Source organism: Schistocerca nitens, chromosome 9 (assembly GCF_023898315.1).
Source record: "Schistocerca nitens isolate TAMUIC-IGC-003100 chromosome 9, iqSchNite1.1, whole genome shotgun sequence".
In the NCBI taxonomy this organism is placed as follows: domain Eukaryota; kingdom Metazoa; phylum Arthropoda; class Insecta; order Orthoptera; family Acrididae; genus Schistocerca; species Schistocerca nitens.
In genome coordinates this window covers 398,661,965-398,734,053 of record NC_064622.1, presented here as the reverse complement: position 1 = coordinate 398,734,053, position 72,089 = coordinate 398,661,965, and positions in this window count along the sequence as shown.

Here is a 72,089-nt window from a genome sequence, read left to right as displayed (position 1 = left end):
AGCGATTGACAAGAACAGAGGAAAGGAATACAATGGAGGAAGGACGGGTAGCTCTAAGGATGAAGCAGTGAAGGCAACAGAGGATGAAGTAGGTAAAAAGACGAGGGCTAGTAGAAATTCTTGGGTAACACAAGAGATATTGAATTTAATCGACGAGAGGAGAAAATATAATTATGCAGTAAATGAAGCAGGCTAAAGGGAATACAAACGTCTAAAACTTGAGATTGACAGGAATTGCAAAATTGCTAAGCAGGAATAGTGCAGAGCCGGGTGGAGGGTCTGAATCAGTGGCTCAGACGGTTTTGCGACCGTGTTGGCTGCAGATTCCTTGACTTGCGCCATAGGGTGGTGGGGTTTCGGGTTCCACTGAATAGGTCAGGAGTTCACTACACTCAGCTGGCGGCTACACGGGTATCAGAGGCTGTGTGGCGTGGACTAGGCGGTTTTTTAGGTTAGAAGGCCTCGGGAAAGTACGGGGTGGGCTGCAATCTCAAAGGGTGCATGGCAAATACAGGACGTGCTTGGATCAAGGAACAGTCGGAATTGTGGTTGTAAATTGTTGTAGTTGTGCTGGGAAAGTCCCTGAGCTTCAAGCGCTAATAGAAAGCATAGAATCTGAAATCGTTATAGGTACAGAAAGCTGGCTAAAGCCTGAAATAAGTTCTTCAGAAATTTTTACGAAGTCTCAGACGGTGCTCAGGAAAGATAGATTAGGCAGAATTGGTGGCGGAGTGTTTGTGTCTGTCTGTAGTGGTTTATCTTGTAGTGAAGTCGAAGTAGATACTCCGTGCGAATTGCTATGGGTGGAGGTTATACTTAACAGCCGAACTAAGTTAATAATTGGCTCCTTCTACTGACACCCAGACTCCGATGATATAGTTGCTGAACAGTTCAGAGAAAATTTGAGTCTCGTAACAAATAAATACCCCACTCATACGGTTATAGTTGGTGGGGACTTCTACCTTCCCTCGATATGTTGGCAAAAATACTTGTTCAAAACCGGTGGTAGGCAGAAAACATCTTCCGAGATTGTCCTAAATGCTTTCTCCGAAAATTATATCGAGCAGTTAGTCAATGGACCCACGCAAATTGTAAACGTTTGCGAAAACACACTTGACCTCTTAGCCACAAACAATCCAGAGCTGATAGAGAGCATCATGACTGATACAGGGATTAGTGATCACAAGGTCGTTGTAGGCTCAATACCGTTTCTTCCAAATCCACCAGAAACAAACCCAAAATAATTTTATTTAAAAAAGCGGATAAAGTGTCACTAGAAGCCTTCCTAAGAGACAATCTCCATTCCTTCCGAACAGACTATGCAAATGTAGACGACATGTGGCTCAAATTCTAAGATATAGTAGCAACAGTAATTGAGAGATTCATACCCCATAAATTCGTAAGAGATGGAACTGATCCACCATGGTACACAAAACAGGTCCGAACGCTGTTGCAGAGGCAACGGAAAAAGCATGCGAAGTTCAGAAGAACGCGAAATACCGAAGACTGGCTAAAATTTACAGACGCGCGTAATTTGGCACGGACTTCAATGCGAGATGCCTTTAATAGGTTCCACAACGAAACATTGTCCCGAAATTTGGTAGAAAATCCGAAGAAATTCTGGTCGTATGTAAAGTACACATGCGGCAAGACGCAGTCAATACCTTCGCTGCGCAGTGCCGATGGTACTGTTACCGACGACTGTGCCGCTGAAGCGGAGTTATTGAACGCAGTTTTCCGAAATTCCTTTACCAGGGAAGACGAATGGAATATTCCAGAATTTGAAACACGAACAGCTGCTAGCATGAGTTTTTTAGAAGTAGATACCTAAGGGGCTGCGTAGCAACTCAAATCGCTTGATACGGGCAAGTCTTCAGGTCCAGATTGTATACCGATTAGGATTCTTTCAGATTACGCTGATACAATAGCTCCGTACTTAGCAATCATATACAACCGCTCGCTCACCGATAGATCTGTACCTACAGATTGGAAAATTGCGCAGGTCGCACCAGTGTTTAAGAAGGGTTGTAGGAGTAATCCATCGAACTATCATTGACGTCGGTTTGCAGTAGGATTTTGGAGCACATACTGTATTCAAACATTATGAATCACCTCGAAGGGAACGATCTATTGACACGTAATCAGCATGGTTTCAGAAAACATCGTTCTTTTGCAACGCAGCTAGTTCTTTATTCGCACGAAGTAATGGCCGCTATCGACAGGGGATCTCAAGTTGATTCCGTATTTCTAGATTTACGGAAAGCTTTTGACACTGTTCCTCACAAGCGACTTCTAATCAAGCTGCGGGCCTATGGGGTATCGTCTCAGTTGTGCGACTGGATTCGTGATTTCCTGTCAGGAAGGTCGCAGTTCGTAGTAATAGATGGTAAATCATCGAGTAAAACTGAAGTGATATCAGGTGTTCCCCAGGGAAGCGTCCTGGGACCTCTGCTGCTCCTGATCTATATAAATGACCTGGGTGACAATCTGAGCAGTTCTCTTAGGTTGTTCACAGATGATGCTGTAATTTACCATCTAGTAAGGTCATCCGAAGACCAGTATCAGTTGCAAAGCAATTTAGAAAAGATTGCTGTATGGTGTGGCAGGTGGCAGTTGACGCTAAATAACGAAAAGTGTGAGGTGATCCACATGAGTTCCAAAAGAAATCCGTTGGAATTCGATTACTCGATAAATAGTACAGTTCTCAAGGCTGTCAATTCAACTAAGTACCTGGGTGTTAAAATGACGAACAACTTGAGTTGGAAAGACGACATTGTGGGGAAGGCGAGCCAAAGGTTGCGTTTCATTGGTAGGACACTTAAAAGATGCAACAAGTCCACTAAAGAGACAGCTTACATTACACTCGTTTGTCCTCTGTTACAATATTGCTGCGCGGTGTGGGATCCTTACCAGGTGGGATTGACGGAGGACATCGAAAGGGTGCAAAAAAGGGCAGCTCGTTTTGTATTATTAGGTAATAGGGGAGAGAGTGTGGCAGATATGATACGCGAGTTGGGATGGAAGTCATTAAAGCAAAGACGTTTTTCGTCGCGGCGAGATCTATTTACGAAATTTCAGTCACCAACTTTCTCTTCCGAATGCGAAAATATTTTTTCGAGCCCAACCTACATAGGTAGGAATGATCATCAAAATAAAATAAGAGAAATCAGAGCTCGAACAGAAAGATTTAGGTGCTCGTTTTTCCCGCTCGCTGTTCGGGAGTGGAATGGTAGAGAGATAGCATGATTGTGGTTCGATGAACCCTCTGCCAAGCACTTAAATGTGAATTGCAGAGTAGTCATGTAGATGTAGATGTAGGATGGCTAGAGGAAAAACGTAACGATGTAGAAGCAAATATCACCATGGGTATTGTATATACTGGCGAGAGGAAAATTAAAGAGCCCTTTGGTGGAAAGAGAACCACTTGTATGGTTATTAAGAGCTCAAATGGGAAACCAGTCCTAAAAAAAGAAGGGAAAGCTGATAGGTGGAAGGAGTATAGAGAGACTCTATACAAGGAAGATGCGCTTGAGAGCAATATTACGGAAATGGAAGAGGACATAGAGGAAGAAGAGAAGGGAGATATGATACTGCGTGAAGAATTAGTGAAGTACTGAAAACTTAAGTCGAAACAAGACCCCAGGAATAGATAATATTACTTTAGAGCTAGAGATAGCCTTTGGAGAGCCAGCAGCCAGCCATGACAAAACTCTTCAATCTGGTGAGAAAATGTACGAGACACGAGACAGGCGAAATACCCTCAAACTTCAAGAAAAATATAATAATTCCAAGAAAAAAAAGTGCTACTGAGAGGTGTGAAAATTACCGATCTATCAGATTAGTAAGTCATGGCTGCAAAATATTAACACGAAAACTGTAACAGCCGACCTCAGGGAAGATTGGTTTGGCTTCCGGAGAAATATAGGAACATGCGAGACAATACCGACCCAACGACTTTTCATAGAAGATAGGTTTAAGGAAAGGAACACCTACGTTTATAAGATTTGTAGACTTAGAGAAAACTTTTACTAATGTTGACTGGAATACTCTCCTTCAAATTCAAAAGGTGGTAGGGGTAAAATATAGGGGGGGGGGGGGAAGGCTATTTACAATTTCTGCTGAAACCAGATGGCAGCAATAAAAGTCGAGGGGCACGAAAGGGAAGTAATCGTTGAGAAAGGAGTGAGACAGGGTAGTAGCCTATCCCCGATGTTATTTAATCAGTGGATTGAGCAAGCAGTAAATGAAGCAAAAGAAATTTTGGAGTGGGAATTAAATTCCAGGGGGAAGAAATAAAATCTTTGAGGTTTGCATATGATATTGCAATTCCCCCAGACAGCAAAGGACCTGGAAGAGTAGTTGAACGGAATGGACAATATGTTGAAAGAAGGATATAAGATGCACATAAACAACAGCAAAACGAAGATAATGGACTGTAGTCGAATTAAATCAGGTGATATGAGGGAATTGGATTAAGTAATGAGGCATTTAAAGTAGTAATTGAGTTTCGTTATGGGAAGCAAAATAACAGATAATGGTCAAAGCAGGGAGGATATAAAATGTAGATTGGCAACAGCAAGGAAAGCGTTTCTGAAGAAGAGACATTTGTTAACGTCGAGTGTAGATTTATGTGTCAGAAAGTCCGTTCTGAAAGTATTTGAATTGATTATAGCCATGTATGGAAGTGAAACATGAACCATAAACATTTTAGACAAGAAGAGAATAGAAGTTTTAGAAGTGTGGCGCTATAGAGGAATGCTGAAGATTAGATGGTTAGATCACATAACTAATGAGGAAGTACTGAACAGAGTAGGGAGAAGAGAAATTTGAAATTCGTGGTACAACCTGACCAAAAGAAGGGATCGTTTGGCAGGACACATTCCAAGGTATCAGAGGATCACCACTTTAGTACTGGAGGGAAAAATCGTAGAGGGAGACCAAGAGATGAATACAGTAAGTAGATTCAGGGGGATGTAGGTTTAAGTAGTAACTCGGAGATAAGAGACTTGCACAGGGTAGAGTAGTATGGAAGGAGCTGCATCAAACCAGTCTTTCGACTAAAGACCACAGCAACAACATTTATTCGTAATATCTCGATCCCAAACAACCTTGAAAATTTTCTTGATATTGTTAGCTCTTTTCCAGATAAAGAGGCTCCAAGTTACGCTACTTGTAGACGAAAAATACGCACATTGAATTAAATTGATTGATTTTGGATATACTCGTGATAAACCAACTGTTTAATTAAACTGAAGGGCATTCCCGTGTATGAATGAATGAATTTCTGATGCATCTGCGAGAATTCATGGGCGGTACCTGATAAAATCCGAGAAAGCAGTTTTCACCATCTTTTCCCCGTCAGCAGCGGACCAAACCCCAGTCGCGGATTTCAGGACTTCCAAGCGCAGCAAGCATCCGTAATTTTTACAAGTCTTCCTAAGATTTGGGTCTCGGACAGGCTTGAAAATTTCTTAGATATTTTAATCGATTTACGAGACACATAGGTTCAAATCTAGTCTACTTGTGTACGTGAAATACGCAAGTAAAATGAGGTGTGAGTCGGATTAGTAGTTTATGAAGTGATGTAGCATGGAGTAGTTAGACGTGATGCATCTCCGTTATCATCAGAATGGTTCTGAGAACTTCACATAGTAGTACTTAACCGTATGCAAAATTGTTTTGCACGTAGAATCCGGTCTGAGATGTATAATTAGGTTTGCTTGTGTTCAATTTTACATGAGTAAACGATCTAAACTTTACTGGCCAATATACTTCTTTTCATATGAGTTACAGCACGGAAAAGAAGGAAACCAGCCGAAAAATGCGAATACGTTCCTGTTTATTTAAAAGACTGCCTGAAAAGCAGGGTGCCAGGTGCATCATTCTACCTCCCTCAGCACATTTAAAAATGTTCCCATTACTTTTAGTATGTAAATATATTCGCAGATTTTTATGCTGAGAGAGAAAAAGACAGTAGCAGTGGCTAAGAGGTGGAAAAGTAATAAATACTGGAAGATAGTAGACAGTTGCGGTGTTATGGAAAGAGTGAAGGAGACAATGACAGTGAAAGAGAAAGAGAGGGACACAGTGGAAGTGGAACGTAGTTGACAATGACAGAACAGCGATAGGAAAAGAGTGAAGTAAACTGTGCCGAGGGGAGGATAAAAAGCAAAAGGAAATGCAAGAAGGTGAGAACCAGTGATAATGAAATATACCTCGAGACATAACCGTATCAGAAATTCTCTTCGACTGTTATAGCCCGTTTATGATTCATCTGGAAACAAAACACGAGATCTGGCACTACAGTCAACAAAATAAGAGACAGTACATGTCAGATAATGGTTTCTTCTTACGCTGCATATCTAGTTGTCTGTAGCTGCTGCGCATTCACCTTTTCTTGTATCGGAAATTACCTCAGCCATTGCTGGAAATGAAGAGTACAATTCGTACGCCATGATCGCAGTGTAGACTCTTTTATTTTGGTTTCGATACTCTAAGTGGAAAACATCAAGATAATAGGGTGGTGGGGGTGTAGGGAGACCACAATTAATTTCACCGATTAAACAAAATACAAAATTCCACGTCCTTGATGGAACTTGTCAAACTGCTAGGTTACATTACACGAAGTCAAAGTAAACAAGGCACTCCACACGTGTATATATCACAAAAATCCAGTTGATGAAACTCACACAGTAGATGAAATGCACACAACTGACAAGCTCCTAGAACCACCCACTCGTGCTAGTGGCGAACATTCACTCTCCCACGCTTGCCACACAGCACTACATTGCCGGTGGAGTGTTCACATAGAGGCGTCAGAACCGTTACAAAGTTACCTACCTCGCTGCTGGATCGTGAGTGTAGTACGATTTAAGTAATTACATGCTGTGGTTACAAGCAATAAATAGTGGTGCACCAGAAATAAAGGAGGACTTCTCACATTGGAATGCCACCTGACCATACATATAAAATTACCATGGGCTTATGGTCCATATAAAACCTGAGTAATTACATACTGTATGCTAACTGACAGTGAAATACAACATTAATATAAAAAATTATTTAAAAAATATGTTTTTAATTAACAGAGCAGTGTGACTTAAAGAGAGAGCTGCACTGGTGCGAGCAAAAGTGCTAACCGGCCAGATCCTGTGACGTATCACCCATGAAAGAGGGGAGGAGGGGTTGTGGGGTGCGGGAGGTGCTCGTATATAGAAGCCACATAGATCTGAACTTACTTCAAAAGTCATCTGATCTAGCCTTAAGCCCGTAAGCCACACTGGGTGCGCGATGTCTATTAAAGAGTCAATCGAAATGACGTATACTATAAAAGTATTGCATATGTTTACAATAAAATTAAAAGCATGTAAGGGTCTTACTAATGTGTACATGAATAGGACATATAGCGCATAGAAAAAGGATGTAATCCATGCTGTGCATCAGTAACTACTATAAGTGGGGGCATTAAAACAAATTCCTGTGACTAAAATAAAGTAGTTGGGCTGAGTCAGTGATCCATATTTAGTATTATGGCTAAGGGATGAAGTTGAATGTTATATCTGCAACCCCTGAGACTATATGACTTCCAGGCTTCAAGTTAATGCATAGGATGATGAAATACTAAATGACTGCCAAATGTGATACCCAATAAAGTGCTGGATTCTGCATACAATGTGACGATTATAAGTGGGATAGTTCACCATTAAGCTTTAGGGGTAATGGTGTGGTGACTACCGGCTGTTCTACTGTAAGAATCTACTGCTTATACACATAAACTTTATTTACGAACCAATGAACTTAGCAAGCTGCAACCACATTGTTTGTCTTACCTAAACTCTCAATACGCCATCAGGAATGGTAAATAGATTACCTAGCTGACCATATGTGCTGTGTTACCTATTCACATGTATACCATTAAGACCCATCCACACCTTTCCTTTTATTGTAGCTATCCCCCCCCCCCCCCCACCCACCAGCCCCCTCGTTTCATGGGTGACACTTCAGAGGATCCCTCCAGGCCTCCCAGTTTAGCATTTGCGCCAGCTCCAGTGCTTTCTTCATACATCAAACTGCTCTATCTATTAAAAATATAGGTCTCTTTTAATTTTTCTCATATATTACTTTTGTTTTCACATTGCCAATTAACAAATACTATGTAATTACTACGGATTTTACATGGAGCATAAGCCCTTGGTAATTTTACATGATGGTCAAGACATTCTCAGTCTGAAAAATCCACCTTTGTTTCTTGTGCACCAGTATTCATTGCTTCTGAACGCAGCATGTGATCGTTTACCATGTAATACACACACAATCCAGCAGCGAAATAGGTAACTTTATAATGGTTTAAATGGCTCTGAGCAGTATGGGACTTAACATCTGAGGCCATCAGTCCCATAGAACTTAGAACTACTTAAACCTAACTAACCTAAGGACATCACACCATACCCGACGCAGGATTCGAACCTGCAACGGTAGCGGTCGCGCGGTTCCAGACTGACGCACCTAGAACCGCTCGGCCACTGCAGCCGGGGCTAACTTTATAGCTCTTCTGCCGTCTCTATGCAGACACTGCGCAAACTTGAGAGAGTCGATGTTGGCCACCAGTTAGAATAGGTGGTGCTAGGAGTTTGTCGGTTGTGTGCATTTCGTCAACTGACTTTTTATCAATATATGAATAGGTGTTGAGTGCTTTTTATATTCGACTTCATGCAATGTAACATCAGACTTTCATAACAAATTCCACAAGGTGCATAGAGTTTTGTATTTTATATAATCGGAGGAATTAATTGTAATCTCCCTCCACCACCACCTCCTTATTATCTTCATGTTTTCTCTTAGAGCAGATGATGGCAGCGCAAGACTGTGGAAACGGTCACCTTGGAAGAAGAATAGTGTCTACCGTGTGATTGTAGTATATGATGCGTGTTCTAAATTTCCTAGCATACTGATCACCGCACAGTTTACATTACAATACCAGGCAAGATTATTGTATCTCTTAGGCTTTTGAAGCTTCCTGTATGTGCTGCAACACGATTGTGGGATTAAATAGAGGGTGTACATAAAGTCAGGGAACACTTTCAATTATTTATTGCACAAGAACTAAACATTGTACAGATGTCATACATATTGCATTTTGAAGAGAAACACTGAAATTGTTTTTACAGACATTCGATATGCGAACCATGAGTGACCCGGCAGACGTCACTACGGTAATCGAACTCTTGCCATACACGTCCCAGCATGGCGTCGTCGGCTGTGGCATTCGCTTCCCGCAATCCCTCCTGGCACAAGCAACCCGTCGTTACGAATTTTTTGTGCCACTGCAAAATGGCCTTCCCTGTTGGTGGCTTCTTACTGTTCTTGGTTCTAAACATCCTCTGAACAGCTGTAGCACACTTGTTTTTCTCGAACTCCAACACACAGAAAGCTCCCTTCGAATCTGAACTCACCATGCTTGCGACTAGCGCTAACTATCGGCAAATTACCAAACTAAGCTGTGGTGGTATACATGAAAAAAAACTTTCAGCGTTTCTCTTCAAAATGACATACATATGACAACTGTACAATGTTTGGTTCTTGTGCAATAAATAATTGAAAGTGTTCCCGGACTTTATGTACGCCCTGTATAATAGCCTCTACAGATACTTTTCTGTAAGTCCGAAAAGGATCCAGAAAACCTTCATCTCCTATCCAAAAGACATTCACCTCTTCAGTTCCATATTACCTTATGTCTAGTGCACACATAGCCACACATTTTCCGGCAATTATCTCCTGAGCAGGTCTGAGAAGGTGTTCCTCTTCCACACTAGAACGCATTGATTGCAACAAATATGCGACCTATTCTTGAATACTGTTCGAATATTTGGGATCCATATCAGGCCGGATTGAAGGAAGACATAGAAGCACCTCAGAGGTGGGCTGCTAGACTTGTTGCCATTAGGTTCGAGCAACACGTAAGTGTTACGGGGAAGCTTCGGCAACTCAGTTGGGAATCTCTCTCGACAAACACTGCTGAGAAAATTTAGAGATTCGGAATTTGAAGCTGACTGCCGAACGATTCTACTGCAGCCAATGCACATTGTACATAGGGACCACGAAGACAAGATACCAAAAATTAGGGCTCATAGGGAGGCATATACAGGGTGTTAAAAAAGGTACGGCCAAACTTTCAGGAAACATTCCTCACACACAAAGAAAGAAAATATGTTATGTGGACATGTGTCCGGAAACGCTTACTTTCCATGTTAGGGCTCATTTTATTACTTCTCTTCAAATCACATTAATCATGGAATGGAAACACACAGCAACAGAACGTACCAGCGTGACTTCAAACACTGTTACAGGATATGTTCAAAATGTCCTCCGTTAGCGAGGATACATGCATCCACCCTCCGTCGCATGGAATCCATGATGCGCTGATGCAGCCCTGGAGAATGGCGTATTGTATCACAGCCGTCCACAATACGAGCACGAAGAGTCTCTACATTTGGTAAAGGGGTTGCGTAGACAAGAGTTTTCAAATGCCCCCATAAATGAAAATCAAGAGGGTTGAGGTCAGGAGAGCGTGGTGGCCATGGAATTGGTCCGCCTCTACCAATCCATCGGTCACCGAATCTGTTGTTGAGAAGCGTACGAACACTTCGACTGAAATGTGCAGGAGCTCCATCGTGCATGAACCACATGTTGTGTCGTACTTTTAAAGGCACATGTTCTAGCAGCACAGGTAGAGTATCTCGTGTGATATCATGATAACGTGCTCCATTGAGCGTAGGTGGAAGAACATGGAGCCCAATCAAAGCATCACCAACAATGCCTGCCCAAACGTTCACAGAAAATCTGTGTTGATGACGTGATTGCACAATTTCCTGCGGATTCTCGTCAGCCCACACATGTTGATTGTGAAAATTTACAATTTGATCACGTTGGAATGAAGCCTCATCCGTAAAGACAACATTTGCACTGAAATTAGGATTGACACATTGTTGGATGAACCATTCGCAGATGTATACCCGTGGAGGCCAATCAGCTGCTAATAGTGCCTGCACACGCTGTACATGGTACAGAAACAACCCGTAGCACTCTCCATACAGTGACGTGGTCAGCGATACCTTGTACAGCAGCAACTTCTCTGACGCTGACATTAGGGTTATCGTCAACTGCACGAGGAATTGCCTCGTCCATTGCAGGTGTCCTCGTCGTTCTAGGTCTTCCTCAGTCGCGAGTCAGAGGCTGGAATGTTCCGTGCTTCCTAAGCCGCCGATCAATCGCTTCGAACGTCTTCCTGTCGGGACATCTTCGTTCTGGAAATCTGTCTCTATACAAACGTACCGCGCCACGGCTATTGCCCCGTGCTAATCCATACATCAAATGGGCATCTGCCAACTCCGCATTTGTAAACATTGCACTGACTGCAAAACCACGTTCGTGATGAACACTAACCTGTCACCACGTTCGTGATGAACACTAACAGTTGATGCTACGTACTGATGTGCTTGATGCTAGTACTGTAGAGCAATAAGTCGTATGTCAACACAAGCACCGAAGTCAACATTCAATTGGGCCAACTGGCGGTGAATCGAGGAAGTACAGTACATACTGACGAAACTAAAATGAGCTCTAACATGGAAATTAAGCGTTTCCGGACACATGTCCACATAACATCTTTTCTTTATTTGTGTGTGAGGAATGTTTCCTGAAAGTTTGGGCGTACCTTTTTGTAACACCCTGTATATACTCATTTTCCCTTCGCTCCGTTTGCGTGATGAACAGGAAAGGAAATGTCAAGGAATGGTACGGGGTACCCTGTCACGCACCGTACGGTGGCTTCCGGAGTATCTATGTAGATGTAGATGTAATGCTATTTGACCCTTTAGCAAGAACATAAACTTCACTGCACAGCGAATAACAAACAAAATTAACGTTCTGCCCATCACCATCCATGTAGCCTTAAATACTGTCCAAACTGTACTTTTAAAAAATGGTTCCAATGGCTCTGAGCACTATGGGACTTAAGTTCTGAGGTCATCAATCCCCTAGAACTTAGAACTACTTAAACATAACTAACCTAAGGACATCACACACATCGATGCCCGAGGCAGCATTCGAACCTGCGACCGTAGCGGTCGCGCGGTTCCAATTTGTAGCCACTAGAACCGCTCTGCCACTCCGGCCGGCTGTACTTTAAAGGTTACTTTCGCGCTTTGTAGTTCTACTCTTACCACTGACTCGCTTTCCTTTTACTTGCCTTTTTCCCGTCATGCTCTTCTTCCTCTGCAAACCACGTTTATTTTCTGCGCTCACTTTCTCTGTTCAGGAAAAAATGGAGAAATCGCCCCAGTCCATTAAGCACAGTTCCACTCACCGCTCGTATACCGTAGTTCGTAGACAATATGCCGTAATATTACGTGCAACTGAGGAAGATAGTACTACAAAAGGTGAAGATGTTAATGACAGCGCGCGTTCACTTAACTGCGTCTGACAACACAAATAACAATATATAGAACATACTATCACCTAGCTTACCCGCCTAGATGCATTTCACATATAACAAAGTAAACAGTAAACTGTCACTTGTGTGAACGTAGGCTTTGACCTGAGAACGTAGAACAAATCAGAAGAATATGGTGTTACAGGCTTAGTTTAGCTTTCGCTGTTTGAGCCAAATTAGATAGAAAACTATTTTACTGTATAGGAATTATGTTCAGTCTGTTTGTTTGCAATATTGGCGTTGTTAGCGGTGTTATTGACATTAATTATCGTTAGGCACCCGTAATGATACGGCGACATTGTCTTAAAACACAAGCATCAGTGTGTAGTACAGTTGCCGACAGTCAACATGGATCTGGACAAGGTGAGCAGGACTTTACTTGTAATTCCGTTTTAGCAAAACAACAGCAACAATACTGCTGCTCTTCGCAAGCATCGACGCACCGAAGGAATACGGAGAGATTCTCTCTCCGTACTGAGGCTGAAGAACATGATTGGGAAGTCCGAATTAATAGTGGATTTGGGAATTGCTCCTGGGAGAACCCGACGGTCAATTGAGCCACAAATTGTTCAAGAGATAATTGTTTCCATGACTTGGAATGATAGACGCATTGTGCGATTCTCAAGCAAGGCACGAGCTGTTTCACTGCAGGTGAAGAATCCATGGTCCATCATTTGGAAAGAGCAGCGAAAATTTGTGAAATTGTATGCGTACAAACTGCCAGGCTGTCGTAGATGCAGTGCTCATGTTGAGCAATGTTTGCGACCTGGAACGTGAACACGGTAAGCAGACAACAACTGTTACCCTCTCATGAGGAAATGATTATGTGTTTCTTTCAATGCTTTATTCGTTATTTCTCTTCCGCATGTTCTTACTAATGTCTACACAAAGTTTCAATGTCCTACGATCACTGGCTCGTCGTGGGGGCTTGTCAAGAAGCGAATGTTTACTTATAAGCACTCCACAAATGGATATGAATTCCTGTATCAGTAATTAACTGTATCTCTGCATAAAATTACATCCAATTCTATTACCACATTTCGTGAATGTCTTTACTTTTATTCAGTCGTCAACTTGATATATTTCTTTATTAACCAGAACACTCTTATGCTTCATTCAGTAGTTAATTTAATGTTGGTAAAATTACTTCCAATTCTGTTTTAATAGCTCCTGAAATTAAAGAAGACACAATCATTATTTTATCACATTTACGCTCAGCACTGACGCCGTTACAATACTACGATATCAACAACACCGAAATTTTCTGGGGTACCACATTTTAGAAGCAGTTCAGAAGCTTTTCCTGCTATATAAGACGACGATCTTGTTATGGATTATGGCACACAGCGGTATAAGGGGAAATAAAGAAGTAGTTACTCTCACCTAAGAAGCTCAATACACAGGTCCAGTGACACTGATAAAGTGCCACCTAACGCTCTTCTACATACCACAAGAACTAAGGTCAGAGTCTGATGGAACGAAAATCTTCGTCTTTCCTATGAGATTAAAGGACGACACTGTACCACCGTGGTACCTAATATCTGAATACGTCCTTGGTCCCAAAATTACAGGTAGAGCAGAAAATTTGTAATGACAATGACGTGACTTCGATTCAGTCACGGGAGATTCCCGCATCATCTCTAATACTTTAAAATGATCGCTTCTTCTTCATGTGAATGCTGCAGTGAGGAAGATGTTAACGGCATTTTCTTCGGGGAAGATATCAAGAAACCATTATGCTAATGCAGCGCCTGAGCTTTCTGGCGATGCTGTACCTACGATCATTAAACACTTTTAGCAAGGGAAGAAATGGAAGTATACAAGGTGCTCCAGGAATGTTGTGACAGGTTTCGAGGCGTTGTAGAGGATGGCCTGAGAAACAAATGGAAGATAGTAATCCGTGTCATCCAAGAGCGCTAGAGAGCGTCGAAATTATAGGTGCCATCGCCTAACACTTGGCCACTCTTTCGCCAGCAAATATGTCTTCATACGCTGACAGACCACAAGTGAAATGTGTATCGCAGTGTTTTTTTGTTATTGAGTGATAGGGACTTGTTGCCACGATCACAAGTGGGAAATATGGAGCTAGCTGCTACTAGATAGGCCTAGTCTCCTATGAATGTGTTCCTCGCTTGTCTTCGAGGATGATGGTTTCGGACACAGGTTTCCATCTGCAGTTTGTTTCCTCCTGTTATACACAGCAGTTGATAATGGAAGCAAGACTAAAGAAAAATCAGGACACGTTCATAGGATTAGTTGACCTGCAAAAAGCGTTCGACAATGTCAATTTGTGGAAGACGTTCGAAATATCTATAAGAGCGAAGAAGGAATAATAAGAGCGAGAGACTAAGAACGAAGTGCTCGTATTAAAAAGGGAGTAAGACAGGGATGTAGTCTTTCGTGCCTCCTGTTCAATTTGTACATTGAAGAAGCAATCATGGAAATAAAAGAAAGATTCCGGAGTGGCATTGAAATTCAAGGTGAAAGGATATCAATGATAAGATTCGCTCATGACATTGCTATCCTGAGTGGAAGTGAGGCAGAATTACAGTATCCGCTGAATGGAATGAACAGTCTAATGAGTACAGAATATGGACTGACAGTAAATCGAAGAAATATGAAGGTAATGAGAAGTAGCAGAAATGAGAATAGCGAGAAACGACGTCAGGATTGATGGTCGCAGGCAAGATGAAATTAAGCAATTCTGCTACGTGGGTAGTAAAATAACCAATGATGAACGGAGCAAATAGACATCAAAAACAGAGTAGTATAGGCAAAAAGGACATTGCTAATCAAGAGAAGTCTACTAGTATCAAACACAGGCCTTAATTTAAGGAAGAAATTTCTGAGATGTGTTGGTACAGACGAATGTTGAAAATGAGGTGGAGTGATAAAGTTGGGAATGAGGAGGTTCAGCGCAGAATCGGAGAGGAAAGGGATACGCGGAAAACACTGACAAGAAGAAGGGACAAGATGACAGTATATCTGTTAAGACAAAGGGAAATGACTTCCATGATTCTAAAGGTAGATGTAGCGGGTAAACCTGTAGAGGAATACATCCAGCAAATAATTGAGAGCGTAGGTTGCAAGTGTTACTGTGAGATGTGGAGGTTGACGCAGGAGACGAATTTGTGGCGGGCCGCATCCGACCAGTCAGAAGACACTAAAAAAAAAATAAAAAAAAAGTCATTGGAGGTTTTATTGGGTTGCAGGAGAAAAATGATCTATAGATGGAAACCTGTGTCCAAACATCGCATTCATAGGGACAAGTCCTCTCCACGCAGTAGCTACTCGTAGCTGTATCTTCTCGACAGGCGATCACGGCAGTCGGTCCCTATCAGTGAAAAACACACAACATTACTAGAAATTGAGATGCAATGAAATATTGGAACGAGGCACGTGGGATACGGTTTGAATCCACGACTATAATTTATTTCAGAGAGATGTGTAGGGGGACGGAAGATGGCATAGTGGAATGCCGAAACTGGTAGTCAAAATAAGATAAAATAACATCTGAATTACACGGCTGTTGCTGAATTTCGTCGATAATTAATTAACCAGCTGGTGTCCCCTGTCCATGACGGATCAACAGAGAACAGCACGATACGTTGTCCTATGGTCCATCAGCGTATAATGTCATGTTTACTGCTGAAGGCGTGGCCTGTGGCAGGAATCCCTTGAAGTTCGTTGCAACATTTCTGAGACATCCTGCATAAGCTCCTATACGGTCTTGTAATAATCAAGCAAGCGTATAGGAAGAGCTTCTTTTTAACATTTTTTACTTTGTAGTGTAGTAAATTACTGTTCTTACTTCACTGATTTAATTTCAGTTTAAGTGGATGTAACAGATCGTAATTTTTATGATTCACTACTGGTTGTACGGGTGACACCTCAGATCCACTACTAAGAAAAAATAATCCTTCATACATTACTCTATTAATCAGAGAAACCTTATCCTTAAATTATTAATTAATGTAGCGTAGGATGAAACTGCTCCAAATTCTGTTCTTATATTCCCTGAACGTCTGTTTACGTAATCTGTCGTTGACGTACATTACTTTGTTAATTTATGCGGTGGAGTGTAGCAGAATTTGTGTCCCACTAAATTCTGCTGTGTGATTTTGTATCCGAAGATCTGTTACGAGAGTTATTTATTATTTCGAATCTTCTAATTACTTACGGGAAGATATTTAAGATTGCCGATGTTTCTAGTCTCTGCAGTTTCTCTCTAGCGCAACTTAAAATTAACCGAGGTAATGAAACCACTTCTCCGATAAATATTTGAGTCGGATAGTGCAGCACTTTCGGCAACTTCCGAGACGAACGAAGCTTTCTGCCGGGGTTCGTGGCCGCAGCGCGCGGCGCGGAGCTGTGCTACTTAAAGATTCACGCGCCGGGATTAAGACGGCGCGAGAGTAATCCGCGAGCCCTGTCTGTTGCCAGCTGCCGGCTTCATAGTTAATTTACGCAAGAAAACTGGCGAGAGTGCGACTGTAGAGAGAGAGAGAGAGACAGGGAGTGAGAGAGCGAGCGTGGCTGGCGTGGCTGGGGGGGGGGGGGGGGAGGGGGATGGCGGAAAGAAACGAGGCGAGTAACGCGAGGTGTCGACCGAAATCTGAAGCCGGCGCCAGACTTTCGGGGATCCCAGTGAATATTTCAGGGCTGCGGTCACGACTGCACTGTCCGGCACTCTGCAGCTGTCGTGTGGTGGGTGGCGACGTTTCTGCATCGTGCACTTTGACAGGACTCACTGATATATATTCTGTACGTGGGTATCGGAGCGACAGTGTCATACTCTGTGTGTAGGATGGACGGAGCCTGATCTAGTTTACTCCTGATGTTACGTGCAGCCTGGCATCATCTACTTTTCAACAAGGTGCAGTGTCGACGCAAATTGTGTGGGGGACATGCGTCATTGCGTGCGTTATGTTGCTAGGATGGGTTATGCATCCGAGAATACACGCCAATATCACAGATGTATTTGCTGCCTCTGAGTCAACACTGAGAATGTAGCAACCGTGTAACTACCCACACATCAGGTGTGGGTAGTTCGGGCAGAGTGGCCTCTGATGGTGCAGGATGAATATTAGGTTCCCTTTCCCCTGTAGAATTACTGGGACGTTACTACCAATAGAAAAAACAGGCTACATTTTTCAATATAATTGTGTTCATGTTTTATGTTAAAAGCGACTGCGAAAAAAGTGCTCTGCAGTGAAAATGTGGGGTTTCGTAGTGAACATCTTACTGAGTATCTTTTTTAGCTTTCTCTTACAAGTCGAGGCCGGTCTAAGAACAAGGTTAATTAGAACAGGTTCACAGTGTCAAACTAATGTAGCCTCATTTGTTTACCTATTTATTTATTGAATTCCTTAGTTGATTGGTAACAGTAAAGAGCTTGCCGTGGAATATATGGTCTACACAGTAGCGAAGATGGACGCGTGCTTATAGCTCTTAAATCATGCATTTTGAAGCCCATGTTACTGGAAGTTTAGTCCTCTTTTGGCGCATCTCAAAATGTGGAATACTTTTTTAACACGCTTTGTTATACTGCCACCATAGTACTCCAGGAACAGATTGGATTCAAATCAAACTGAAGTTCTTACCAGTATTTCTTAGCTCTAACTTCATTTGTTGATACGGGCTTCCAAAGAGGCCAAAAATTTTCTGCCGCTTTTGTTGCCACACTGTGTAGCTAGACAGACTACTGATCAAGCTGAAATGAATCATTCGCTGTGCTAAAAAATCACTCGTTCAGAGTCACTTTGGGGAAAATTTATGTACCTCATATCAGACAAAATATGAGAAACCTCAAGGATCAGTATTGTATCCTCTTTCACTTATCTTACACACACGCGAATTGCTGGTACAACATCTGATAGTTTTGCTATTCAGATGATATTGCTGTGGTATTGTAACGTGAATGTCTTGAAGAAGAAGAGGAAGAAGAATCCTTTCAGAAGACACAGTAGGTAGATGTTTAAACAGGGGATACAGTAAGATACAGGTACTGGTATTGCATTTAAATAAGAATTTCGACAACTTGAATTTTGGTTTCAATTATATCATGACATAATACGTTATCACCATCTGACATACTGAAAACAACCTGCAGTCATATATACCTAACGCTCTCCAGAAAATGGCTGAAACAAGCTGGGAAGCCCAAGAAGACATTTTTTATGTCCATTAGCACAGTCAATTGTATCGCTCTGGTTTGGGCTAGAAGCCGTCACGCCAGCTTAATATCACCCTGAGAAATGTCACTGCCACTCTAAAATGGACACCAGTTCCCTAGTTTTAAATCTTGAGAAACTTAGCATCGCAAGATCAGACAATAGGGAGTGAGGTATATACACTCCTGGAAATTGAAATAAGAACACCGTGAATTCATTCTCCCAGGAAGGGGACACTTTATTGACACATTCCTGGGGTCAGATACATCACATGATCACACTGACAGAACCACAGGCACATAGACACAGGCAACAGAGCATGCACAATGTCGGCACTAGTACAGTGTATATCCACCTTTCGCAGCAATGCAGGCTGCTATTCTCCCATGGAGACGATCGTAGAGATGCTGGATGTAGTCCTGTGGAACGGCTTGCCATGCCATTTCCACCTGGCGCCTCAGTTGGACCAGCGTTCGTGCTGGACGTGCAGACCGCGTGAGACGACGCTTCATCCAGTCCCAAACATGCTCAATGGGGGACAGATCCGGAGATCTTGCTGGCCAGGGTAGTTGACTTACACCTTCTAGAGCACGTTGGGTGGCATGGGATACATGCGGACGTGCATTGTCCTGTTGGAACAGCAAATACCCTTGCCGGTCTAGGAATGGTAGAACGATGGGTTCGATGACGGTTTGGGTGTACCGTGCACTATTCAGTGTCCCCTCGACGATCACCAGTGGTGTACGACCAGTGTAGGGGATCGCTCCCCACACCATGATGCCGGGTGTTGGCCCTGTGTGCCTCGGTCGTATGCAGTCCTGATTGTGGCGCTCACCTGCACGGCGCCAAACACGCATACGACCATCATTGGCACCAAGGCAGAAGCGACTCTCATCGCTGAAGACGACACGTCTCCATTCGTCCCTCCATTCACGCCTGTCGCGACACCACTGGAGGCGGGCTGCACGATGTTGGGGCGTGAGCGGAAGACGGCCTAACGGCGTGCGGGACCGTAGCCCAGCTTCATGGAGACGGTTGCGAATGGTCCTCGCCGATACCCCAGGAGCAACAGTGTCCCTAATTTGCTGGGAAGTGGCGGTGCGATCCCCTACGGCACTGCGTAGGATCCTACGGTCTTGGCGTGCATCCGTGCGTCGCTGCGGTCCGGTCCCAGGTCGACGGGCACGTGCACCTACCGCCGACCACTGGCGACAACATCGATGTACTGTGGAGACCTCACGCCCCACGTGTTGAGAAATTCGGCGGTACGTCCACCCGGCCTCCCGCATGCCCACTATACGCCCTCGCTCAAAGTCCGTCAACTGCACATACGGTTCACGTCCACGCTGTCGCGGCATGCTACCAGTGTTAAAGACTGCGATGGAGCTCCGTATGCCACGGCAAACTGGCTGACACTGACGGCGGCGGTGCACAAATGCTGCGCAGCTAGCGCCATTCGACGGCCAACACCGCGGGTCCTGGTGTTTCCGCTGTGCCGTGCGTGTGATCATTGCTTGTACAGCCCTCTCGCAGTGTCCGGAGCAAGTATGGTGGGTCTGACACACCGGTGTCAATGTGTTCTTTTTTCCATTTCCAGGAGTGTAGTTGATCAGTTATTAGAGACTCTCCAGTCACCAAATTTTTTTCTCTTTCCACACACCAAACTACAGGCCTCCCACGGTAGTAACAATGTTTCCCGTCAAATCGCCAAAGATAAGCGCTGTTGATCTTGGTTAGCGCTTGGATGGGTGACCGTCCTGGTATAATAGCAAGCGGGGTGGACTGAGCCATTGTGAGGCCAGTTGAGGAGCTACCTGAATGAGAAGCAGCAGATCCTATCACGAAAACTGAAAACGGCTGGGAGAGCAGTATGCTGACCACATGGCGCTCTGCATCCGCATCCAGTGACGCCTATCGCCAGAGGATGACACGGCGGTCGGCCGGTATCTTTGTGCCTTGTGAGGCCTTTTCGTACTGAAAAATTTCCACACATCAGGCATGGATTTAGAAAACCTGCATGCGATCTCAAAATTCTCCACCAATCTCCTATTCCTTTAGCTTCAGAAGAGGGCTAGAGAGCTAATTGGACACTTCTGGACACGGCCTGAGAAGTAATCCTGTCTCAACTGTGCTACCTAAAGGCATGTAACTGCCATAAAAAAATAAGAACATCTTTAACCGGATGATAGTAAGACATGAAACGCCCAAAGCATGCATTGATAACTACAGTAGCACACAAATCCCTGGGTTTCGTGCAATGGAATAAATATTATATCAATTATCCCTGAATTCTCAATAACAAGATTCAAAAGAGCGTGTAACAACTTCCCGAAGGGCTCAGGAGAGACATGGTTAATCTTCCATAGAGCACTGACGGAAATGCAAAATTAATAACCGTTTCTAAATGTCGACTTGTTACAGTTTTGTACTGTGTAGTTAATATTTTCTTATGTTCGGTATATTCCTTATTTTTATGCTATAAAATGTCACAATTTCTGTAGTTTCGCTATAAGCTGGTTAAATGAAATATAATGAGTTGTATGAAATTCTGCCAGTGATTAAGCTGCGTTAAATTTGAATCTACATTAGAGATCTGCATCATTATCACCATCTTTATCGTCAGGAGCTGAATGATTGTAGGAATCACTGTGACCCTCTTCTTTAGTGCCTTTCTGCCTTACTAGAGGAATAACTTCACCAAAGGAAGCGGGGAGGGATGGGGGAGGAGGTAAGCTCGAATCACGAGCGCAAAGGTGGGAAATCGGTAATGGAGTAACTGTAGACCCCACCCGTATAAAATCAATAAAATATTTACTAAAATTATTACTTTCTTAGCGTAATACAATCAAGTACATGCTAAACTGAAATAAATACAACTGTTTTCAGAAAAAAGCGTTTTGTAGTATATTAATTATTTGTAGTTTCACAGCAAAACCACTGATGCTGCAGGAATTAGGTTTTGGTGATACTCTAAGGAACAGCTATTAGTAATTATACAGAGTCGCCGGCATTGTTAGCTGTCGGTGGTTCTCTGCAAAACAATTATTATTAGTTATGAAGAGTCTGACACCACGTGTCTGACGCATGTAGTTGTTAAGATGCTACTCAATACATACATTCTTCATTTTCCCTTTGTAGATTTATTGCTTCATTCATCTGTCTGGCTTGTGAAACATATTGTCTGTAACAGCTAATCCCATTTTCCATTGGTTTTAAATCTGTGCAGTTTGGTGACCTGGGGAGGACAGTAAACTCATGTAGGTGTCATTCGAACAACGCATGTACACTGCACGCTGTGTGATACATGGCATTGCCCTGCCACTAGACGCGATCGTACTGAGGAAAAACAAACTGCGTGTGCAGATTGATATTGGGGGCTGTTTTGGGGAAGGAGACCAGACAGCGGGGTCATCGGTTTCATCAGATTAGGGAAGGACGGGGAAGGAAGTCGGCCGTGCCCTTTCAAAGGAACCATCCCGGCATTTGCCTAGAGTGATTTAGGGAAATCACGGAAAACCTAAATCAGGATGGCCGGACGCGGGATTGAACCGTCGCCCTCCCGAATGCGAGTCCATTGTGCTAACCACTGCGCCACGTCGTCCGGTCGCAGATGGATATTGTCTCCAAGGATAGATGCATACTTGTGTTAATCTACTGTATCGTCCAGAAGGACGAGATCACTCAGAGACCGCCACGAAATCATTCTCCAGATCGCAACGCTCCCTCCTCCTGCGTTGACCCTTCCGATTGTCGTTGCACGGTGTTTCCTTCAGTACGGTGGAATATGAAACATTACTGACCTGAAAAGGCCACCTTGTCGCCACTCAGTGGACGTTGAGTTGCGGTATTGGCGTACATTCCAGCCTGCAGGTGCATGAACCAGGTGCCTGCTGCTGTGGCCCATACGCAGCAACGTCTGCTGAACGGCCGTTGAACTGACATTGTTACTTGCCCATTGGTTCATCTGAGTGGCCAGCTTCTCAACAGTTGCTCGTCTATTCGTCCGTACACATATTCGTAACTGTCATTCACTCCCGTCGTCTGTACATGGTGCACCACGATTGTCTCGGTTTGGTTTGTGACTCTTTGCCATGTACTGCATACTTTAATCTTGGTGGTATGTGAACAATTTACAAACCTAGCCGTTTCGAAGATGCTTCCACCCTTGGCTCGAAAGACAATGATCATGAACTTTTGGACAGTAGACAAATCGCTCCGTTTTACGAGTTACGACAACGACTGCAATTCATGAAAGTCCTCTCGGGTTTGCTGCGAGATCCTAAAATGGTTTTAGGATCCAGTAGGAAACCGCAGGAGAGTTTCAATACTTGTTACGTCGGGAAAGCCTACGCAGTCACAACGACTGCAATGTTTTCCTCGTCCCCTTGGTTTATTTGCCCCTACACTGGTAGTTCTGCCAGCTGTCTTCTGTGAGCGGTTATAGCACTTTTACGTGGAGCAGACGCGGTAGTCACATTAATATGACTAGAGCTTGTAATTAAGTTACAGAATTAATTTGCTGCTTGTTGCCAGGTAAATGGCTTCATCCCTGGTGGATGGCAACCCTACGGTACAGAAGCGTAGCACGCCGCTAGAGAACCCCCCCCCCCTCCCTCCCCCCCCCCCCCCCCAAAATAAAGAAACGGTTAGGTGAATGATAAAGTATGGAGTATCGTGCGGTGTGGAAAGCAGTGTTAACACTATGATCAGGTGGCGCAGACGCTTCCCCTGAGGTCAGACAAAACTGAATGATGAAGAACGAAGTGGCAGACCATACCTCTGTGCAGAATCGGTGAATCGCAAGAGAAGTATCTGTCATGGCAACAGCATAAATGTTGCCGTAGTGTCAGGCCAATCTAGATGACTCCTTCAGCTACCTAATTACAACGGGCGAGTGCTGGATGTATCACTATGACCTTGAAGCAACGGAAAAAAGCAAGCAGCGGGATCTCGTGGATTAATCATCGCTGAAACCGGCGAAATCCCAATCTTTATGCCAATCTGATGCTGAGTTTAGTTTTAAACAGCTGTCGTGTGGTGCTAACTGATTATGCCCGTAAGATGTAAACCGCTACAGGAGCATACCACTGAAGTCTTCTGACGAGATTACGTCACACTATCAAGAAGAAGTGTTGAGAGAAACAGTTCAGTCTGAAGTTTTTGCTCCACAACGACGCCACAACCTAATCTTCACAGGAGACAATCACTACGCTTTTCCTTTGCACTATGGAAGACTCTTCCCTCCACCTCTCCGTATTTTAATCGTTACCACTCGGGTCTGGAAGTCAGTGAGCCTCAAGGATGGATAGGTGAGGCCGTGACGTTGCAGTGTGTCTGAGCTCCGAGGGTTGGTGAGTGTTACAGTCTTATGTTGAGGCCGTCAGTGATTGCTGCAGTGAATTGTGTCTTTTCCAACGCTCAGGAAACAGGACGAGCTACTCGCTGAGGTGCTGACGAGGAATGCTAGACATAGCGCTCCAGCAACTCACGTAGCTCGTGACAAGTCACAACATTTATTTGCAATTTTTTATTTATATGGAGAAATGTTGGAAAGCCAAAGGTATTTAGAAATATGGGAATGATGATAGGTTCTAACATGGTACGAGCGATGCTTGCTTTAGACAAGGAACGCCTTCGGGCTGCAGACAGGGCTGTAAAGAGTCTAGAAATACAAGCAAGAGTAAACAGGAGGAGGAACAAGAGGAAGCTGGAGGAGGAGTTTGCAGAGGATGAAGATAATCCATCCTATGGACCTGGAATGCACTAAAAAGTTAATCCAATCTTTGTCGCTCGATTCCCAAAACTTTTATTTTCTCATACTAATTACATGTTTTCTAAGGATCTTCCAAACATATTTGTTTCAAACTTTCAGTAAATGTTACACAGTACCTTCTGCATAATTTAACAGAGCCTTTTTCCAAAAAACTGTATATTTTTGAATATATAAATAAAAAATTGCAAAAAAATTTTGTGAATTTTCATTACAATTGAAAAAAAAATCATCTTTAATAACTGAACTAAAATTTTGTAAAATCCCTGTGTTAAGTTGTAGCCCATATTCGAATAAATAATCTGTAAAAAGTTCACCTTCCTACCTCAAATACTTTGTAAGGAAAGATGTAATTTATAAGCGTTATTTTAACATTGCAAGTATAGGGCGTTCCGGAGCCCCTTAAAGATATTGTATCTTCTCCTGGGGCAAGCTACCCCAGAACAGCTATAACCGGCTCGGACGGACTTGACGTCCGATCTGGTCCCACGCATGTTCCATCGCTGGCCACGGGATACTTCAGCATCACGCAAGCACTATATAAAGACACGTGTGAACGAGCAGGCCAGCAAGGTACTATCGCATGGCAGGTAACACATGAGGGTGCAGGAATGTTCGTACCGCCCCGTTATGCCGTCAGACTTTCGTGAATCACTATCAGCTGTGATTTGAAGCCATATCTGCTGGAAGAATGGCACCTCTACGTAGGTTGCCGCCGTATTCGACGATGATTGTCATCTACGGTAGGGCCGAATCGTGACTCAACGCTGAACACAAAGTGACGCACCTACATTCCGTGCCTTCTCAGTCAGTACTCCAAACGCAGCCGTTTCTGTTTTGGTGTCCAGGGCTTCGTACGTGTGGACGGTAATTTTCTACTTCGTCAGCTACGTCTCCGAACAATGATCTGGGAAGACGCAGAGTGTTACAGGAGGTATATTTACTTCTGCTCTGATGAGAAGGCCAGATGTGAAGGGACAACAATGTTCTTGGCGCACAGTACGCCGAGCCTTCCTTGCGATGGGGAAACGGTGACAAGTGATGGGAAGCAAGACCAGGTACACACAGTGTTTATGCCTGGAGGCCTCATTCATCGTGTTCAAGGGGCTACTCCGGTAGCCATAGAGGGAACAGAGTGCAAACAATTACAGATCGTCGTGCACGTTGGAGCAACCGATGAGTGTCGTCTGGGCTCCGAGATCATACTGAGGCTACTGAGAATATCTGTCTTGCTCATGGAGTTTAAACGAAGCTCGCGCTCTTCGGCATAATCCCCAAAACAAATCATGGTCTCCTGATTGTCAGACGAATGGAAGGCTTCAGATAGAAACTCCGTGTTTTTGTTCCATTTTGACTTGACCAGGTGTGGACTCTTCCTACGCCTCGGTCGGGACGCCTGAAGATGACATAATGTATCGCTGAAACTGCTTGCTCAAATAAAACAATTTAGACGGCTGAAAGGTGTCTAGACAGTCTATACTTAACAGCCGAAGTTCCACAACCATCGGCATAAAGATGAGCATACAGAAAAGCAGAAAAAGTTAATTCTTCAAATGATCCTTTAAAAACGGAAACCCGGGAGTGTTAACCGAACATAATTCTCGTGCCACTGAAAATATGAGAGAAACAGAAATTAGTTTGTGTGGTGTTGACAAACAGCTGAAATCGTTAAAATTGGACAGAGCCCCAATGGAATCCCTATCGGATTCTGAAGTGTCGGCAGAAGTGCCAACACCGTGTTGTTTGAGGAAGCCGAAATGCACGCTATAAGCTCACGCAGGATGGCGTGAGGTCTGAAACAGGATACATAATGAATGCTATAAAGAAAAGTACGTAGCTGCTGGAATACTTAACTTTAATCCACAATTGGTGAACATTGGTCTTGTTACTGTACATGCTTCATTAGATACATAGCAAAGAATAAATGGCGCCGCCGGCCGCGGTGGCCGTGCGGTTCTGGCGCTGCAGTCCGGAACCGCGGGACTGCTACGGTCGCAGGTTCGAATCCTGCCTCGGGCATGGGTGTGTGTGCTGTCCTTAGGTTAGTTAGGTTTAAGTAGTTCTAAGTTCTAGGGGACTTATGACCTAAGATGTTGAGTCCCATAGTGCTCAGAGCCATTTGAACCATTTTTTTGAATAAATGGCGCCTTGCTAGGTCGTAGCAATTGACTAAGCTGAAGGCTATGCTAACTATCGTCTCGGCTAATAGCGTAATTCTCAGTGAACCTTTCCTAGCAACGTAGGCTGTACAACTGGGGCGAGTGCTAGTAAGTCTCTCGAGACCTGCCGTGTGGTGGCGCTCGGTCTGCGATCACTGACAGTGGCGACACGCGGGTCCGACATGTACTAATGGACCGCGGCCGATTTAAAGCTACCACCTAGCAAGTGTGGTGTCTGGCGGTGACACCACAGATTCTATACCCAATTTGCAACTGAGTTAGTCCGTCTGTTAACTGTGCCTAGTGGTTGGAAGAAAGCAGGTGTCACACCTGTCTATAAGAAGAATAGCAGAAGTGATTCTCAAAACTAACGTCCAATATCCTTGACATCCATCTCTTGTAGAATCTTAGAACATTTGTTTCCTCAGTCATACTTAATGAGGTATCGGGAACCACCTCCAGCTGAGCCATCGTGATTTCGAAGAAATAGAAATGACGTCCTGAAAACCATGGATCAAGGCAACCAGGCAGTATGTCTCGATTTCCGAAAAGCATTTGACTGAATACCATAACTACGCTTAATGCCATGTGGGGTATCCAGTGTAATTTGTGACTGGATTGAGGAATTTTTGGTAGAAAGGACACAGCATGTTATCTTGAATGGATACCCATTGGCAGATGTAGAAGAATCTGCGCTTCTACCTCAGGGAAGTGTGTTGGATCCCTTGCTGTTAGTGTTGTACAGTAATGATCTTGTGAACATTATTAATAGTAACCTCGGATTTTTATGGAGTTATGTACAACGAAACACAGTCTGAAAAATATACGTTGATAAGATTTCAAAGTGGAGCGATGGTTGATAGCTTTCTTCAAATTTTCGAATATTTAAGACTTTTCACTTCAATAAACAATAAACGTAGTACCCTATGAGTACACTATTAGTGAGTCACATTGGGAATATGTGAACTGATACAAATTTATGAGTGTAAAACGTAAAAGGGACATGTATTGGCTTAATCACAGAGGTTCAGTCTTAGGTACAACAAGTAGCACATTTTTCTTTGTTGGTAGAGTACTAGGGAAATGCAATCTGTCTACAAAGGATTTGCTTGAAAATCACTTGTGTGACCCGTCCTAAAACATTGCTCAGTTGTGTAGGTCTCGTATCAAATAGGACTAGAAGGGATCATGAACGCATACAGAGAAGGACAGCACGAATTGTCACATGTTTGTCTGACCCGTTGGATAATGTCACTAAGATGTTGAAAGAACAGAACTGGCAGGCTCTCTGATGGAACTGTTCCAAGAAAATCTACTAACAGAGTTACAAGATTCGGCTTTAAATGATGACTCTGGGAATATACTGTAACCTCCTACATATCGCTTCCATAGGGATTGTGGGGTGAAGATTATATTAATAACAGCAGGTACAGAGGCATTTAAACAATCAGATATTGCACGATTCACCAGTCGGCTGAGTGAAGGCACATGCTGTCAGGTGCTGTCGTTCACAGCAGTTCCTCGACACTAGACGCTCCTCATACTCCTTACATACCCAAACAGGTCTAGTGAAGACCCTAAACAAGAACAATACTCTAGCACTTTGGTTCTATCTGTCTACATCTACATCTACATCCATACACCGGAAGCCACCTGACGCTGTGTGGTGGAGGGTACCTTGAGTACCTCTATCGATTCTCCCTTCTATTCCAGTCTCGTATTGTTCGTGCAAAGAAGGATTGTCGGTATGCCTCCGTGTGGGCTCTAATCTCTCTGATTTTATCCTCATGGTCTCTTCGCGAGATATACGTAGGATTGAGCAATATACTGCTTAACTCCTCGGTGAAGGTATGTTCTCGAAACTTCAACAAAAGCCCGTACCGAGCTACTGAGCATCTCTCCTGCAGAGTCTTCCACTGGAGTTTATCTATCATCTCCGTAACGCTTTCACGATTACTAAATGATCCTGTAACGAAGCGCGCTGCTCTCCGTTGGATCTTCTCTTCTGTCAACCCTATCTGGTACGGATCCCACACTACTGAGCAGTATTCAAGCAGTGGGCGAAAAAGCGTACTGTAACCTACTACCTTTGTTTTCGGATTGCATTTCCTTGTGATTCTTCCATCTGGCATCTGCGTTACCGACGATCAACTTTATATGATCATTCCGTTTTAAATCACTCCTAATGCGTACTGCCAGATAATTTATGGAATTAACTGCTTCCAGTTGCTGACCTGCTATATTGTAACTAATGATAAAGGATCTTTCTTTCTATGTATTCGCAGCACATTACACTTGTCTACATTGAGATTCAATTGCCATTCCCTGCACCATGCGTCAATTCGCTGCAGATCCTCCTGCATTTCAGTACAATTTTCCATTGTTTGCAAACTCTCGATATACCACAGCATCATCCGCAAAAAGCCTCAGTGAACTTCCCATGTCATCCACAAGGTCATTTATCTATATTGTGAACAGCAACTGTCCTACGACACTTCCCTGCGGTACACCTGAAATCACTCTTATTTCGGAAGACTTCTCTCCATTGAGAATGACATGCTGCGTTCTGTTATCTAGGAACTCTTCAATCCAATCACACAATTGGTTTGATAGTCCATATGCTCTTACTTTGTTCATTAAACGACTGTGGGGAACTGTATCGAACGCCTTGCGGAAGTCAAGAAACACGGCATCTACCTGTGAACCCGTGTCTATGGCCCTGTGAGTCTCGTGGACGAATAGCGCGAGCTCAATCAGTCCTCCAGACACAGAAAATTGCAACCCTAATTGTTTGCATACCCACTGATGCTGTGTGCGTTACCGAAGTTACATTAACATCTGTGTTCTGGATGCTTCAACTTTCTTGTCAGCCGGTGTATGCAACGAACGAACGAAAGTTTTACACGATGTCCATGTTACATGGTTGATTTTTTTCAAGGCGATGCTTAAAAGTTATGTCTTCCCCTCGTATATAATGTGTGAACGCAAGGCCTTACCTTCATACAGTACATATTCGCGTTACGTCTTGTGGTACGTGCACATTGGTTCTCCGAGGCTTGAGGCAGTACCGCCAACAGTACTGTGTGTCGGGGAGAGCGCGCTCGTAGTAAACTCGTCGCAACAGATGCCAGCCTTTCACAGCCGGCGCGAAACAAGGGTTCTCCTTCCGCACCGCTGAGCCAGCCTTTGATACCCTTCCGCTGCGAGGGGTAGCGTACGATGCGAGCTGGCGAAATCAAAGTGCCTCGTTGTCGCCCTTCAATTTTCCATTTCATTTCCTCGGAAATTCGTTCAATCAGTCCTCCAGACATCTTCTCCGCCGTGAAACGAACAATTCGTCCCGGCACCATCGCAGGCGGCGAATCAGGCCGAAGCAATAAATTGGAATCCTTTTGTCCCATTTAGTCACGCATCCGATTCTGAGCTAATTCAAATTCTCAACACAGCAGGCGTAAGCGAGGGATGTAGCTGGATTGGGAGGACTGTGTTTATCGTCGGCGATTATAACGAAATTCACAGTGGGCGTTGTTATCGCGCAAGCTTTTCATTCGGCGCTTTGCAAGTAACGAACTTTGCCGAGAAAGAGTGAAACGAGTGCCCTGCAGCGCATGGAACAATAACGAACATGATGTGCCGAAATCCAGAACAACGGTGATACACACTCCACTTGAAACAAACAGTGACTTTGTTTTTCCAGTTGTCACATTTTCAACTTGTAAAGTCAGCGCCAAGTGGTTGTACGAAATTATGAAATCAGTTTCAGCACCGACGAGAAATTATGAATCAGTTTATTTGTCATGGATTGCGCTTAAATTATAGCAAAGTGTCACAGAGAGTCAGCGTTACTGCTTTAGTCTGCAAATGATATGTCTTTCAATGTTGCATCATTTTTTTGTCAAGCAAACAGAGCCTACTAATTTCCTTCCATTCCAATCGTTCACGGAAAAAAATCCAAAATGAAGTACACAAAAACGAGTGCATGTAACATCGATTTTTGATCTATTTTGTGTCTGTATCGTCATGTCTATGTCAATTTGGCCCCTTCAGGGCCAGTGTAGTTGGATTTGCATTCTGTCTAGTTGCTTCAGACCGAGTTTAAGAAAGAACTGTTTCACGTGCTACCTATTCTAATGCAAGTTGGTTAATGCACAGGAATAGAGATCCTGTATTAGGCAATGAAGTTATAGATTACGAACATTAGTAGACTCCCTGATTTAAATACAGAATCATTTCTAGATTATCTCTGTTCAGTATTGCTACTAATTTCATGTGTGTCGGTATTTGGTTTTATAAACTGTTGCACCTAGTTCATTTAACGTACATGTTGTTGAGAGGTATATGTTAGTGTTTACTATCTCATTGGCCTGTTCTTATCTGACTTACTAGTTAGTATCACATTTGTCTGCAAAGTTAGGTTACTGTGTTGCAGTGTGAACAGATATAAGGAAAGAGTTGAGTGTGTGTGTCAAGGAAGGATAGGTTAGCCTCAGCATTGCCTTCTGCTTTATTATTTTGCTTGACACAAGAATCCTAATTAGGCCTGCGATCTGTTTTAATATGTAATGTTACAACTTGCTTTTGTGCTGGGAGAACGTCTGTTACAGATCCACCGTTTACTATTGTTTATACTTCGCTGGAGTATCTTCGGAAACAAATCCCAATTCGATTGTTCTATATCCATTAGGTTAACTCACTGTAAAATTTCAAAAATTCATCGCAGAGGTATAACGTTAGCATCGATTATCATTTAAGGTGGTCGATAAAATGGAAATGACGTGTGGCTGGGGCCTCTCGTCGGGTATAATGTTCGCATGCTGCAAGTCATTCGAGTTGACGACATTTCTGTGATTTGCGTGTCGATCGGGAAGAAATGATGATGATAAGGACAACAAAACATCCAGTCCCTGAGCGGAGAAGATCTCCGACCCATCCGGGAATGGATCCTTTTGTTTTCTTTGTAACCATATACGAGGCCTGTTCAGAAAGTAAGCTCCGATTGATTGCCAAATTGACACCACAGTGAACATCAGAAATGTTTTACTTGTAACAATTAGCTACACCTTTCAGCTACTTCTCTACGTAGTCGCCGTTCTGACTTAGACTTTTGTCATAGCGTTGTACCAACTTTTCAATAGCCTCATCATAGAAGGCAGCCGCTAGTGCTTTCCGCCAATTCTCCACGCTGGCCTACACCTCGTTGTCTGTGTCAAAATGTTGTCTTCAAAGACCGCGGTTCATGTGACCAGAGATGAAACTCAGGGGGAGACAATTGCGGACTGTATTGTGGGTAATCTCACATTTCCATTTGAAAACGATGCAGGAGCATCTTCATTGCCCCTGCAGAATGCGGCTGAGAATTGTCTTGAAGAAGAAACAGCACAACAGTTATGTAATGTTAGCTGCATAGCTTCAGGCGAAATTTCTCACCAGGCCCTCGTACTTGGCGGCAGACACTATTTTCTAGACATCTTTACGCACTCACTGCGAGCTCAGAAATGAGAAGAGCGACGTGATGCTAACTGCGGTTATACTAGAGACACTACCCAACACATCTGTGCAAAGCTTTATCGGATTTTCATAGTCGTTTCCATTTCGCGACCGATCGGAGCTTACTTTCTGAACGCCCCTCGTATATTTATTTAAATTATTGACAACGACACATTTTTTCAAAACATTCTTTCTACTAACCTAATATATTACTACAGTTGGTTGACATTATTGCCGTTTTATAAGTTTTCGTTTGTATATTCTTTTCGTTTTCGTTTTTCTCTTATTGTTATCCTCGAACGCTTTTCCATGGAGATTTGTCGTCTTTTCCTTCTTTTGGGTAAAAGCATTGCAGGACAGGCATAATAATTTATATTTAGTGTAGACACACTGATTTTGGGTTCAAATTGGTGTATGTCATGCACTTGTGGTGCCACAGGCACATTGTGCATTCTGCTTTGATCTCTTCCTCTAGTTAGAACTGTTAGGTGGGACAGTATGAGGGGAAAACATCAGCACGACAGATGGAGCAGAACTGCAAGAAAATTTTTTACACATACTACAAATTATACATAAATTGAAGAAGAAAGAAAAATTATGTCATATAAGAGAAGCAGAGAGGAAAGTGTGAGTACACAATATAAATTTTATAAAGCACGCAGTAAAGGGAGTCATTCAAAAAATATTTATGAGTAGTTGGTACTTTTTACTAAGCAATGCTTGTATCCTAGACAATATAGTACAAATAATGAAAGACACTGTTAGTACTATTGGGCATACTTTTGACTCTGATTTGGCTGTGAGCATGACAGATATTTAGTGAAAAGCACTTTGTAGCACTGATTTCACTAAGAAGAAACGCTTTAGAATAATATACTTCACTATTTGAGGCGAGAGGAGAAATCACTTTTTTCTTGATGTAATTATTCACTCTCACTGCATACTTTCTTCTTGTGGTGAGTGTGGTGAGGTGGCTGGTGGCGGTGCTGAAGGTCACAGACTGGGGAGGGCTCTGGTGAGCGCTGTCTGCAGTGGAATCAGCAGGAAGTTTCTGAAGTTCTCGCGGTAGCGCCTATGCTGCTGGCCCCCAGGCCGTTAGGTATGACATCCCGTCGCGCTGACCACTCAGCTACCAGGGACAGGTGGTCGGTGAAAGCGTTACATGCAGAGTGATTAGAAGTCAGGAACTATAAATCCATTAGAGCTCTATTTCTTAAAGTATTATGTGCCAGCTATTTTGCCGGTGTTCCACACCCTAAGTGTACACTAATGTCACCGCGGACTATGTTCGACGTCAACATACGATAACCAATGACAAGTGGCAGAATAAAACGATAGCTGTGGAGGGTACGTAAGGCACGTCGGGCGGACAAGGAAAACAGTGCAGTCGTAATGCGGAAACGGAGCGATTTATCTGGTCCAGAAAGGCATGACTCTTGGCTTTGGGCCTAAAGTGGAAGAATTTGCGATACGGCTAAGTTTGTAAACTGCTCGCGTACCGTCGTGGCTAAAGTATATCGCGCGTGGCAAATCGGCACTATAGAAAACGGACGTCAACGCAACAGTGCAGCATAGGCCACAGGTCAGAGGGGGAAACAACGGCTGCTGCGGTGGATACTGGAAAACAGGCGTGCAACTGTTGAGTAACTGACCACCCAGATGAACTTATTGGCTACCAACAGTATCTCCTCGAGGACAGTTCAACAAACGTTGCTGCTTTAGTTGCCTGGTTCATGCACCCGTAACGACTGCTGTCCCTGGCGACGGAGGATGGAATTTGTACGCCAGTACTGTAACTAGGCGTCCACTGAATGGCGGCAGGTGAGCTCTTCAGACGAATCATGTTTCATGCTTCGTCGATTTTAGCGTGTACAGAGAGAACGGTCTGAACACAAACACCCTGCAAATAGGATGAAGATTTATGATCTGAGGAATGTTTTTGTGGGATTCCCTGGGTGATCTCATCAGTATAGAAGGCACATGCATCAACCCAAGTATACGTCTAGACTCGGAACCATGTCCACTCCTACACGCAGTTCGTGTTTCCTCGGTACTGTGGAATTTATCAGCAGGACAGTGCAACGTGTCACACACGTTGCAGTGTACGTGCAAGGTACAAAGAGCACCAGGATGCCCTTCCCTGGCCACCAATCTCCCCCAATTAAAACCCAATCGAGAATCTATGGGACCACTTCGATCGGACAGTACGCTCCATACATCCTCAACCGAGAAAGCTAACGTAACTGGCCACGGCACAGGAGTGTGCATGGTTCCACAGCCCTGTCGGTGCCTTCCAGAACCTGATTCTTCATGCACGCCTCGTGGTGTAAAAGTGGTTTTTAAAGCTTTCGACAGGTGGACACATTAATAATGTGACTGGGCAGAGTAATAGAGCAATAATTTGGTCTGTGGCGTGATTTGTTGCGCGTTGCTGATGTATGTAATCTAATAAGACATTTGTGTACATAAATACTGTTGATGTAAATACATTTCGTTCTCCTATAAGCGATGTGTATCTGTCTCCATATCTGAGTGGTCGGCACAGGTGGCTGCCGTTTGAAGAATCACAGTTCGATTCCCGGTGCTGACTAGGTTTGTTCCTTGCTGGAAGGGCTAGTCCGGCGTGTACTAAGCCTCGTGATGACGATTGACGAGTTACTTGATTTAGATGTAGCGGCTCCAAGATCTGCAAATTCAGGAAAATGGCCGGTTGAGTATTGTGCTGACCACGCCTCACACAGAGGATGACACGGAGGCAGGTCAACGCCCGGAGGGTTGGTTCAAATGGCTCTGAGCACTATGGGACTTAACTACTGAGGTCACGAGTCCCCTAGAACTTAGAACTACTTAAACCTAACTAACCTAAGGACATCACACACATCGATGCCCGAAGCAGGATTCGAACCTGCGACCGTAGCGGTCGCACGGTTCCAGACTCTAGCGCCAAGAACCGATCGGCCACCCCGAGTAAAATATGTGTTAAACATAATGCCGTGAAAAGTTTATTTTCATTAGAATACAAATCCCTATCACACTTAGCTGCTACTCTCCAAGCACATATATTTGTTTTTCCTCGGTAAGACCGAAACAAGTGTAATGTGTTGAGGTTCAAGATTGTGGGGAAGCAAAAGGCAAGATTTTATGAGTGGTTTGACGAAGCCACACGAAATCACTGTTCGCCAGAGACTGCTGTTTGTAGATTAACAGTGATGTATTTACTAGAACTTCCGAAATCAGCCCCACGTAGTCTCACAGGAAAAAAAATCTTAGTTGCCCCCTACAAGAACACAGTGCTCGCTTTCAGGATGGCGTTAGGAACCACCAAAGCTGACGTGAGTTGTGTAAGTGAAGCGGCGTGTATGTGGCAATCGGCTGTACGAAATCAACGCAGTAGTAGCATCTGCATTGAAGCGTGACAGACTGGCAGAAAAGAGGTAACGTGTTTGGTCGTGCCCGTCACTACACTGGACGCGACATCGATCGCAAGTAGTTCGTAAGTGATAGGAACTGGGGATAGAGAGAGGAGCGTCACGCCTTCACGACAACAATTGGCTTCAAAGTAAACAGGTATTTCTGCTGTCAATGAAGGTACTTGAAACTCAACTAGTTTCCAAGCCAACACTTGTAGCAGTAGAATCTTGCGTACATATTGTAACACATTTTTATTATGTCGCTTTCCTTTTTGTCTGTCTGTTCGGCACAAATTTTGCAATTGATTTTAAATTAAAGCTAGACAATTGAATTTTAAACATAGCTCAGAACAAAGTGATAGTGTAATATTAATTCGCTATCCTGTCGGACTTTTCGGAAGAGGCGGGGGTGGGCATCAGAAATATTAGAAACACACGACATTTCGGATATGCTGCAGGAATTTCGTAATGAGCGGCTAGTACCGCAACGTGTTCCAAGCAGTTCAAGAGTGGATGGGCACAGCTAAGAAGAGAGAGGATGGAAGAGGGGATGAATAGAGAGGGTGATGTGTACAATATATCAATATATGTGACATATGCGTACACTGGGGAAGCCACGGATAAAGAGCAAATGTAATATACAGGTTGACCCCTCTCCCCGAGCGACCGCTAAGGTCGCAGGTTCGAATCCTGCTTCGGGCATGGATGTGTGTGATGTCCTTAGGTTAGTTAGGTTTAATTAGTTCTAAGTTCTAGGCGACTGATGACCTCAGAAGTTAAGTCGCATAGTGCTCAGAGCCATTTGTCCCCTCCCCCCCACCCTCCGAAAAAAAGGAAAAAAACACGGCAAACTTCAGGGACAGTTTCCCTATACAGAAATAAGTAAAAAAGTCTAGTAAACGTGGGCTCTAAAATGCATACTTTAAGAGCTGTTAGCACTTATTCATCTTCGCTAGTGTGGAACACGTCTCTTCTGCCGAACAAGTACTCATTCATATCTCTCACAAGGGAACCTCCCCATCGCACCCCCCTCAGATTTAGTTATAAGTTGGCACAGTGGATAGGCCTTGAAAAACTGAACACAGATCAATTGAGGAAACAGGAAGAAGTTGTGTGGAACTATGAAAAAATAAGCAAAATATACAAACTGAATAGTCCATGTGCATGATATCCAACATCAAGGAGACTGTGAGCTCAGGAGCGCCGTGGTCCCGTGGTAGCGCGAGCAGCTGCAGAACGAGAGGTCCTTGGTTCAAGTCTTCTCTCGAGTGAAAATTTTACTTTCTTTATTTTTGCATAGTTATTATCTGTCCGTTAGATCATTGACGTCTCTGTTCACTGTAATAAGTTTAGTGTCTGTGTTTAGCGACCGCATCGCAAAACCGTGCGATTAGTAGACGAAAGGACGTGCCTCTCCAATGGGAACCGAAAACATTTGATCGCAAGGTCATAGGTCAACCGATTCCTCAACAGGAAAACACATCTGATACATTCTATACGACACTGGTGACGGCATGTGCGTCACATAACAGGAATATGCTGTCGACCCACCTTACTTGTACACTTGGCGAATGGGTAAAAAGATTCTTCTACCTCACCCGATTTAGGTTTTCTTGTGGATGTGATAATCACTTCCAAAAAAGTGATGAAAAAACAAGAGTTTGTCACATAAACTGAAAATAAAAAATTAATCTTTTCACTTGATGGAAGATTTGAACCAAGGACCTCTCATTCCGCAGCTGCTCACGTTACCACGAGACCACGGCGCTCCTGCGTTCCCGGTGTCATTGATGTTGCCTATCTTTCCATGAACTACTCAGTTTGTATATTTTGCTTATTTTTTCACAGTTCCACACAACTTCTTCCTGTTTTCTCGATTGATCTGTGTTCAGTTTTTCAAGGCCTATCCACTGTGCCAACTTATAACTACATCTGAGGGGGGTGCGATGGGGAGGTTCCCTTGTCAGAGCATCCTATATATCCGCTTTAGAGCTCTTGTTTACTAGAAATGTTTACTGTGAAAAAAATCGCGACACCAATAAGGAGTTAGGCAACATAAATAAAAGTTGTTAGGCGTGTTTCTACATCTGAAAGATGTAGTGTATTCATACTTCACGTCAGACGCATAACAATGGCACCATTACCGACGCCTCACTGACTTCGAACAATGTCTTGGAAAAAGGTTAGGAGAAGCTGGATGTTCCCTGTGTGATACTGCAGAAAGACTTGCGAGGAATTCAGCCACTGTACATGACCGTTGGCAGCGGTGCTCAGGAGAATGACGCTCGTAAGAAGATAGGCCTTCGGTCGGCCACGTGGCACTACCGACAGTGAAGATATCGTGTTCGGCGTGTGGGTGTAGCGAATGGTACTGCATCTGCAGCAGCAATTTGAGCAGCAGTTGGCACTTGCTTGAAGATCAGTACCAATCCAGGCGCCTTGGGGTGTGCATTCCACTGACCCCAAACCACCACCGTTTGCGATCTCAGTGGTGTTTTCTGAGGCAAGCTGATTCTGCTTCGATGCCATTGATAGCCATGCGTTGGTTTTTCGACCGAAAAAGTGCAACAGGCATGTAACACACTCCCACAAGCTGACATCCGGTGCCTGTATGACGCAATGCATACAAATCTGCATCCTTGCATTCAACACTCTGGCGGTTACGTCGGTTATGAATGTACCAACTTTTCACCTTGACATTGGCTTACGACCGAAGCTTCATTACTCAACTTTAATTACTTTTTTTGGACAGTGAATTGCAGGGACATGGGCTACTTGAATACATCACATTTCATGTATGTGCTATTTCTATTTTTTCAATGGAACACTATATTAATTTTTAGCGTAACATGATGGGCTTAAAAAGACGGTTTCAAATATATGTATATAATAATATTCAGGCGAATACTTTTTGAGACGCAGATATGGTCTAGTAACGTGTTCGTCCTTCGAAGCGACGTTGTCCGATGCGACCTTTCCTGTTGTGTAGAGTACATGGTAAACGTCCCGAGTCCGTCCTTACACAAACACGCCCATTTACCCGACAATATTAATACACACTGCGATATTTTGCGCAAAAACTAACTGATGATGTCGCGCAAATATTATTCAGTTATTTGACAACTGTATACCAGAATAGTAGACAACATATAGTATTAAAATACTACAAGACGTTAATACATTTTAAGTAGCAGATGTAAATGAGGAGGCCCTTATTGGTCACAATTATTTCGTGCGTATTTGCTTTTCGTTTGAAAATATTTTTTATTGATCACAATACGAAGCAAATACACACAAAGATGAAAAATACATACTGTACATGATACAAAACTTTACTGAAGCATGTGCTCAAAATGCTTCCCCTCTGCTGCAATCCACATTTGTAGTCGCCGTTAGAATGATTTGTCAACGGCTGCGACCGTGTCACTTGAGGTATTCGATGATACGTTGCTTCATATCGTCTGGCGTAGTTGGTATTTGAGCATACACTGTATGTTTCATTGCTCCCCACAGAAGAAAATCGAGAGGAGTCGAATCAGGAGACCGGGCTGGCCACTTCACTTCAGCACGTTGTCTTATCAAACAATGCGGAAACTTTCCATTTAACAGCTCTGTAGCCACACGGGAAGAGTGAGCAGGACACATGCACTGGTGCAAAGTTAGTGGTACCTCTTCCAGCAGAATGAGCAGAACGTTTGCAGGAACTGTTCATAGTTATTGCCATTTACTATACCCGGAATGAGGTTCGGCCCCACAATGTCATTTCCGAAAATGCCGCACCACACGTTAACACTAAACGGTTGCTGACGCTGTACCTGCCGATGCCAATGAGGGTTCTCTATTGACCAGTAATGCATACTACACAAATTTACATTACCGTGGGTGGTGAAAGTCGTTTCATCAATAAAAAGCAACAGTTGAAAAAACATTGGATTATCCTGTAGGCGCTGCAGAGCAAACCGGTAAAATTCCTGGCGCCGTTCGAAATCCACACCGGAGAGTGCTTATACCACATTTCGAGGCGATACGTCGCGACGAAACAGAAGGGTCGTTATGCGCCAACGCTAGAACGCCCTCTTCATGTACCTCACCAGTTCCAGTTTTCTGCATTATTCTCTGTATGGCGTTCCATGATCCCGATTCAAGTAGTTTCTTGCAAATTTATGCAAGAAGCTAGCACGTAGGACGCTCACAATCAGGGTACAACTCTCCATATCGCCTTATTGCTCTAATACCATTTCTTCTGCTTTCACCATACGCTAGAAGCATATCTCACTTTTCTTCGTTGGTATACGTGTGTGCATCAAGAAACTGTGACAGAAATGCGATGTCTCATTACCCCAGCAGAATATTTATACCCTTCTCTCCAGCTACCTCGTGCGTCACCTTGCGGCGTTATCGAAAAGCAGCAAAACAAAGTCTTCCCTGTTAAGTTCCTCAGTGGTCAACAGGAAAGGTCGCTTTGGAGAACGCCGCTTCGAAGGACAAATACGATACAGCGACATATCCGTGTCTCAAAAACTATTCGCGTAAATATTATGATATACACATATTTGAAACCGTCTTTTTAAGCCCATCATGTTACGCTAAAATTTAACATAGGGTTCCGTTAAAAAAACAAAGATGGCCTCCTATCCCTATAGTAAAAAATAGCACAAACATGAAATGTGATGTATTCAAGTAGCCCCTTTCCCTGCAATTCACTGTCCTAATGGCATCTTTGTCTCTATTAATGTTGGGGAGATACAAGGGGTGTTATGATTTAGCTGCCTCAACATGTATATATAAGATGTTTCTTCAAAACTACAACAACAAATTTCGAAGGGTTGTCGAACTTGTCTTAAGGAACAAAATGAGGATAGGATCCTATGCCCGGAAATATCGTCCGACGGCTACACAGAGCGTTAAATACGAGGCCTGTTCAGAAAGTAAGCTCCGATTGATTGCCAAATTGAAACCACAGTGAAAATCAGAAATGTTTTACTTGTAACAATTAGCTACACCTTTCAGCTACTTATCTACGTAGTCGCCGTTCGGACATAGACTTTTGTCATAGCGTTGTACCAACTTTTCAATAGCCTCATCATAGAAGGCAGCCGCCAGTGCTTTCCGCCAATTCTCCACGCTGGCCTACACCTCGTTGTCTGTGTCAAAATGTTGTCGTCAAAGACAGCGGTTCATGTGACCAGAGATGAAACTCAGGGGGAGACAATTGCGGACTGTATTGTGGGTAATCTAACATTTCCATTTGCAAACGATGCAGGGGCATCTTCATTGCCCCTGCAGAATGCGGCTGAGAATTGTCTTGAAGACGAAACAGCACGACAGGTATGTAATGTTAGCTGCATAGCTTCAGGCGAAATTTCTCACCAGGCCCTCGTACTTGGCGGCAGACACTATTTTCTAGACATCTTTACGCACTCACTGCGAGCTCAGAAATGAGAAGAGCGACGTGATGCTAACTGGGGTTATACTAGAGACACTACCCAACACATCTGTGCAAAGCTTTATCGGATTTTCATAGTCGTTTCCATTTCGCGACCGATCGGAGCTTACTTTCTGAACGCCCCTCGTAATATTCGGTGACGGCGACTGATTGCGACGATCGGCAGTAGGGCAGATGGAGCCAGCTGCTTCAACATAGGTGGCCTTGTTTCATGTCAACACGATGCTCTGTTGCCATGCAGCCTGACGGTGTCGGACACCACCTTCAGTCCGCAATGTATTGCCTCCCGGAACCCTCTATACAGCCTCCGACGTTATGCGTCATAGTGTACAGGATATAACAGACAGAGAACGACATCGTGGAAATTACGGGAGCAAACGTCAACGTACGCAGCAGCCATCGCCGTCTACTCCGCTACAGTGTGCGGCAATCGGCCGCTTTACGTACCGTCAGACACTCGAGACATCGGCAGCTATATTGAGTTCGCCGCGCGGGATTAGCCGAGCGGTCTAGGCGCTGCAGTCATGGACTGTGCGACTGGTCCCTCGGGCATGGGTGTGTGTGTTTGGTCTTAGGATACTTTAGGTTAATTAGTGTGTAAGCTTAGGGACTAATGACCTCAGCAGTTAAGTCTCATAAGATTTCACACACATTTGAATTTTTGTATTGAGTTCAAAGGACAGCAACCACGAACGCAAGGAAGCGGCGAGGAATCGTACATGTTGACAACTGTGGCAGGCATCAAACAACAGGATCCATTGAATGTACATAACCATTCTTTCCATTGGTACTGGAAATTAAATACATTGTACAAAGTAAACAATATGTCAAGCACACATTAAACACTTTATGCTCCAATTCGATCGCGACTGTTTTCTTCACTTGTGTAAATTAGTTTATCGGATCGCTGTACTCCCCACAATGCCTTCACCACTGTTCTAGTAGGTGTTGAAAATGTCTGCCTCCAGCGTTGCGGCATGCCTGACATCTGCGTATCATTGACTGCTGCACTCGTTCCAAGATATCAGGCATGGTGCTAACAACCGCAAGCACTGCATGAAGCATCGCCACGTAGGCCTTCTGCTGAAACCACTGTTAGTTCGTGCACCATATTCTTTAGATGCCCTCACAGGAAGTGGATTGAGATAAGGCGACTGAGATGACCACATTACCACCTCGATCAATCCATCGGTCCCCAAACGTCCGTCCGATGTGAAATCCGGCAGCTCGACTAAAGTCTGAGGGCTCCCTATCGTGCTGGGGCCACATACACACATACATCGTCGGATTGCAAGTCATACCTCTTCCAGTAATTCTGGTAGCATTTCCCGGATCAACGTTGTATAGCCCTCTCGTGGGCTGAAGCATGTAAGGGACAATCAACTAATCATGAACCTTGTCAGCCCACAGAATGGTAGCTCTTGGATGGCGTAGAGATCTGTCTCTGCCCACACACGACAATTGTGGGCGTTGGAGTCACCCTCACGGATGAAGGAAGCCTCGTCCATGAACAACGCAATATGAGGCGTAATATGGCTGTCTGGCGCAACTTTACAGGAACTGTAATCTCCCCACGGAAAATTACCCTCTACCAAGCAATAATTAATAATTATCAATCAAATCATCCACATTTATTCCCTTTTGGAAAGTATCTGATCGGATTTTCTAGTAATATATCCGCCGACAGCTCGTCGACGCCAAGGTATTTTTCTAGTACGTTTATTCTTAGGAAGAATAGAGATACATGTATGTATTCTCCATGGTTGTTAGGGAGGAATAACGAGGACGGCTTCGGAAGTATCTGTTGGAAGATTGTCGGGTTGCTAAAAGAGACATATTTGCTCTTCTTCTCGCTAAAGCGAGCTATTAACGTTTGTGCCACTAGCGGGTTATTTGAAGAGAGAGAAAAACTGTAAACGCAAATTAAGTAAGACTTGGAATCCACAGAAAACGCAACATGTACTGGAGATGGATTGAATATACAATTTTTCCTCGGAAATAAGGTTTGTGACCCTTTTATTCTAGAGTGAATGACGAATGAGTTCTCTGTCTGAATCATTGATGATTGTCTTGGCCCTGTAATTAGTGGGGAAGTTTCAGTTGTGACGAAGAGAGCCTGCAATCACCGCTATTTTATAAAATCGTCCAAAAAGGCTTCGGACACATCTGAAATTCTAAATCTGTCGTAAAATGAACGAATTGTTCAAACGATCGATTTTCCCAACTGAATGCAGCGCTTAACAATAATAATAGATATAAAGATCTTTTACAGCAAGCCAGCCGCTGAATATTAAGACGAAGGGCTCCCCCAGAGATTCTACTGGGCTGAGTACACGTAATTAAATAATATATTTAAAACTGTATATAGATAAAGGACAGAGAGAGAGAGAGAGAGAGAGAGAGAGAGGGAGGGAGAGCGAATGAAATTAGAGAAAATACGCAGAATCCTCCATTAGTATAATTGTTTGTCTGGCTTATCACGGATCAGCCCAAAGATAAAACAGGAGGCCCTTACTTTACTGTACAGGTTTATGTGTGAGAGACATTACACCAAGTTAGCGGCAAGCTGCATTCACATACGTTCATCATTTACACTATAATCCAATTATAAGGTTCATGCTAGATGCAGTTTGATTGATCTGCCCCAGTTGCATTTATCTGTATAAGTACAGTAAGAAACTAGCCACAGAAGTACTCTTGTGTGAACGGAGTTATAGTGACATGAATAATATGAATACAAAATTAGCCTCAGTTACTGAAGAGCAGGAAAATCTGAAAACCGACATTAATGCGAAATTAGCCTCAGTTACTGAAGGGCAAAATGATTTGAATACAAAATTAGCCTCAGTTACTGAAGGGCAGGAAAATCTGAAAACCGACATTAATGCAAAATTAGCCTCAGTTACGGAAGGGCAAAATGATTTGAATACAAAATTAGCCTCAGTTACGGAAGGGCAGGAAAATTTGAAAACTGAGATTAAGCAGCAGTTACAAGACAGTTTTTCCGAATTAGAGCAGCGGATAGAGGCGAAGACAAAGGAACTTAAAGATCAGGCCGAAGAGATGGAACGAAAATTAACTGCACAAATAGAATTGGTGAAAGCTCAATGTGAGGAATCTACTCACCGCGTACGTGTAGAAATGAAGGAGTATGTGGCTATTAAGATAGATACCGTACGGGAACAGGTGGAAATGGTTCCGCAATTAGTACAAAAGCAAGATGCCATGTCATGTGCAATTGCGCAACTTCCTGAATTGGCACGTACGCAGACGAACCTAAAGGAAAGTGTTGAACATCCGACAGAGCGTCAAGATGTTATAGACCACCAAATTAATGTATTAACGGGTAAATTATCCGAAATTACATTAGAAAACAAAAGGCTAATGTGTGAAAACGTTGAGCAAAATGTTAAGGCAGCATTCCAGAGTCTATCTGGCAAACAGGAAGAGAATTTGTTTGCGAAAGGACTTGAGGAAGTGCGACAGCAGTTAGGTGCTGATTTCGAGCATTGGAAACAAACGATAGAAGAGTCAATACGCGTTTCACAACAAGGTTCAGAACAAATGAATACAGGCCAGCAGCAGAAGTTGGCAGCGACTATAGAGCCAGTTACTGCACATTCGCACACGATACCGACTTGTGCAAGTAACTCAAACATGAAATTGCCTCGAGCTAGTTGTTCGCGTGAAGTCTTATCTAACGGAGATTACGAAAGCCTTTGCCATGCTGAAGAAAAAATGATAAAGCATCGGCAATTCCAGATTTTTAACACTGACAAAAGGGGGGTCCATCCAATTGTTTTTATTCGAAGTTTCAGAGGAGTGCTACCCAGAAACTGGTCGGAGTGGCAGAAGATCAGTTTCGTTACAGGATATATACTAGGTTCGGGGGCGATTTGGGCCTCGGACATGACTTCTGTTTGCTCGACATATGACGATTTTGAGAAGGCGTTTTTAGCAAAGTTCTGGTCAGAAGGGGTACAGGAACGCCTACGGCAGGAGGTGCTCTACCCAGAGCCTTTCTCCTTTTCAAAAGGAAGCCTTAGGAAGTATTTTGAAAAATATATAAATAAAACTAGATACTGGGACAGACCTATGCCATTGCCAGACATAATAAACATACTTAAGGCAAGACTGCCAATTAGCATCCGGAATCAATTGATTTACGGCAATGATAAAGACTTGGAGCCGTTCCTCACGACGTTAGACCATATAGATATTATTGAAGAGAACAACCAGAAAGCCCGTAATAACAGATTCCAATATAGGGAGATAGAACCTCCGCCAAACGGTAGGCAAGGGAATGGACAGAGTTCGTTAAATAGTGGAGAAACTCCTCAAAATCTCAATAGTAATACCGGTAATAGTCTTGCGAGGGGCTATCCAAGGAACAACAGGAATGGGAAAAGATACAATCCTGTGTGGGGGAACGAAAGGACTTTCAGACCTCAAGCCTGGAATAATAACAGTAATAGAAAGTGGAATCAACCGGGGGGAATGAACTCAAATAACCAACATCAGTGGGGACGGACATCTGCGAATCAACCGGTAGTTACCGAAGTGACGGATGATGTCAACCAGCAGGCAAATCAAAATCCAGCAAACTTGTAAGGACCCACTCGTGCCCCGGAGGAGCGGTCAACAATTGGTTGAGGGGCAATATGTGTACCCATGCTAACGTATAATGATGGACGGTTACTGGCAGATGAACTGACCGAGGACTTAGAACCACAGGATGAGGATAAGGAACAGGTGGCAGTAGCCGAAGTGCAAGTCATTTTGGGGACTGTAACTATAGTGGCGGTTTTAGACACGGCTGCAACCACAAATGTTATTTCGGAGGCACTATTCAACAAGATCAGAAATATAAGACGAGTACCAATTTTTCCAGTTCAAAATTGCAGAATAATAGGCGCCGTTGGGGCTAGATCGGCTAATGTAAAAGTGCAGTCACTACTTAGTGTAGAAGTCGGAAATGTAGCAATATTAAGCACATTCCTTGTTGTGAAGAATTTGGTGGTAGATTGCATTATCGGAGTCGACAGCCTACGTCAATACGGATGCAGAATAGATTTTAAAACAGGAAAAATTTGGTTGAATGTTAATAAACAAGAAATTGAGTTGGAGTTGTTGAAAAAAGAAAGCCTTACGAGAAAATATAATTGTGGGATCAGTGTGCAAGTAATCAGGACGGCACAAAATTCTAAACAGCATGTAATTAGTGAGTTCCAAGTCAAAGGAGATTTCGGTCAATTAGTGTACGAGAAGTTAAATGAATCCGACTGCATTACTGAAGATAAGAAGAAGCAGCTAAAAGAATTATTATTAGCGTATAAAAACGTGTTTGATGAAAGGCCAGGAGTTATTAAGGGATACATATGCCATCTCTACGTTAAGCCGCACGAAACGTATTGTAGAACTTTTTATCCTGTTCCCTGGAGGTTAAAGGCTCAAGTTCAGAAAGAAATGGATCGCATGTTGAAATGGGGTTTGATCGAACCCTCTACAAGCCCATACTGCTCCCCATTGTTGGTCGTGCCAAAAAACATAACAATAAATTGTGTGTGTAGTGTTAGAAAACTTTAAATTGAAATAATTAATCAGTGACATAGACTATAGAAATAGTGACTAACTATTACTATCGAGTGTTGCAAAGAAGATAGTGAGGATAGGCTTCACCTGTGTTTGGGTGAACATGGAACTTTAGCATTGCTAATGTCATCAAGATTTATAAAGGATCTAACTGACCTTCAAGAACAATGAAATGTTTCCCGTAAATGACGCTGAATAATCAAAAGAGGTTCCGAGTGAAGGTTCATATATAATTTCAAGTGCACACTTAGATGTGTAAACGTGTGAAGGGATGTGTTAAGGTAGTGAATCATGAGTGACGGTTAACGCCGCAAAGATGATTTCCCGCGCAAAACAGTTGACGTCGGCGCGAGAGTTAGAATCGATATAGACGACACAGATATGCTTTGTAAGAGACTCGCACCAAACGCGAGGGTAAACTGATTCATGTTGAACTTTAAAAGGAAAAGGTGTTATAATTAGAAGTTAAGAGTTTTTAATTTATTATTGAATGTTTAAAGAAAGTGATATTCATAGAATTAGTAGTTATTTAATGGATCGTGTTCGTTTGGAATTTTTGTTTGAAAGGGAAAAATCCATTTCCATATATGTGCATGTGTGAACGCCGTATGAGTCAGAGAATAAATGAAAGAAGTGAATCCGCATTCCTCAATGCTAATAACTTTTACATTTCAACAATCAATTGGAGAAATATGTGTATTTAGGATAAAAAGTTTTTGAGTATAGATAAATTATATGACTTTCAAGGAAATGAGGGATTATGTCTTTGTATAAAATGAACCACACTTTCCATTATTCGATGATTTGAATCCAAAATCTACTGTAAGTTGCATGAATCCTTTAAATTACGAAGAACAAATCACTGACAGAAATGTGTCAGAATTTTCGGACTTATAAGCACAAGTGGGGATGCAAAGTCCGAAAGAGTATTCAAACTAGAATAAATATGAGGATGTTTTGGCAATAGCATTAGTTAATGGTGAAATTCCTTGAAGTACGTCGTAAGAAAAAGGATGCATGAAGCCATAAGGATTTTGCTTTCAAAAAGGAGACGGTGCAACCTAACCAGTTCTCTTACAGGAAGAGTTTCCCCTTTGGTCATTGCTAATTCTTTCGGAATGAATGTTGCATGTGAAATCGGATATCCCTGTTCCTTCTACTCTTCCCATTGGGGGCCGCGTAGAAGACCGACTACAAAGCGGGCCGCGTAGAAGACCGACTACAAATGTGGACGTCGGGGACATGCAAGACCCGGGGGAGTTTTAGCACCGCAAGATATTGTCCTAGGAACAAGATTGTAAAACGAAAACTTACGTTATTTATTGTAAAATGTTTTTTTTTTATAGAGGCACAAATCATTCTTCTCCAAAGCGTTATATAGATCGATCCCTATCTTTCCTTTAGAGATCTATTTCCAAAATTATTTTTTTTCCTTCTATAGGCTTTCCTATCTTCTATGTACCGTAAGCTGGGGGTCTAGGCTTAAGAGGTTTTCCAAGGTCTCCCTGCTTAAGAAAGTTCCCGAATGGGTAGACCCTGATAACAGTTTCATGAAAGATCATCTTCCTTGGTTGTGCACAGCAGACATAACACCTTGATGCACGTAAAAGCAATACAGCCGCGGTACATGTCTCTTCATTTCTTCTGTTTTCAATATTTCTTTTCTTCGTCTGTCTTAAACATAATATTCTTTTTCAGTCGGAGGACTGACAATTATCACTTCCGGGTTATCCACACTAATAGATAGCTCGCGAAGTGTGTTCGGCAAATAAAAATTGAGCTCACAAACTTTGCTCGCTGCGAGGGGCGTTGTAATCTCCCCACGGAATATTACCCTCTACCAAGCAATAATTAATAATTATCAATCAAATCATCCACATTTATTCCCTTTTGGAAAGTATCTGATCGGATTTTCTAGTAATACACTCCTGGAAATTGAAATAAGAACACCGTGAATTCATTGTCCTAGGAAGGGGAACCTTTATTGACACATTCCTGGGGTCAGATACATCACATGATCACACTGACAGAACCACAGGCACATAGACACAGGCAACAGAGCATGCACAATGTCGGCACTAGTACAGTGTGTATCCACCTTTCGCAGCAATGCAGGCTGCTATTCTCCCATGGGACGATCGTAGAGATGCTGGATGTAGTCCTGTGGAACGGCTTGCCATGCCATTTCCACCTGGCGCCTCAGTTGGACCAGCGTTCGTGCTGGACGTGCAAACCGCGTGAGACGACGCTTCATCCAGTCCCAAACATGCTCAATGGGGGACAAATCCGGAGATCTTGCTGGCCAGGGTAGTTGACTTACACCTTCTAGAGCACGTTGGGTGGCACGGGATACATGCGGACGTGCATTGTCCTGTTGGAACAGCAAGTTCCCTTGCCGGTCTAGGAATGGTAGAACGATGGGTTCGATGACGGTTTGGATGTACCGTGCACTATTCAGTGTCCCCTCGACGATCACCAGTGGTGTACGGCCAGTGTAGGAGATCGCTCCCCACACCATGATGCCGGGTGTTGGCCCTGTGTGCCTCGGTTGTATGCAGTCCTGATTGTGGCGCTCACCTGCACGGCGCCAAACACGCATACGACCATCATTGGCACCAAGGCAGAAACGACTCTCATCGCTGAAGACGACACGTCTCCATTCGTCCCTCCATTCACGCCTGTCGCGACACCACTGGAGGCGGGCTGCACGATGTTGGGGCGTGAGCGGAAGACGGCCTAACGGTGTGCGGGACCGTAGATCAGCTTCATGGAGACGGTTGCGAATGGTCCTCGCCGATACCCCAGGAGCAACAGTGTCCCTAATTTGCTGGGAAGTGGCGGTGCGGTTCCCTACGGCACTGCGTAGGATCCTACGGTCTTGGCGTGCATCCGTGCGTCGCTGCGGTCCGGTCCCAGGTCGACGGGCACGTGCACCTCCCGCCGACCACTGGCGACAACATCGATGTACTGTGGAGACCTCACGCCCCACGTGTTGAGCAATTCGGCGGTACGTCCACCCGGCCTCCCGCATGCCCGCTATACGCCCTCGCTCAAAGTCCGTCAACTGCACATACGGTTCACGTCCACGCTGTCGCGGCATGCTACCAGTGTTAAAGACTGCGATGGAGCTCCGTATGCCACGGCAAACTGGCTGACACTGACGGCGGCGGTGCACAAATGCTGCGCAGCTAGCGCCATTCGACGGCCAACACCGCGGTTCCTGGTGTGTCCGCTGTGCCGTGCGTGTGATCATTGCTTGTACAGCCCTCTCGCGGTGTCCGGAGCAAGTATGGTGGGTCTGACACACCGGTGTCAATGTGTTCTTTTTTCCATTTCCAGGAGTGTATATGCGCCGACAGCTCGTCGACGCCAAGGTATTTTTCTAGTACGTTTATTCTTTGGAAGAATAGAGATACATGTGTGTATTCTCCATGGTTGTTAGGGAGGAATAACGAGGACGGCTTCGGAAGTATCTGTTGGAAGATTGTCGGGTTGCTAAAAGAGACGTATTTGCTCTTCTTCTCGCTAAAGCGAGCTATTAACGTTTGTGCCACTAGCGGGTTATTTGAAGAGAGAGAAAAACTGTAAACGCAAATTAAGTAAGACTTGGAATCCACAGAAAACGGAACATGTACTGGAGATGGATTGAATATACAATTTTTCCTCAGAAATAAGGTTTGTGATCCTTTTATTCTAGAGTGAATGACGAATGAGTTCTCTGTCTGAATCATTGATGATTGTCTTGGCCCTGTAATTAGTGGGGAAGTTTCAGTTGTGACGAAGAGAGCCTGCAATCACCGCTATTTTATAAAATCGTCCAAAAAGGCTTCGGACACATCTGAAATTCTAAATCTGTCGTAAAATGAACGAATTGTTCAAACGATCGATTTTCCCAACTGAATGCAGCGCTTAACAATAATAATAGATATAAAGATCTTTTACAGCAAGCCAGCCGCTGAATATTAAGACGAAGGGCTCCCCCAGAGATTCTACTGGGCTGAGTACACGTAATTAAATAATATATTTAAAACTGTATATAGATAAAGGACAGAGAGAGAGAGAGAGAGAGAGAGAGAGGGAGAGAGGGAGAGCGAATGAAATTAGAGAAAATACGCAGAATCCTCCATTAGTATAATTGTTTGTCTGTCTTATCACGGATCAGCCCAAAGATAAAACAGGAGGCCATTACTTTACTGTACAGGTTTATGTGTGAGAGACATTACACCAAGTTAGCGGCAAGCTGCATTCACATACTCTCATCATTTACACTATAATCCAATTATAGAACCACTGCCCGAGCTCGACACGCGGAGCATAATCGTCGGCCAGCAGCATCTGTGTTTCTGAGAATGGAATGGTTGCCTTCACTTCCGACGCAGCACCCGCCCTACCACTAAGTGAGAGCTTTGCATTACGTGTGCAACAGCGCGGCCACTTGCGAGTGGGTCTGTACCGAACGTCTCTAGCACGTCCTCGGCAAATTGGGGCGTGCATCCATGTGTCGTGACCACACCCTGTGAAGCCATCCATTCCGCCCAGATCCCGATGAATGGCCGCAAACGTGAAGTGGTTCGGCTGACGCCTATTGGGATTTCATTGCCCATAAGTGTGTAATGCTGCACGCCCATGTCCTGTCGCCTCACCACATGCAAAATGCATGTCGTGGTGCTCGGCCCAAGTGAAGATCTTCATAATGTAGCACACCAGCACGCGGCAAACTACGACAGAGGCTGTCTTTCCTTTGTATATGTTCGTTGTTACCCTCTGCCGCTACCACTGTTTTATTTTTATATATTCGTTTATTTATTTACTGTGTGTGTGTGTGTGTGTGTGTGTGTGTGTGTGTGTGCGTGCGTGCGTGTGTGTGTGTGTGTGTGTGTGTGTGTGTGTGTGTGTCTGTCTTTGGAAGGGAAGTCTGGGGTGTTCATGGGTTGGAGTTAGTCCTTTAAGTGCAAATAAAGAAATAAAAATAAATACATAAATAAATGAAAATAAAATTAAAGTAGTAATTAAATAAATCATATCCTCATCCATCCACCTACATGCACGCGCACACTCAACACACACACACACACACACACACACACACATACCCCCCCCACACACACACACACACAATTACACATACACCACATAAAGATTCAAAACGAGCACACAGATAGCGTTGTGGGGAAAGTAAACCAAAGACTGCTATTTACTGGCAGAAACATAAAAAGTGCAAGAAATGTACTAACGAGACTGCTTATCCACGCTTGTCCGTTCTGTTCTGGGGCATTGCTGGGCGGATGGGATCCGAATCAGATGGGACTGATGGAGGACATCGAAAAAGTTCAGAGACGATCATCTCGTGTCGTATTTTCGAGACACAGGGGAGAGACTGCCACGTACGTCATACGTTAGTTGGGGTGACAATAATTAAAACAAAGATATTTTTTAGTTGCGGCAGGATCTTTTCGGGAATTTCAAAAACCACTTTTCTGCTCCCATTGCAAAAATACTTCTTTGTCTCTCACCTTCACAGGGAGATATGATCAATAATAAAATAAGAAAAACCCTTGCTCGCAAAAAGATTTGAGGGCTCGTTTAACGCGCCGTTACATCGTGCAACGGTAGAGCCATAGCTCGGAGGTGGTTCGGTGAATCGTTGCTCTTCTTCGCCTTATTCCATATCATTATGTAGTGCCTATCTAAAAATGATGCTAACATTTTTAAGGTGGAGTCAAGCAGGATAATTCTCAGGCAACTGTCCAATAGATTAAAACTGTGTGCCCGACCGAGACTCGAACTCGGGACCTTTGCCTTTCGCGGGCAAGTGCTCTACCATCTGAGCTACCGAAGCACGACTCACGCCCGGTACTCACAGTTTTACTTCTGCCAGTATCTCGTCTCCTACCTTCCAAACTTTACAGAAGCTCTCCTGCGAAACTTGCAGAACTAGCACTCCTGAAAGAAAGGATATTGCGGAGACATGGCTTAACCACAGCCTGGGGGATGTTTCCAGAATGAGATTTTCACTCTGAAGCGGAGTGTGCGCTGATATGAAACTTCCTGGCAGATTAAAACTGTGTGCCCGACCGAGACTCGAACTCGGGACCTTTGCCTTTCGCGGGCAAGTGCTCTACCATCTGAGCTACCGAAGCACGAAGCAGGAGTGCTAGTTCTGCAAGTTTCGCAGGAGAGCTTCTGTAAAGTTTGGAAGGTAGGAGACGAGATACTGGCAGAAGTAAAACTGTGAGTACCGGGCGTGAGTCGTGCTTCGGTAGCTCAGATGGTAGAGCACTTGCCCGCGAAAGGCAAAGGTCCCGAGTTCGAGTCTCGGTCGGGCACACAGTTTTAATCTGCCAGGAAGTTTCATATCAGCGCACACTCCGCTTCAGAGTGAAAATCTCATTCTGGAAACATCCCCCAGGCTGTGGTTAAGCCATGTCTCCGCAATATCCTTTCTTTCAGGAGTGCTAGTTCTGCAAGTTTCGCAGGAGAGCTTCTGTAAAGTTTGGAAGGTAGGAGACGAGATACTGGCAGAAGTAAAACTGTGAGTACCGGGCGTGAGTCGTGCTTCGGTAGCTCAGATGGTAGAGCACTTGCCCGCGAAAGGCAAAGGTCCCGAGTTCGAGTCTCGGTCGGGCACACAGTTTTAATCTGCCAGGAAGTTTCATATCAGCGCACACTCCGCTTCAGAGTGAAAATCTCATTCTGGAAACATCCCCCAGGCTGTGGTTAAGCCATGTCTCCGCAATATCCTTTCTTTCAGGAGTGCTAGTTCTGCAAGTTTCGCAGGAGAGCTTCTGTAAAGTTTGGAAGGTAGGAGACGAGATACTGGCAGAAGTAAAACTGTGAGTACCGGGCGTGAGTCGTGCTTCGGTAGCTCAGATGGTAGAGCACTTGCCCGCGAAAGGCAAAGGTCCCGAGTTCGAGTCTCGGTCGGGCACACAGTTTTAATCTGCCAGGAAGTTTCATATCAGCGCACACTCCGCTTCAGAGTGAAAATCTCATTCTGGAAACATCCCCCAGGCTGTGGTTAAGCCATGTCTCCGCAATATCCTTTCTTTCAGGAGTGCTAGTTCTGCAAGTTTCGCAGGAGAGCTTCTGTAAAGTTTGGAAGGTAGGAGACGAGATACTGGCAGAAGTAAAACTGTGAGTACCGGGCGTGAGTCGTGCTTCGGTAGCTCAGATGGTAGAGCACTTGCCCGCGAAAGGCAAAGGTCCCGAGTTCGAGTCTCGGTCGGGCACACAGTTTTAATCTGCCAGGAAGTTTCATATCAGCGCACACTCCGCTTCAGAGTGAAAATCTCATTCTGGAAACATCCCCCAGGCTGTGGTTAAGCCATGTCTCCGCAATATCCTTTCTTTCAGGAGTGCTAGTTCTGCAAGTTTCGCAGGAGAGCTTCTGTAAAGTTTGGAAGGTAGGAGACGAGATACTGGCAGAAGTAAAACTGTGAGTACCGGGCGTGAGTCGTGCTTCGGTAGCTCAGATGGTAGAGCACTTGCCCGCGAAAGGCAAAGGTCCCGAGTTCGAGTCTCGGTCGGGCACACAGTTTTAATCTGCCAGGAAGTTTCATATCAGCGCACACTCCGCTTCAGAGTGAAAATCTCATTCTGGAAACATCCCCCAGGCTGTGGTTAAGCCATGTCTCCGCAATATCCTTTCTTTCAGGAGTGCTAGTTCTGCAAGTTTCGCAGGAGAGCTTCTGTAAAGTTTGGAAGGTAGGAGACGAGATACTGGCAGAAGTAAAACTGTGAGTACCGGGCGTGAGTCGTGCTTCGGTAGCTCAGATGGTAGAGCACTTGCCCGCGAAAGGCAAAGGTCCCGAGTTCGAGTCTCGGTCGGGCACACAGTTTTAATCTGCCAGGAAGTTTCATATCAGCGCACACTCCGCTTCAGAGTGAAAATCTCATTCTGGAAACATCCCCCAGGCTGTGGTTAAGCCATGTCTCCGCAATATCCTTTCTTTCAGGAGTGCTAGTTCTGCAAGTTTCGCAGGAGAGCTTCTGTAAAGTTTGGAAGGTAGGAGACGAGATACTGGCAGAAGTAAAACTGTGAGTACCGGGCGTGAGTCGTGCTTCGGTAGCTCAGATGGTAGAGCACTTGCCCGCGAAAGGCAAAGGTCCCGAGTTCGAGTCTCGGTCGGGCACACAGTTTTAATCTGCCAGGAAGTTTCATATCAGCGCACACTCCGCTTCAGAGTGAAAATCTCATTCTGGAACTGTCCAATACTTGTGTATCTCCTTTTTATCTACAGGAACTGTAATACTCTGTTTATATTGTCTCAGTGCCCCACCATCCTTCATAATGCTGTTAAATAATGAAATTTAAATATACATACCCCCGTACTTTATTAATTCATTATTTTTGTGATATATCGCTGGAAATTTTCTATTTTTACGTACTTTTGTGGCAGTCCATGTTTTCTTCGTTGATAAGGCAACTTAAATGTGATTTCTGTGCTCTGGTGTTTAGTTTCAATTTACATGTTTGTAACGTCCTTATACTGTATTTTAAAGCAATATTCCAACTGAAGTTTGCTTACATTCTGTATCTGATTCTATAGTTCATACATATTATAAAAATGGATGTACGTATGTGTATGAGTATATGTATGTTCCCCATCACCTCCTAAACGCCCACTGGAACGATTTTCAAGAAGCTAGATGTACATATCACTTACTGTCTGAAAATAATGGCTGTGGGAGTAATATTCACCTAACTGTGAGGAGGAGGGGGGGGGGGGCTTTCATTTGCCCAAAGCGTACGAATACCCATATTTTATTCGTCTAGTAATTGAGAATGACACCCCTTAGTGACTTGCATCAAACTTTACACATAATTTCGAGCCTTGCTGAGTCTTTTCTCTCTGAAGACCCCACAAAATGACGAAAGAAAAGAACTGTACATTTTACTACATTATCGCCGTTCGTGCAGTAAAACACGCACCTCATGCATGATATTCAAATTTTATTACTTGTTTGCCACTAACTGTATTTGCAATGCAATTCGCAGACCTACTGCGGTAAGTGTGTTAATGTGGAGGGAGAAGGGAGACAAGGAGATGAACAGAGATAAGAGTAGTAGGAGATCAACAGACAGAGGGAGAGTGGAACGGACAGGATGGGAAAAGCAAGAGATGAACAGAGAGAATTGTGAGGAGGATATGAACAGAGAAAGAAAGAGCTGGAGAGAGAGTGGGTAGAGGACGAGATGAACAGAAAGAGGGAGGATATGTACAGAGAATGGGGAGGAGATGGGCAGAGAGAGGGTAGGGGTGATAGGGAAGAAGAGGAACTGGGCATAGGAGAAGAAGCGGATGGACAGAGAAAGGAAAGGATAGTAGATGAAGGAGGAGGTGGAGGGGTTGGACAGAGGGGGGAGGAATAGAGAAAGGTGGGATGTTGGAAATGACCACAGAGAAGAGAAGGAGTCGGTGGACTTGAAGGGGGGAGGAGGAGATTAACAGAGACAGGGAGGAGGAAGAGATGGACAGAGAGTGGGCTGAGGAGTAGATGTACAGAAAGGGGGAAAAGAAAATCTACATAGAAAGAGAAAAAGAGGAGACAGATGGAGAAGGGGAGGAGGAAATTGGCAATTATAGGGAAGAAGAGGAAGTGGACAGAAAGAAGAGGCAGTGGACAGAGAGAGAGGAGCAAAGAGATCAAGAGAGAAATGAAATAGAATAAAACGGACACTGGCAGGAGATGGATAGTGGGTCCAGAAGATGGAGATGGAAGCGAGGGTGAGGTGGTGCAGATGGACAGAGGGAGGGGGAAAGAGAGAGGAAGAAGTAGGAGATAGACGAACAGAATGGGAGAGGAAGTGGATTTAGAGGGGGGAGGAGGAGGAGATGAATAGGGAGAATGTTGAGGAAGAGATGGATGGAGAGAGAGCTGAGAAGGAGATGCACAGAGAGATAGAGGGAGATTATGTGTACAGAGAAAGAGAAGTAGAGGGGAAGGGGAGGGGCAGAAGGAAATGGCCAGTGATAGGGAAGGAGAGGAAATTGGCAGTGAGAGGGGAGAGAAAGAGATGAATAGAGAAAGACAAGAGAAGATATGTAGATGGACAAGAAGGAGGAGATGGACAGTGAGAGAGAAGAGGAGGAGATGGAGCAAGAGTGAGGAGGAGTAGGAGATAGATATGGAGAATGGGAGGAGGAGATGGAGGGGGGGAGAGAGGAGGAAATGAACAGAGAGAGGAGAAGGAGATGGAGAGAGTAGGGAGGAGGAGATGGACAGAGAAAGGGGGCAAAGAGATAGAGAGAAGGGGTGTGGGAGTTGGACAGGGGAGCAGGGGGTGGGAAATGGACAGAGTGAGGGGGGAGGAGAAGGTGGAATCGGAAGGGGAAATAGGAGTTTGGCAGAGGGAAAAGGACCAGATGGACAGAACATGGAGGAACACATGGACAGAGAGTGCGGGGGGGGGGGGGGGCGTTGATAGAGGAGGAGATGGACATGTACAGAGGAAAGGAGCAGGTGGAGTAACGGAAGATTAGAATACCAGGTGTAGAAGATGAAACCGGAATTTGGTTGCAATAATTGCTTGAAACTGATGAACAATATTTTATTCAAAATAATCTCCATTGCTATTTATAAATTTCTCCCACCTCTCCGCAGGCTATGTATGCTATGCCTAAAAAACAGTTCTTCTTTTGATGTGAATCAGTCAGAGATCTATTTTCGTACATTTTCATATGAATTAAAGCGTTGTTCAGCGAGAGTATGTACTAGGGACGCAAATAGATGATAATCGGACGGAGCCAAGTCTGGAGAATAAGCCACATGTCCTAGTATTTCCCAACTTAAGGTCCCGATCATTTCCCTGACCCGTTTTGCTGCGTGTGACGGGGCGTTATCGTGGAGAAATTTGACTTTGTGTTGCCTTTTTCCATATTCTGGTGTTTTTTCACGTAATGCTAGATTTTAATGGATAATTTGCTGTTGGTGGCTATTATTGTTAACGGTTTCACCAGGTTTTAGCAGCTCGTAATAGATGACATGCTTCTGATCCCCCCAAACACGCATTGTCTTCTTTCCAAAGCGATTTTGTCTTTCACTGGATGTCGATTGTTTGCCTGGGTTTACTCATAGTCCAGTTGGGTTAAACCTAAAAATTAGACAAAGCGGAAATAATTACTACAAAAGGTTTTATTGTTTTAATGGCTTCTTTTGTGGCCCAATATGACTATCCTAGGTTTTCGCCCACGGTGGAGTTGTGGAAAAGTGGAGGGGGGCAAAACTGTACCAGAAAAAGGGGTATTTTTTCGGTTTTGTGATCATATCCCTTAAATGACTCACAATATCGAAAACATAGTTGAATTAAAAATTTAGGGCATGAAATTCTGCATTGAATGAGACTATCCGCATATTTTTTGGACCACCCGTTTTCATACTAGTGCTCTTCAAAATTGGACCAATTTTACATCATAAAAAATCTTCCTTTCAACCTCTGCTTTTTGGTAATACCGTTGAAACTAACCCATCTATGATTAAGTGGTTCATACAAACGATGTAGAGGAATAAATTCTGCGTTTGATGAGACCACAAGTGAAATGGACCACCCGTTTCTGTACGGCTAAGTTTGTACTTTCATTGCTATGCAGCATTTGTCATCGATGGTGGATTTCTTCTCCACCGGGTTGTGTGGAAGAATGGTGGAACATTGCAGTTATTGCAAATCAAATACACTACACTATAGTGGAAGTGCTACAAGTGTGGTGTTCGATGGCTACCCAGAAGACCTGCCCACCAAGAGCATCAAATATGCTGAGCGCCTCCGCCGAAGGGTCATCTTTACCGAGTTAATGATGGGGACTATGACTCAGAGCAATTCCTTTCCAATGACAGAAATAAAGCACGTCTCATTAGCTTGCTTATTTTGAGGCTTGAAGATGAAGGCTTCTCAGTAAAGCAAGCTAATCAAGACGCAGACTACCTAATTGTTACCACAGCGCTTTAGGTATCACAGGAACGTGAGAAGGTTGTGGTTGTTGGTGAGGATACGGAGCTTCTTATCATGGTCAATGCCCTAGCCACTCCATCAGCAAATATATATTTATTGAAACGTGGAAGAGGTAAGATGTCATCAAAAGTATTTGGTTCCAGCAGTTTCTAGCTGGCAAAGAACATCAGAACGCCACTCATATTTCTCCACGCTATAAGTGGATGTCACACAACTTCAGCACCAGTGGTTCCCCAAGTAACAGCCACTATGTCTAACGAAGCTTCTGAGAGGCAACGTGAGGCATTGGATGATGGTTTCCATCTACATCTACATGATTACTCTGCAATTCCCATTTAAGAGCTTGGCAGAGGGTTCATCGAACCAAAATCATACTATCTCTCTACCATTCCACTCCGGAACAGCGCGCGGGAAAAACGAACACCTAAACCTTTCTGTTCGAGTTCTGATTTCTGTTATTTTATTTTGATGATTATTCCTAGCTATGTAGGTTGCGCTCAACAAAATATTTTCGCATTCGGAAGACAAGTGCATTTCCGCCGTTAACCTCACGTAGGCACTTCACCGTTGTAGCTTCCGCTGCGCCAATATCTCCACTCCAAAACAGACGTATACAGATGCAAGATGGTGACGATTCCTGTTCCCTTCCCCGCTCTACAGAAAAGATTCCGTTGGAGGAGGCCTCGTACCTCCCGGAATTCAAACCGGATGATAACAAGTTGCTTGCTGTTCAGGATTCGAAAGCGTCCAAGACCGAGACCGCCTCTTCGGAATCACATCAGGATAGAATTATTCCAGAGTTCAGTGCTATATCTACGGACTTGCCAGACATCCCTGCGTCTATAACGTATTCTCACCCTTCTTCTGCGTCCCCGGATGGAGACAGCATGCCTCAGGCAGCGGCTGGTCGGAACCAGATCAGCCCACGTGTGCCTATTCCGGCTTTTCTCCTTTCTTTAACGTAGCTTCTGAACTGTCTACTGGTACTGCGTTATTTCACAGAGAGGGAATACCACTAACTGGTTTCGAATTTCTTGATAACGGCCGAGGAATAAGCTGCACCTTTTGGACATTACTTTAATTCTTCTTAATTCCCCTTCAGGATCTGACCGTCCCATAGATCATGCGACAGTTTATAAAGACGGTGTTGTCTATCTATCTGTCTATTTCGTAAAACTCCTCAAAAACTTCTGTTATGCGGCATTGTGGATCAGACCCCTAATTTTAATTTCAGTCAGGAACTAGACTTGATGCTCTCTTCGCAAATACGCGATGCCTGGACCTGTCACTGTCCAACTCTCGTCTAGTATACGCATTTTACAGATACTTCCAGTAACAGACTCGATCGCTTTTAACATTCTCATTCTATAAGTGAACCGGATTTAACTATAAACGTGATACCCACTTGTTACACTGATCACTGTGCCATAGCTGTAACGTTAAATCATGTGCCGCAAACAGTAAAGCTGTATCGCCTCCCCTGGAAGTTGAACACCTCCATCTTAAAGGATCCTTCCCTCGAGATTATCGTTGTGGAGGTTTGAGCCCGTAGCTAGCGTTTGGTGTAACGTTATACTTCTCTTGACACTTCCCTTATAGATTGGTGGTCAGGGCATGTCAAACCTAGAGGGCGAGGGATCAACGCCGAACCCAAGAATTTTATTATTCCGTCTTGCGACGACTTTATGATGGTGCAAGATAGGCTTCCTTAAGGATTATGAATGTCCGCCATATTAAGGCGAAGCTTCTTCAGTTAATGATGCAACAAATGGAAGGACCGAGGGTGTGATCAAAATCCTGCTCCTTCCTACTGGGTGAACTTATGTCCTTATATCACCTTATCCGGTTGCAGACGCGTCGAAAACGGGCATGTACAGGGTGTTTCAAAAATGACCGGTATATTTGAAACGGCAATAAAAACTAAACGAGCAGCGATAGAAATACACCGTTTGTTGCAATATGCTTGGGACAACAGTACATTTTCAGGCAGACAAACTTTCGAAATTACGGTAGTTACAATTTTCAACAACAGATGGCGCTGCAGTCTGGGAAACTCTATAGTACGATATTTTCCACATATCCAAAATGCGTAGCAATAATATGGTGTAGTCTCTGAATGAAATTACCCGAAACCTTTGACAACGTGTCTGGCGGAATGGCTTCACATGCAGATGAGATGTACTGCTTCAGCTGTTCAATTGTTTCTGGATTCTGGCGGTACACCTGGTCTTTCAAGTGTCCCCGCAGAAAGAAGTCACAGGGGTTCATGTCTGGCGAATAGGGAGGCCAATCCACGCCGCCTCCTGTATGTTTCGGATAGCCCAAAGCAATCACACGATCATCGAAATATTCATTCAGGAAATTAAAGACGTCGGCCGTGCGATGTGGCCGGGCACCATCTTGCATAAACCACGAGGTGTTCGCAGTGTCGTCTAAGGCAGTTTGTACCGCCACAAATTCACGAAGAATGTCCAGATAGCGTGATGCAGTAATCGTTTCGGATCTGAAAAATGGGCCAATGATTCCTTTGGAAGAAATGGCGGCCCAGACCAGTACTTTTTGAGGATGCAGGGACGATGGGACTGCAACATGGGGCTTTTCGGTTCCCCATATGCGCCAGTTCTATTTATTGACGAAGCCGTCCAGGTAAAAATAAGCTTCGTCAGTAAACCAAATGCTGCCCACATGCATATCGCCGTCATCAATCCTGTGCACTATATCGTTAGCGAATGTCTCTCGTGCAGCAATGGTAGCGGCGCTGAGGGGTTGCCGCGTTTGAATTTTGTATGGATAGAGGTGTAAACTCTGGTGCATGAGACGATACGTGGACGTTGGCGTCATTTGGACCGCAGCTGCAACACGGCGAACGGAAACCCGAGGCCGCTGTTGGATCACCTGCTGCACTAGCTGCGCGTTGCCCTCTGTGGTTGCCGTACGCGGTCGCCCTACCTTTCCAGCACGTTCATCCGTCACCCCAGTCCGTTGACATTTTGCAAACAGATCCTTTATTGTATCGCTTTTTGGTCCTTTGGTTACATTAAACCTCCGTTGGAAACTTCGTCTTGTTGCAACAACACTGTGTTCTAGGCGGTGGAATTCCAACACCAGAAAAATCCTCTGTTCTAAGGAATAAACCATGTTGTCTACAGCACACGTGTACGTTGTGAACAGCACACGCTTACAGCAGAAAGACGACGTACAGAATGGCGCACCCACAAACTGCGTTGTCTTCTATATCTTTCACATCACTTGCAGCGCCATCTGTTGTTGAAAATTGTAACTACTGTAATTTCGAAAGTTTGTCCGCCTGAAAATGTACTGTTGTCCCAAGCATATTGCAACAAACGGTGTATTTCTATCGCTGCTCGTTTAGTTTTTATTGCCGTTTTGAAATATACCGGTCATTTTTGAAACACCCTGTATTACGTCCATTACTCACACCGATGGTCTGTATTGACGTCCCAATGTGACATTTCCTGAGCGACCTATAATTTCTTTACCGATATTTATGATGTCCCTGCTACTGAGCAGCTACGACTCCCATGATGAGTGAACTTCTTTCCTGGATTGCGTGGTGACTCCCGCATTCAATGATGAATATCTAAGTAACTTTACTCTCGATGATATATATCGCCTTATTGTTGATTCACCATCGCAAAACTCGCTAGGTCTCTACGGTATTCCTTTGGAATTTTATGTACATTTTTGCTTCTTATAGGTGCTACCGTTACGTCACTGGTAAATGAGGTCATCCGGAGGTCTGATTCCTGACCCCTTCAAGTTTGCTAAAATCGTGCTAATTTATAAGACAACAGGACGTCCAGACACTGATAAATTCAGCCGAATAACACTACTTCATTTCGATTACAAAACTGTCTCCCGGGCAGTTAATAGCCGTTAGTCGATACTGGTAGAGAAAAGTCTTGCTGTTCGACAAAGGTCTGTGCCTTGACGCACGATTCTGCCGGGAATGCCGGACATCGTCCCGGTGGTTGCCGCAACTCTTACCTCTGCAGCCTTGCTGTTTACTTTTAATAAGACATGTGAGCGTGTTTCTTGCTACAGGTGCTTAAGGCGACCGGTCTCAGTCATACTACGTGTGAGGTATTATCCAATCTTTTGCTGGTATTCACGCATCTATCGTGGTGAATGGACAACATACTCCACCGATCACCATTCGATGGGGCTTACCGCAGGGAGCCCTCTCTCCATGTCGGTCTCTGGCTTGTCCTTAAAACCTGTGCTTCGCTGTATTTGATCAATTATGTGGCTGGAAGATATTAGAAGAAACCTTCTCGATACGAGCGTACGCGAATGATGTTATGGTATTGCTGCATGATGTCGATGACATACTCTTGCTCAAGGATGTATTGGATTCACTTTGTCCTCTCTCTGGGGAGCGTTTTGATGAACGGAAGTGTACCCTATTACCTATGCAGGGTTTTCAACATGCCATCATTCCACGGGCTACGATTGTTACTCGCCACAAATGGTTGGGGATTACAGTGGATCACCACCCGATGAAAATGGCTGCACTCAATTGATGAGAGGTGACGAATCGAGTTCCAGGAGCAATTTGTGAAAAACGAACTAGGTTCCCTTAGGTTTCTTCACAAGAGTGAGTCTTAGATTGCTAAATTTTCAGCAAGGTGTGCTATGGTGCACATGTACTGCCGCTCCCAGCAATGATGGGCCGCAAATTGATGCAATTGACCGGTCGTTTCCTTTCAAAAAGTCATATTTTTCGGTTCCAGTACGAAGTGGTTGCCAGGTTGTGTTCCCTTGGAGAACTGAAACTTCCCATTGTCAAAGTTAAGGCTTCGGTATTGTTAATACGGTGTACCGTATTAACATGTACTCGAGCTACTCATTCTATTACATCTCGCTTATTTACGTGTCTTCGACCGGGCAGGTGATTCCCCTTCCCGATGTAGGCCGGATGAACTCTAAATTGTGGGTTGTACGTGAAGTTTAACATAAGTTTTCTGGGAGCTTACAGTTTATCAGTGACACCTTACCACAATATCTTTGCTTTCTCGTTGTGTAGAACAATCATCCTTCTTCCCGGCTAACAAAAAAGAAAATGGTTGAAATGGCTCTGAGCACTATGCGACTTAACTTCTGAGGTCATCAGTCGCCTAGAACTTAGAACTAATGAAACCTAACTAACCTAAGGACATCACACACATCCATGCCCGAGGCAGGATTCGAACCTGCGATCGTGGCGGTCGCTCGGTTCCAGACTGTAGCGCCTAGAACCGCACGGCCACTGCGGACGGCCCCGGCTAACATGGCAGCGCCATTGGTATCCTAGGAAACAGTGTGGTTTCACGTAAGTCGTCCTATGGAAGCCGCTTCGTCGTGGTATTGGGTCATTCACTATCTGATCCCGACCACCGGACGCCCCCATCGCCTTGGTTTTAATCCGACTGGGCTTTGCGAGCCATGTCATGAACTTGATACATTACCACACAGGCTTGTCGCTTACAGACGAGCACACTGGGCACTGGATTAGACAAATGGCTTTTCCCAGCCGATCGGCTGAAGTTGTTTTCTCGGTTGCACTTTTTCTGTGTCCGGAATTTTCTGTTCTCCTTCGGACGAAGACTACTTCGATCGTAACGCTCTTCGGGCGATATGCCCAATACGTTTTCTGATGTGACAACGATCCTGACCTCTTCCTTTTTCGCCAGTAAATGGTGAATGCTCGTTGGAACTGGTACGGGCTTCCACGTTATCGTGCTTTATTTGCAAATATGTTGCACCTGGTCTTTAATCGTCAAGGAACTGAGTGGCCTCATTTTGTTATCTCCCTTGTTATGGAGCCTTCTCCCATTGTGTTCTTGCTAGAAAAGAATTGTGGAGTTTGTCTCTCAAGTTTTGTTTTCATAAAAAGATAACAGAAAAAGTAAAAATTTTAAAAATGTAAAAACTGATAAAAGTGAAAATCATGAACTAAAAAGACCTAGTACGATTTCCACGTGAGGGACCAGCACAGTGACAGGGGGGGGGGGGGTGTCGTTCCCAGGCAGCCCACCTTGTCTATCCCAGACTGAAGCTGACTGCGTCCGCTCATTCCCGTAAAAAAAAGAAAAAAAGAAAAAAACCACTCGGGCCTGGTCACGGCTCACGAACCGAATTCTTGCCTACCCAAGGTCTACACCTGTCTAACTGTAATTCATTTTTATTATTCTGTTATTTACAAACACGTATAAACTATGTATGTTTTTTGCTATAACTATTTTAATCATTTTATCATTATTTCTAAATGCTGGATTATATACCGTTGGGCACAACGAATGTAATGTAAAATATAAAGAATACCGGGTTAAATACAAAAGCAGGCAGCATGATACACATCTTACCAGGACAAATAAAAAATTAAATAAGGAAATGATGGCCGAAGCGGTTAAGCGATAGCTCGCGTGAAGCGGGATAATACGGATTCGTCTTCCGGTCTGGCAAAAGTTTTCGTTGTCATCATTCCTATATACAACCGAAGGTGGTTCATAATTGCAACTGCAGGTACACTTCCTGAAGGAGACTGTGAGAGACAGGAGACAGAGACACACAAAGAAATGATTACAATTACAATGAGATGGGCTGAATAAGTGAATGACAATGGGCAAGTGAGAGAGGATGGGTATGAGCGACCAACGGCAATGGACTAATGGGTGTGAGTGAGTTACAGTTAGAGGAGCTTGCGGATAGGAGGTGAGATGCATGTTGAAAAGAGTGGCAATAGGTTCGCATGCCAAAAATGTAGGGAAAATTTTTAAAGGTGCTGAGGAAGGTACAGTTGGTGTGGCATTTGGTACCCCACTTGTCAGTCAGGATCTTTCAAACCGGGGCATATTCGCATTTTTGTTTGCGATAGGGACATTTTTCCGCTGGTTATTAGTGAGTGACTTCAACTGGATGAGGCAAAATGAAGAAACTCGTGGACTGGTTTCTCACCGAATTGAGGCCATTAGCAACGGCATTGAACGGTACCGGCAGTGAATAATTTTTTGTCCAGTTTGCTTAGTTTGAAATTAAACGTCGCAGCCCTGCAGTTGCAAGTGAAACTTTATTCAAGAAGGATGTCGGGCGTAATACAACGTGTGTTTTTTTGGAAGAACGTGTCGGTTTCGAACAGCTGTTTTGTTCTATACAGATCTATAGTATCTCTGGACCGAATTTATTATGCAGTTCTGTGGCAGGCGAGAATAAGTTTTTCCTCTTGAGAACGTCAGCAATTCTTGATTACTTTCCTGCTCTCTGTGTGTCCTACTTCGACACTTCCTTTCGTTCGTTCGTATGGCACCCCAAGGGGCATCCGATAAATCAGTGGCACGCTTTTTACCATAATCTCTCCCAAGAGAACAGTAAAAAGATTGCCGCAATCCCGCGGCGACTGAAGTGGTGATATTTCATCTTTTTATTGGTCTTGCCGAAAGAAACGTTCGCGAAGATTCTACCGCTGGCGACCATATACTTGGCTCCGCGTTAACGATTGTGCTGGCACCCTCAACTGCATCTGCTACCCTGCTCGTTTAATATTTACATTCTACGTTTTTATTCTGTACTGTGACGCTGAGAAATCCGTTCACTGAGCGCTTCTTGATATCGTCGTTTCTGTGATATTAGAACAATGCGTGAAATATGTTACTGAACATCATATCTTTGTGCGAAGGGGATCAGAGAGATACACACAAGCTTAGCCTAATAAAAGAGCCCTCCAGATCTAAGTTTCATATGTGTACATTATGGAATAAAACAAACATGTAAAAAAAAACAATTAATGAAGACGTCGAGTTATGGCCTCGAAATATCGTGTTCGTAGGACACAGACCACCGGCAGAACACCCGATCTCAGCGACATGACAACGAATCGCCGGGAGACTAAGAAATTACAACATGAAAAGCGAATCTCTATGCATTAAATATACGAGACACACTTTTCTGTCAAGAAGATTGCATGTATTTTACGATCTACATCTAAATCTGTACTCTGCAAACCACTTTGAAGTGTACGGCAGAGGGTACGTCCCATTCCACCAGTTATTACGATTTCTTCCGGTTCCATCGACGTATAGAGAGCGAGAAGAATGTTTGTTATATGCCTGTGTTGCTAATCTTATCTTGTTCTCACGGCCCACATGTGAGCGATAGGTAAGGGCTTGTAGGACATTCCTAGAGCAATGATTTGTCGCCGGTTCTTGAAACATTTTAAGTAGGCTTTGTCGAGATAGTTTACGTCCATCTTCAACTGTCTACCAGTTCAGCTTCTTCAGTATCTACGTGACACTCTGTCACCGGTCAAACAAAGTCATGCTGCCCTTTTCTGTAAATGTTCAATATCTCCTGTTAGTCTTGTTTGGTATGGGTCCCACACACACATGAGTACTATTCTAAAATGGGTTGCACCAGTGATTTGCAAGTAATTTTCCTTGTGGTCTGATTGTTTATCCCTATTATTCCACCAGTAAACCGAAGTCTACCATCTGATTTACGCGCGACTGAGCTTCTGTGATCATTCTATTTTATGTCCGAACAAAGTGTTACATTTAGGTCTTTGTATAAGTTGGGCGATTCCAAATATGCCTCACTAACACAATAGTCATAGGATACTACATTTCTTTTTCTTTCTGTGACGTGCACAGTTTTACATTTCTAAACATTTAAAGCAAGTTGACAACCGTTGCACAACTGAAATTTTGTCGGCCTCTTACTGTATAGCCGCCCGGTGTGGCCGAGCCGTTCTAGGCGCTTCAGTCTGGAACCGCGCGACCGCTACGGTCGCAGGTTCGAATCCTGCCTCGGGCATGGATGTGTGTGATGTCCTTAGGTTAGTCAGGTTTAAGTAGTTCTAAGTTCTTGGAGACTGATGACCTCAGATGTTAAGTCCCATGGTGCTCAGAACTATTTGAACCATTTTTACGGTATATTTATGCACCTTCGTTGAAGCATTATACGAGATAACTGCATCATCAGCAAAAAGTCTAAGGTTACTACTAATATTGACCGCACGGTCATCAATATACACCATGAACAGCAAGGGTCTCAACACACTTCCCTGTAGACCATCTCTAAATCTGACGATAACTTGAAGATGACACGCTGCGTCCTCCCTACCAAGAAGTCCCCAGTCCAGTCACAAATTTCGCCTGATACCGCGTATGGCCGTAGTTCTGGCAATAAGTCTAGTTATGGTACAGATTAAAATGCTTTTCGGAACTCAAGAAATACATATAGCTGGCTTCCTTGATATAAAGCTTTCAGTATGTCGTGCGAGGAAAGTGTGAGTTGGATTTTGCACGATCGATGTTTCTGAAATACACAATGGCTGACATGTAGGAGGTTATTCTGTTTCAGAGACCTCATTTGAACTCAACATATGTTCTAAGATTCTATAACAAATGGCTGTTAAGGATAGTGGACGGTAATTTTGTGTATCTTTTGTACTAACTTTTTTGTTAACGCATGTGATCTGTGCTGTCTTCCAACTAACAGGTAGGGTTTTTCATTCGCGGGATTTACGACAGGCTACTGTTACAAGATCAGCTAATGTAGCCCCAAATTCAGTATAGAACCTGACGTGGATTCGGTTGGGCTCTGGGTTTTGGTTCACATTTAATGATTTCAGATGTTTCTCGAGAGAACTGAGACTATTATCTGTTTCAATAATATTTTCAGTGGGAAAAGAATTAAATTTGGTGCTGTTATCCGTTGTAAAGGACATTTCAAAACATAGCTAAGCATTCCAGATTTTACTTTGTACCCTCAGTTTCAGTTCCCGTCTCGTTCGCGAGTGCGTGGACACTAACGTTGATACCGATAACAGCCTACACATACGAAGAGAATATCTTTGGGTTTGGTGAAGATCATTTGACAATACTCTGTTACAGTAATCACTGAAGGCTTCATGCATTGCTGTCTTGAAAGCCAAACTCGTCTCATTCACTATCTTTCCATCCATACCCCTACGCTTTGTTTTACGCTTATTATGCCGTACTGTTACTTAGCAACTGGTTTACGGTGACTGTATACCATTTAGGGACACTCCCAGTGTGAATTGTACTATTGGGCATATATGCATCCAGTGCATGGTCAACAGTTCATTTAAACTTGATCCATAGTCTCTCCACAACCTCCTGTCCTGTGATGACCGATGCAGTTCTTCACTGAGACATGATTCTACCGTTTCTATTTATCTAGTTTACAGAACATATATATGTGATCGTAATGAGCCCTGCGTATTCATCACCGTATTAAACTACATACGGTACTGATAAGGTAATTAAGAAGTATAGACTATGAGAGTCGGTGTCAGAAGTCTGAGAAAATGGGCGCACATCATATTTCCTGTAAAGCTTCGTCATCACTTTACCAAATACGCGATGTGCAGATACACGTGAGAATTGTCGGACGATTACCCAGTCTTGTAAACTAATCGCAAGAGTGTATAGATAAGTACAGACAGAGAAGTTGAAGACCTACTGGACGAATATCAATTTACTCTGGAACTTCGGGACTGAAGTAGCGAGACAAATGAATAATGTACAACATCTACAAAACCCGAATGGGATCAATGAAACTGCCAAGTGAGAAAGGAAATGTATTATTAATAAGGATGTATGTCGAAGTGGCAGACGAAATAGGCTTTGTGGAAGAGTGTCAAGCAGTCGTAGGAATGGATAACGTACTTGGCACATAATTTCCTTCTTAGGATAAAGAAGACAAAGACGAAAAATATTGAAAGTAGTAGACATCAGAACAACGAGTTACTTAATATCAAAACTCAAAACTGGAAACGATACAGTAGCGGAAGTAGTGAAAATATTATGTAATATTGTATTTCCCTATATAAGGAGCAAAATTACACAGGACGGCAGTCACAAAGCTGCACCGATATTATAGACTATTGGGGAAAAAATGCAACCTCAAGAAGGACAAGATCATTTTATTGACAAGTTGTGTGACAGGTAGTTCATCTTTGTAGGAATATAATATAACAAATTCAGAACAAATAAAACACTCAAGCCTCAGTAAAGAATGCCTAAACGGTCGCATCAGTACATTGTGTACCTCACTCTGGCGGCAACGCAGGTGTGTATACTCGTATGCAAACGATGATAAAGATGCCGAATGGCATCCTGCGATAGATTGTCACAACCATCTCGCGCCTTTTGTTGCAATTGTTATGGTTTTCGAAGGCCCTGGAGAAGAAGTAACTTCTCTGTTCATCAGGTCCTATTTGTTTAGTTGGTGAGATATCTGTATGTCTTGCTGGCCAGAGCAATTGTTGCAGACCACGAAGAGCTTCACTGAAGAACCACAAAAACTAGTACACCTGCCTAATATCGTGTAGAGTCAACGCACACACGCAAAAGTGTCGCAACAGGACGTGGCATGTACTCCACTAATGTCTGTTGTAGTGCTGGAGGGAACTGACACAATGAATCCCGCCGGGCTGTCCATAAATCCGTAAGAGTACGACGGGGCGGAGATCTCTTCTGAACAGCACGTTGCAAGGCATCCCAGATATGCTCAATAATGTTCAACTCTGGGGAGTTTGATTCCCGGTAGAAACGTTTGAACGCAGAAGAGTGCTCCTGGAGACACTCAGTAGCAATTATGGATGTGTGGGGTGTGGGAGAGTCCTAAGAAAATGTAGTCCATCAACAAAGGAGGTGGCTTAGAAAACACTGGTTCGACCTATACTTGAGTATTGCTCATCAGTGTGGGATCCGTACCAGATAGGGTTGACGGAGGAGATAGAGAAGATCCAAAGAAGAGCGGCGCGTTTCGTCACAGGGTTATTTGGTAACGGAGATGTTTAGCAAACTCAAGTGGCAGACTCTGCAAGAGAGGCGCTCTGCATCGCGGTATAGCTTGCTCGCCAGGTTTCGAGAGGGTGCGTTTCTGGATGAGGTATCGAATATATTGCTTCCCCCTACTTATACCTCCCGAGGAGATCACGAATGTAAAATTAGAGAGATTCGAGCGCGTACGGAGGCTTTCAGACAGTCGTTCTTCCCGCGAACCATACGCGACTGGAACAGAAAAGGGAGGTAATGACCGTGGCACGTAAAGTGCCCTCCGCCACACACCGTTGGGTGGCTTGCGGAGTATAAATGTAGATGTAGATGTAGATGTAGAATTGTCCTGCTGGAATTGCCCAACTCCGTCAGAATGCGCAATGGACATAAATGGATGCAAGTGAACAGACAGAATGTTTACGTATGTGTCACCTGTCGGAGTTTTATCTAGACGTAACAGGGATCCCTTATGAATCCAACTGCACCCCCCCCCCCCCCCCCCGGCCCTCCACCACACCATTACAGAGCCTCCATCAGCTTGAACAGTCCCCTGCTCTGCTGACATTCTGGGTCCGTGGATTCATGAGGTTGTCTCAATACCCGTACACATCCATCCGCTCGATACAGTTTGAACCGAGGCTCATCCGACGAGACAACATGTTTCCAGTCATCAGCAGTCGAATGTCGGCGTTGACAGGCCGAGGCGAGACGTAAAGCTTTGTGTCATGCAGTCATCAAGGGTACACGAGTGGGCCATCGGCTCCGAAAGCCCATGTCGATGGTTTCGTTGAATGGTACGCACGGTGACACTTGCTGATGGCCCAGCATTGAAATCTGCAGCAGTTTGCGGGAAGGTTACATTTCCGTCACGTTGAGCGATTCCTCTTCGGTCTCGTTCTTGCAGGGTGTTTTTCCGGCCGCAGCGATGTCGGATTCCTGATATTCACGGTACACTCGCGAAATGGTCGCACGGCCAAATCCTCACTTCATTGCTATCTCGGAGATGCTGTGTCCCATCGCTCGTGCACCGACTATATCACCGTGTTCAAGCTCACTTAAATCTTGATAACCTGCCATTGTAGGAACAGTAACCGATCTAATAATTACGCAAGACATTTGTTGTCTTATATAGGCGTTGCCGACCGCAGCGCCGTATTCTTCCTGTTAACATACCTCTCTATTTGAATATACGAGATTCTTTGGCCCTTCAGTGTATAATAAATTGAGAACAAATAAAACACTTGAACGACAGTAAATAATTCCTCAACGGGTGCATTAGTACATTGTATACCACTCTCTGGCGGCGACTCATGCGAGTTTGTTCGCGTGCAAACGATGATAAAGATGCCAAATAGCATCCTGTGAAAGATTGTCCCAAACATCTTGCGCCTTTTTTTTACAAATTGGCAGTCGTATTTAAAGGCCCTGGAGAAAGAGTAACTTCCTGCTTGGTCAAGTCCAATACTTGTTCAGTTGGTGGAAGATTTAGACCTCTTGCAGACCAGAGCAATTGTTGTGCACCACGAAGAGCTAGTTGCGTAGCAGCAGCAGAATGTGTACGTACGTTGTCCTGCTGAAAGAGCATACCACCTTTTTCTCGAAGAAATGGCCTTAGCACAGGGATATCAACTTGTGCAATGTAGCGGGCCTTGTTACATTACCCTGCAGGGACACAAAGTGACCGTGATCTGTAACTGATGTCCCCCCCCCCCCCCCCCAAACATACAGCCTTAGATGAGACCTGTGTATCGATGTCGAATGCACTCCAGAACAGGCAGGGCACAAGATCTACGCCATACACACGTACG